The sequence below is a fragment of the Ochlerotatus camptorhynchus genome, unplaced genomic scaffold, assembly GCF_037179485.1.
Source record: "Ochlerotatus camptorhynchus isolate MF236.1 unplaced genomic scaffold, CSIRO-AGI_Acam_v1.1 ptg000140l, whole genome shotgun sequence".
Taxonomy (NCBI): Eukaryota; Metazoa; Arthropoda; class Insecta; order Diptera; family Culicidae; genus Ochlerotatus; species Ochlerotatus camptorhynchus.
The window spans coordinates 1,070,995-1,143,083 of NW_027040630.1; the positions used below are offsets into that span (position 1 = coordinate 1,070,995).

General features: G+C 41.2%; 3 protein-coding genes across 3 annotated transcripts; 1 reads left to right on the plus strand and 2 right to left on the minus strand.

The window, feature by feature from the left end:
- Positions 1 to 6,497: 6,497 nt before the first annotated feature.
- LOC135700626 (antigen 5 like allergen Cul n 1-like) lies at positions 6,498 to 9,751 on the minus strand. The gene is made up of 3 exons (XM_065221185.1): positions 9,641 to 9,751; positions 7,243 to 7,514; positions 6,498 to 7,182 (listed from the first exon to the last, which is right to left on the minus strand). Exons 1-3 carry the CDS (start codon positions 9,657 to 9,659, stop codon positions 6,673 to 6,675), a joined length of 801 nt encoding a protein of 266 aa, XP_065077257.1. The 5' UTR covers positions 9,660 to 9,751; the 3' UTR covers positions 6,498 to 6,672.
- A 32,362-nt stretch (positions 9,752 to 42,113) lies between these two features.
- LOC135700627 (venom allergen 5-like) lies at positions 42,114 to 42,926 on the plus strand. The gene is made up of 2 exons (XM_065221186.1): positions 42,114 to 42,400; positions 42,453 to 42,926. Exons 1-2 carry the CDS (start codon positions 42,119 to 42,121, stop codon positions 42,924 to 42,926), a joined length of 756 nt encoding a protein of 251 aa, XP_065077258.1. The 5' UTR covers positions 42,114 to 42,118.
- Positions 42,927 to 51,162: 8,236 nt separating this feature from the next.
- Positions 51,163 to 52,033, minus strand: LOC135700628 (venom allergen 5-like). The gene is made up of 2 exons (XM_065221188.1): positions 51,751 to 52,033; positions 51,163 to 51,696 (listed from the first exon to the last, which is right to left on the minus strand). Exons 1-2 carry the CDS (start codon positions 52,030 to 52,032, stop codon positions 51,223 to 51,225), a joined length of 756 nt encoding a protein of 251 aa, XP_065077260.1. The 5' UTR covers position 52,033; the 3' UTR covers positions 51,163 to 51,222.
- Between the last annotated feature and the right edge of the window lie 20,056 nt (positions 52,034 to 72,089).

The following is a 72,089-nucleotide window of genomic DNA, read 5'->3' on the forward strand; positions in this document are numbered from 1 at the left end:
GTAGATTTCAGTCCCGATGATAGCATGTGGAACTTTACCCAAGCAAAAAAAAGTTCCACATTCAACGATAAAACTCACTTCCAAGTTCCATAAAGTTCACATAAAGTTCCGACAGAACTTTCAAATTCCATAAAGTTCAGTAATAAATAAAAACAATAATAACATGTGCAGCGCGGTCGGCCAGCATATGAAAACGTGTGATTCACAAGCGCACGCGACAATAACCGGCATCAACGAATCAAATTCGTTGATGTCACAAAAAATTACAAAATTACTTGACGAACGGCTATCAAGCTTATCTAATGACATGGCACTTTCAATAAAAGGGGCCGAATCATCACCTCATCATCATCATCCAGAGCCGAAACTTCTGGAAATTCTTGAGGAAGTGAAATTTGTATCTGGGGCTGTTTCTAGTCTTCAGATAAATGCTGCAGAACCTCATCAGAAGACCTTGGAGGAAGAGTTAGCTGAAAGTCCTCCAGTACACAAAAATACAATATCTCCAAAAACTGACCATTCATCTCCTGGATGGCGGTTTTTAGGCAACAAATGGCACTGGAAGCAGGACTGGTCTAAATTTGACGCAAAACAACGGACTCGCAGGTTGCAGGAAAAAGCTGCTGAAAAATCCAAACGCAGCAGAAAACGACGAAAACAACAACAAATCCACACCAGCAGTACCAAAAACATCATCCAAGGAAATGAATACAGCCGCGCCAAGGGATCGGACAAGCAACTACTGGCCACAGCGAAAGTACTATTTGCTGGTCCGCCATTGACCACCGACCACCCAATTGCAGCCCTCTCGGTCCCAAAATTCATCAACTTCAGGAAGGGTGAAACCATCAACCAATACCGGACAGAAAAGCAGGTACAACACAACAACAAGACTGAAACGCCGTCATCATTGCAATCAAATACAAATACATCAAATCAAACATCTGGATGGTCACTCGACCCTATGCGCCCACCTATCGTAAGCTTGACGCAGCAATCAGCTGATGGGGACGGGCGTTTCCTGAAAGCACGACTACGGGACACAAAAATAATGTACATCGTTCGCCTTTATTTGGCATATATGCATGACAAGGAGCCATCGTTTTGCCATGAAGGAATGACCACTACTAGCATCAAAATTAATTTGGCATCCGAAGGACTACCGACTTCAGCGGAGGAACTTAGGAAAATCTTTTTCGAGGTGCATGAAGAACATGGTGTACCAAAACAGGCGGCATCTGACGATTTGGAATCCTATCGGCGTCATCTTAACAACCAGAGGATCCAACACCTGCAGCGTATAAGGGAAAGCGCCGACAAATTTCACAACCCGAATTTTCGGAAGCAATGACTCCTTTCGACGAGAAAGAGGTAAATAATAATACCAATGAAAATATTTTATCAACCGACGTACTTCCAAAAGTCTCTTCACATAAACAGAATGCGACTGAAATTTTGATTTACTGTCAAAATTTCAATCGCATGAAAAGCCCAGCTAAAATGAAGGAAATCTATCAAAATTTATTATGCTCATCCTTCTCGGTCATTCTGGCAACTGAAACAAGCTGGGACGAAAGCGTGAAAAGTGAAGAAATCTTTGGAAATGCTTTTAATGTATTCAGAGACGACAGAAATTTTCATGCAACTCAGAAGAAGTCAGGCGGTGGAGTCCTTATAGCTCTTTCGGCCAATTTTAACTCAGAAATTATCTTTACACCAAAATTTACAGAATTTGAGCATATTTGGGTGAAATCACACATTGCCGGTGAAACGCACGTGTTCGCCTCAGTGTATTTTCCACCAGACCATGCTCATAAAAGCACTTATGAAGCCTTCTTCCAAAGTGCTGAACAAATTCTATCTGAGCTTCCTCCTGAGGTTAAAGTTCACATCTATGGAGACTTTAATCAACGCCATGCTGACTTCATTCTGGACTCTGAAAATGAATGTATCTTACTCCCAGTCGTTGGGGATAATGAAACATTGCAGTTCATTTTTGACAAAACTGCTAATTTAGGACTGAACCAAATTAACCACATCAAAAATCAACAAAATTGCTATTTGGACTTTTTACTAACGAATATTTATGAAGATTTCTGTGTGACCGAATCATTAAACCCATTGTGGAAAAACGAAGCGTTTCACACAGCAATTGAATATTCTTTATTTGTACACGAATACCAAAGACCCAACGACTGCGAATACGAGGAAGTCTTTGAATACAAATTAGCAGACTACGAAAAAATCAAACATAAATTAAACAGCGTCAATTGGCAAATAATTCTAAGGAATGAAGGAAATGTCGAAACTGCTGTAGACATCTTCTACCAAATTTTATCAGGAATAATTTTGGAAGAAATACCTTTGAAGAAAAAAAGACGCTACAGAAGCACAAAAAATCCAGTCTGGTATAACAGACAAATAAAAAACTTAAAAAATCGAAAACAGAAAGCACATAAACATTACAAAAAACACAATAATAGTGAAAATTTGGCTATCTATTTGGACTTATGCGATCAACTAGATTTAGCCATCAGTAATGCATTTGAAGAATTTAATTCAAAAACTGAACTTGAAATAAAGTCCTGCCCAAAGAACTTCTTTAATTACGTAAAAACCAAATTAAAATCTGACAATTTTCTATCAATAATGCATCTTGACGAACGTGTCGGGGATAGCTCGGAAAAAATTGTAAGCTTTTTGCAATTTTTTTTTCAAGAAATCTATACGACATTTTCCGATGAAGATCGCGACCGCGATTATTTTGCATTTCATCCAGAATTTTCAAGGGACATTGGCGTCAATCAACTTCAAGTGCAGGATATTTTGCAGGCTTTAAAGAATTTAGACGCCTCAAAAGGTCCTGGACCTGACGGAATTCCTCCAGTATTTTTAAAAAGTCTAGCAATGGAACTCACTGCTCCATTGTTTTGGCTTTTTAATATGTCACTGGAATCCGGAACCTTCCCAAAAATATGGAAAAGCTCATTTTTAGTACCTATTTTTAAATCTGGCCGAAAATCTGACGTACGTAATTATCGTGGAATAGCCATTATCTCTTGCATTCCAAAGCTTTTCGAGGCAATTGTAAATGAAAAATTATTTCTTCAAACCAAAAATAGAATTACTGACATGCAACACGGCTTCTTTAAAGGACGTTCGACCTCGACAAATTTACTTGAATTTATAGACTATTCATTAAATGCAATGGATAATGGAAACCACGTAGAAGCTCTCTATACAGACTTTAGCAAGGCATTTGACCGAATTGACATACCAATGCTTCTTTTCAAATTGAAAAAAATTGGAATTGAGCCAGGACTCCTGAAATGGCTTGAATCATATTTAACTAACCGCCAACAAATAATTAAATTCAACGGAAAGAAATCGACCCCAATTCAAGTCACCTCAGGAGTCCCGCAAGGCTCTCATCTGGGACCTCTTCTTTTTATTCTGTACGTAAACGACATTTCCTTCATTCTCAAAAAAATAAAATTGCTAATCTATGCCGACGACATGAAGCTCTTTTTGGAAATAAAAAATGATGAAGACATCAATATATTCCAGAGTGAAATACACATATTCTACACATGGTGTAAAAAAAGCCTATTAGAACTGAATGTAAAAAAATGCAACTTAATATCATTTAGCAGAAAAAGAACACCATCAAACATTTCAATTGCATTAGGAAATCAGAATGTAGAAAAATGTGAAAGAGTCAGGGATTTAGGGATTATCTTAGACTCCAAACTAACTTTCATAGACCATTACAATACAATTATTCACAGGGCAAATAACATGCTAGGCTTTATCAAGCGCTTTTGCTATAACTTTCAGGACCCTTACACAATTAAAACACTATATATTGCCTATGTGAGGTCAATACTGGAATATTGCAGCATTGTATGGTCTCCATTTTCAATCACGCACGAAGAAAGATTAGAATCAGTACAAAAGCAATTTCTATTATATGCCCTTCGTAAATTAGGTTGGACATCATTTCCTCTTCCATCATATGAAGCACGCTGCATGCTTATAAACATACAAACATTAAAAGAGCGTCGTGAATATGCAATGGTTTCGTTTGTAAACGATATCGTTTCGCAGCGCATTAACTCAGCAGAACTTTTATCAAAATTAAATTTTTATGTACCTACTCGACAACTCAGAAATCGAAATTTATTTGCCGTAACCCATCATCGCACAAATTATGCAAAATTTGGGCCATTAAATCGCATGATGGCGTCTTACAATCAATACTGCGAAACCATTGACTTTTCAATGTCTCGGCATAAACTAAAACAATATTTTAACTCCATACGGAATCATAACTCGTAGGAAGTAAAAATATAATAGCTGACAATATATTTTTTAATATTCTTAAGAAAAACAAATTTGTATATGTATTTGTACTAGTCTACATCGGTTGATGAAATAAATAAATAAATAAATAAAATAAATACAGTTCCGACAGAACTTTCAAGTTCCATAAAGTACAAATAAAGTTCCGAAAGAACTTTCTTCCCAAGCAACCAAGAGTTCCACATTCATCGATAAAACCCACTTTCAAGTTTCATAAAGTGTATATAAAGTTCTAACACAACATTCTGGCTACTTTAAAAGCTATGGAAAGCACACGAGAAACTTCAGGCTCCAAAAGGGTCCGATGCGTACTTCTAGCAACTTGAAGTTCAAAAAAAAAATCCAAAGAGCATCCCTAAGCATTTCATAGGAACTTCAGGCAAGGCTGAAAAGATGGCCACAACAAAGTTCCGAACAAGTTCCCAGCGGAAGTTCTTAGCAACTTTAAAGTATCTTAAAACTTCCTTGTGGAACTTCTTGGCAACTTCAAAGTTTCAAAAAAGGTCCGTCATAGCCCACATGAAGCAATCCGCACAAGTATTTATTAGTACAAAATTACATGTTCGTAAATACGAAATGATCAGTGGCTCAAATACATCATAATTCTTATATCTATGCAGTGCTTCAATATTCTAACCTAAAATTAAAAAAAATTAAAGAGCGATTTCCTGGATTCGAACTCTTGTATTCGGCATGCGAACTACGAACGCTAACCACTGTGCCACAAGTGTGTTGGAAAATCATACGGGCAAACACCAATTTAAAGTTCAACAACGTGTTGTGTTTCGTGTTCAAGTCAGTCAGCTGGCTTTAAAAACTCCAACAGTAGGCGGGACAACAGCTCACTTTAATATATTTCAGATGACGTAGCGGTTAATGTTGGGGCTCTCACGCAGAATGACTTGGTTTAATTCTTCAAACAGCTCCAATACTACTACTAATGCTGATAAATCAAAACACGTTCATACATGCCTTTAGAAATAACTTTCATAAAGACCTGACTTTAGAATTAACTTTCATAAAAGTGTGAACTTATATATAGAATTGATGTAGAGGATAAAAACCTTATTTCTAGACAGAGCTGGAATTAGGCCGTAACAGCGTTTGTAAACAATGGCTTATCTTGATGATTTCTCGAAAGTCATCGCTCTCCCTGACAAATCGCCATCACCATCCAGTAGAGGAAGACTTCTCCTACCCGATGGATATGTTGGTTTGTGTAGGCGTGCCTTGAATTCCTAGAAATCAACGAAAGAAGTCATTGTTTACAAAGGCTGTTACGCCCTAATTCCAGCTCTATCCAGATTTCAACTTTTTTCTAAAAGTTCCATTCAAGTTCCACCATAAGCTGCTTAGAATGCTCTTCAATTTTGGTACCGGAACTTTCAAGCTCTTATAACGACTTAGACTGCTTAGAATTCTATAGACCACCTTCAACCAAGCTGCTTAAGCCACAAATAGCCTTTTATCAGAACTTTTTGTTACTTGGGTAGATCGACAGCGTGAACGGATAAACCCTGATTTCTTCGATGTTGCAGAACTAAGTCCCACACCTTGGAGGGAAAGCGGGTCATCCTGCCGACGTGGATCCAATATCTGTGACAAACGCTCACTGAGCAGGTTACGTTCGGAACAGCAATCCAGGAGGGCTCTAGCGAACTGTACGTTTCCATTGTAATCAGTTCAAGCTACTGGCTTGAAATTGGAGGATCCAGCTACGGGTGTGGTGACGAAAGTTTGAGAGTGCGAGGTAGAGGAATTGTTCAAATTTTCGACTAACGGCTGACTTTGAGGAATAGTGTGTTTAGTGGGTTGCGATTGCGAATTATCTTGTCCTTGACTGGAACCGCGTTGCCTGCTGGGCGCAAATGCAGCATCGTATGGTGCTTTTGACCACAAACACGACAAGCTGAGCTAGGACAAGAGGAAAGACAATTTAAACATAGACCAGCTTTCTTGACTGATTCAAGCCTTTGGGAAGGATTCATGTTATCAAAGGAATCACATTTCAAATGAGAGTGGAAAGATTTTTGACAGTGTGAACAAGCTTTCTTTTGCGTCGTGGTTGTTGTGAGTGTAGAGCTATTCCTGATTTTCTTTCCAATTGACAAACCGTCAAGGCCTTCACATCCCAATCACCAAATACTTTATTGCTATTATTCGTTTCCACGCAACGGGTCAGTGGTGGTTTTTGTTTTTGACATGCTGACAACTTCGAAATGTTCTAGTACTACAATGCTGTTCTGTTGTTGTTTTATATTGGCGTTAATATAAATCCACCATCCGGGCAGTGTTCGGTAATCCGCTCTTCTAAGCATTCGGAGCCGGGTAGTCGATCAACTGTGGGACTGGTTCGTCTTCGTTGCACAGGCCAGCGAACTTGGCATTGCAACCCTTCTTGCACTGGGAGCACGGTTCACCCTTGTTGTAGATAGGGATGCCGATGAAGTCATTGAACGAGTAGTTGCACACCAAATACATCTGGAGCCAGCCGTCCGGGATAGTCCACTGTGCGATACCGCACCCAACCTTGTTAACCTTGTCGCTGGCGAGGACGGCAAAGTGGAACACCATAATGCTCTTGCCCGGGTTGTACATGGTTTTGACCATGTTCTTGTTGACGTCGTGACGCTCATCCCACCAGCTGCTGATCAGCTTCGGAACCTCGTCCTTGACGTCGATTGTATCGGCACTGGTGGCAATGTAGTTCAAATTCTGTCCGGAGTTCAGGTACTCTTGCGTGTTGTGGCACTTGTCGTGACCTCGGTCGCAACGGTTCGCATTCATCTGGGCCGTCTCGGCCAGATCGTTATCCCAGGTCTGCGGGAAGAAGAAAAAAATCAGTAACAGTAACAGTAAGCCGTTGTTGTCGAAACTCACCAAAGTAGGCATGGCGGCAGCTTTGGGCAGCCATTTGACCCCACCGGTTGCCAGGGTGCTGCGGTATCCGTTGTGCGTGTCCAGAATGAGCTGCTTCAGATCGTCGGTCATTTCGATAATCTTGGCACCCTTCGGGCAGGTCTTGCTCAGCTTGGTTGCATCGCCGCCGCATCCGATGTTGCCGGTGCCGCCGAAGCAGATGGTCGGATCGCAGTAGTCCGCCGCGGAGACACGCTTCAGCGATGCCATCACAATCAGAGGCCAAACCAAGACTGTGGAATGAGGGGAAGCGGTTGTTTTTAGGGTTTTGTGTCATTTGGAGCTTTTTGATATTTGAAGTGATTTATCATCAATATTCGATTGTGCACAAATATGAAAGACGTGAAATTCAGTTCAGGTAAATTTTAAACGAGCTACTCATTTTCTTGTCTCCAAGCACAATTATGAATGATTGTCCACACAAGAGGAGGGGTGATCTAAAACTTCTCAGAATCTTTATTCGTGGATTGTGGACTGCATATTCACGGTCCCACTGACTCCTCCAGCTATGCCCATGACATAAATTCAAAAGGAATGCCTTTCATGGGAAGATGCTAAGTAGAAACTCATTGAAATCGCGACTTTGACATGGCTGGGGCCATTTTTACTACCCCCTAACTACAAGCAAGATTTCGATATTTAAAGATCTTCAATTTAAGCTAAGTCCCATTATCTTGAAAAGCTTTCCAAATGAACTTTTCAACTAAACAATTCTAGATAGAGCTGGAAATAGGGCGTAACAACCTTTGTAAACAATGACTTCTCTCGTTGATTTCTCGGAATTCAAGGCACGCCTACACAAACCAACATATCCATCGGGTAGGAGAAGTCTTCCTCTACTCGATAGTGATGTCGATTTGCCAGGGATAGCCATGACTTCCGAGAAATCATCGAGAGAAGTCATTGTTTACAAAAGCTGTTACGCCCTAATTCTAGCTCTATCGAGAATTCTAGATAGAGCTGGAATTAGGGCAAATAAACTTTTGTAAACAATGACTTCTCTCGATAATTTTTCGAAAGTCATGGCTCTCCCTGGCAAATCGACGTCACGATCGACTAGGGGAAGAGTTCCCCTACCCGATGGTGCAGTTTGTTTGTGTAGGCTTGCCTTTAATGCCTAGAAATCAACGAGAGAAGTCATTGTTTACAAAAGCTGTTACGCCCTAATTCCAGCTCTATCTAGAATTAGAAGTTCGGGATCATAGTTTTGTTGTTTTGCTTTCGTTCCAGATACCATTTCCCAACCAAAGAAGGCCCTAAATTAAATCAAAGAAAGTCCTAAATTAAATCATTCGCATTTCAAAATGCGGCATATTAGCTTTCGCGCTAATGGCGTTTGGCCTAATGGATCTGAACTTCAGAGATATATAAGAAAGAAAATCGATGTTTATTGAACATTGTCAAAACGGGATGGTAGTTCTCAGAGGCTAGGGGTAGTTTGAATGATTTTCCTTTGAATCGTGCGAGACAATTTTATATTCGATTGAATAATTGGTGCTCTAACAATATCATTGTTAGCTCAACTCATGGCTCTACGTTCGAATTATGGTCCATGTGAATTTCATAGGCCATAAATGGAACACAACGGATAGCCATGACTGGTAAATCTACCCTTTATTAGTAAATCACTGTCTACTGCAGGCCAAACACTTATTAGATACACCAAAACATTTTGCACATATCAAATCTTTTGGAAAAGAAAAGTGCATGTCTGCTCGAAGCTTAGTTTAACTTCCGTTTTAAACAAATTTTCCTTTCACTTACTCAACACAATCACAAACACAACGACAAAAATCAAAACAAAAGTCTGTCACTCTTTTAAACCAACGGTAGGTTTTCAGAGCTAAAGACGATACTGAGCCAGACTCGTTTTAGTAATGGAAATGAGTTCTGCGGTGGAGATACTCTAAGAATCTCCCTTGGCTTTTATAAATTCAAAAAAAAAATATGGGTGACTAATTTTTTTATCATGAAGTAATTTACTCCACTGAGTCATTTTCAACCTTTCAGCTAAACGAACTAAAATCAAATTTTCTTTTAAATGATTTAATGTTTATAACAGGTTAGTCGCTTTCAAATTCTTCTATGAATTAGATTATAATTTATTCAAATCAGATCTTATTGATACAATTCAAACCGAACCATTATCTGGCAGATCACATTTCATCGTACGATCATTACTGGTAATAGATTCGTCTTTAACGATCGGACATTAATTTTCGTCCTTAGGACATGCCTTCGTTGGGCCTGCATCATTGCAGTGATTAACAATTCACTTCTCGCACACTTATGAGTTTTTCAACTGCATTCCACTCGCAGCACTTATTCTATTCGGAGGACAACCCGTCGAATCGCTTACATTTGACCGCTCCAGCCATTTTGATGAAGGTCCTTAGCCGTCCGTTTACGCCAAGAACTGAACACAAGACGCACAAAATATCAAACTCACAACACTGTTTCCCTGGAGAAACCGCACACCGAACAAGATGCTCTCCTTTGGAAACGCATCATTTTATATAGTGCTAAATTCACTCCATTCTCACTGATGCGATTTTTAATCTCCTTTGCATTGTACAATGTATAATTACCTGACCGCCCCCCACCCTCCCTCAGAGCGCGTGTGGTGAGCATCCCCCTTCCCATCCTCCGGGAAACCAATTAGAACAGCACTCCCCCTCGAATCCAATCGATCAAAACGCCACACGCATAATGTGCACACTTCCCATCTCCCCCATGTAGTTGTTCGTCGTTGATGTTCTACTGTTCGACAGTTCCGTCCAGTCCAGCGGCAGTGGGGTGCGTGAATTGGAGCAGATTCTCCCACGATGTTTCCACTCATGCGGGGCGGGGTGGGAAAATTATAACTCGTAGCTGATGAAGGTGAAAAGTGAATCAGCCAGATGCGCTTTGCACGAACCGACCGCTGACGGGGTGCTGATTGAAGGTGTAGTACCAAGCCACAGGGGGGAAAGGTAGGAAGGGCGTCACTAGTAAGCCGTGTTCAGCAATTGTTGTTCGAGTAGATTGATTAAACGATAGCATAGAACTGGGAAGGCACTCATGGTGGATTGGATTGAATATGAAAATCGAGCCGGCCGGTTCTGATTGTGGTCTATAGATTTTGATTGATTGTCGGTGGAGTGCTTTCAATCACTAATGGCTTCGGGTTTCTAAAAAATCATAAAGATCGGCTGACACAATGCTATGCTGCTAAAATTCGATTAGAATTAATATGTATAAGAGTGAATCAGATAAACGTAGTATTGTACATGATTTGCAAGATGTTACATAAATGTAACTGCTTTTGATGATACAAAAAAAAAACTTAGTGCAACAGTTAAGCATGGTAGCTCTAATTAGACACCATTAAAATTGATAAAATTATCCATTTATATATTAAATACGATCCTTGAATAGCTGAGCGCTATAATTTTTAAACATGGCTTATAATACAACTTATAATCAGCAAGGTGCGTCAAGTACGGCGTCATACGGCGTTTAATTTTTGGGGATTGATGATAAATGTTATTGTTTCAGAAATGGCGAAGGATACTCGACTAACGGAGGAGGAACGGTGTATTATAAGGTTGTTCAAGGAGAAGGGTCACATTAATGTTTCAATAACACGAAAAATTGGTCGATCTGAGAAAGCGGTACGGAATTTCCTCATATAAGGGTCAAAATATTGCATTAAACCTCCTATCAAAGGAGACACCAAAGTTTGTTTTAGGGTGAAAGGTCAAATCAGACATGAAGCCACAAAGAATCGGTTGACCTGCTCCCAAATAAAACAAAAGCTGGATATATTCCGGTGACCCCCCAACAAATTGCTCGAGTTTTGAATGAAACGCCGAACATCACATGGAAGAAACTGAAAGGAAAACCGAAACTCATAAGCAGAACCGGCTCAAGTACGCCCGGAAGTACATGGATGCAAGACAGAATGCCGTAATTTTCTGTTTCCTGACGAGAAAAAGTTTAATTTAGACGAACCGAACTGTTACAGTTGCTACTGGCATGATTTGAATCAAACCAATGTTGTGAGATCGAAGCGAAACTTTGCGGGTCGAGGTTTGATGGCCTTCTACTAGCAAAGATCCTGATTTGTTTCATCTCAACCCGGATGAATTCCAAAATGTACCTGGAGCTCTTGGAAGATGTCTTGATCGGTCATATTGAGAACGAGGCCAATAACGACATCGTTTTTCAGCAAGACAATACATCCCTTCACATCGCCAAGCACTGTCTTGTTTTAAAAATAAATTTAAAACAGTTCTCAATCCCTCCTTAAAACTGCTCTGTAATTCAAGCCTAAACGTCATTCGCAATTGTTTATTAATGTCTTGATAAAATACTTTATAAACGTGTTCTATCATTATAAAAGCAACCATAAAATCATTAGGTTTTGCATAAAAGCAAAAAACATTTATTGTTGCTTTTTAGGCTTTTTAAAGTGCATAATAAACTTCCCAGTTACTCTGTTTACAAATTGAGCTTAAAAGATGGTTCGTCATAGTTAATAAGAGCCAAATTTATGACAAGGAAATCTCGAAGAATAGACGAAGTAGGATGAAAAATTCAAGTCAATTTCAGCAAAATTTACTTCCTTAGAAGAACCAGCATATCATCAACGGCTGACCATCTGGCGGAGAAGAGTAAAGTGAACATTGTCGAAAGTTGAAAAACATACCAGCCTTCTTCAGATCTTGCGAATAGATGACAATCGAAATAACAACCGTCAGCAAACCACTGAAACTGTTAGTTAGCGGAGATTAGCTGGTTTCCGATCCATAGCAGCGATTTTATTCGGCGAAAGGATCAACTCTTCGAAAATTTCATTCAAGCGTACATCCCTGCATCGTTGGATGGTGCACTTCTGTAACCATCTGGAAGAAGGGGATCTTTTTCGGGAACGGTTGCGCTTCCAGCTGTTCAAAATGCCAAATGTTGCAAAACAGTATCGCAAACTAGCTGAATAACTGCTCCCAATCCATCGGGAGAAAACTGCCTGGAAGAACCCTGGATCGCACAGCGCAACTAAATATCGAAAGATAAACAAACTTTGACGTTTAACTTTGCCTCCATAAATACTGCCATAAATCTGAACGGGTTAGGATCAAGCAAAATGGCTTTAGATTAATACAATTCAGGCTGCAAGTTTTCTTCATAAAAGCCATTTTAAAACCTTATGAATTTGTTAAGGATTTCTTGAAATCAAAACAACTTTTTCACAAATGACCCATGAAAATCAACTTTTATGCCACCACCATGTTACAATTAGTTTGCTTGTTTTTTACAATCTTCGAATATCAGTCTATAGTTCCTTGGATATAACTATATTTTTGATAAATTTAATAATAAGCAAACATTTAAATGCGAAAATCATAAAAAAAAATCTCGGCCCACCTCGATCTGAAGAATTTTTTTTTTCAATGTAAAATAATTAGTCAAATCGACGTTTTAAGACGGCGGACGTATATTTTTTTTTTTTGATGTTTTCACGTCCATTTCACATTAAATTTAATAAGGTACTTAAAACTAGGCCACTTAATGAGAACAATTGTAATAAATTTGAATATTCAACAAGATTTTTATACCATCAGTTTCTATTTTAATTATTTTGATAAAATCGGATTCATAAATACTTTTCTATCTTGATTAATGCTTTCGTAGTAGATTTATAAAGCGGCTAGGGGAAATGGCTCAGAAAGGGTTTTTATTGCTGCTAAAAAGCTTTTGTTGTAGATTTCAAATGGTTCTCAATGCGTTCGTCATACAACCTTTTGCTGTAAATCAATATTGAAGAGCTTCGCGAATACACCCTTCAGAACCTTCACCAGGGTGGGCCAACTAGACATATTCTAGTCTTAATGAGGTTTTGGTGGATGCATTAAGGACAAAATAGCCTTGACCAGAGTTTTATGAATGTTGTTTTATAGTTGCTTTGTAGTATTTCATAAAACTTAAAATGTTACTTGGGAGGACAAAACCCTAGTATTCAGGACGGAGGATCTCCTGCCTCTTCGTGCTCCCCAGTAAAGGCAAGTGAATTCGCAGGTGCAACACCCCCCCCCCCCCCCCCGCAAGAAGCTTCCGGTGATTCTGCTGGCCAAAGCTCTCCATCCCCCCTGGAGTCTGGAGACAACCAACAGCACAAAACAACAACCGCGATCTGTTCTCAGCGGATGAACTGATGGAAATTTTCGTCAACATGTCCGGTGCTCTTCTTAAGTGCCGTCTTAAGTAAGCCCGAACAGATCCAAGTGCTCGGTAAGTTCATCATCCAGTATGGCGTCTGAACCGCTAACTATCGTCACCTGGAATGCTTGCTCTGTAAGAGCAAAAGAGATTGAGCTTGCCGACTTCCTCCGCAAGCACAGCATCGACGTTGGCCTTCTAACCGAGACCCATCTAAAGTCCGGCGACAGCTTCTGGTTGCCTGACCACAACATTATCGGGCTTGATCGCACCAGCTCCAGGGGGGGTGGTGTTGCGGTCGTCGTCAAGAAAGGAATAAAATACCACACTCTGTCCCATATCCGCACACCTATTATCGAGGCCCTTGGTGTGGAGGTGGAGTCGTCGGCTGGATACGTCCAGTTCATCGCCGTCTACTGCCCTCGACAGTGTGCCGCCAGCAGTGGACTAGCGGCTAAATTTAAGAAGGACCTGTCGTAGTTAGATGAGATCTAAATGCTCGCCATGAGGCCTGACGGAACTACCAGCAGAACCAGAACGGTCGTCTGCTGTTAGACCATTCGCAGCATGGGTTGTCCTTAGTTTGGTTTTCTAATGAGCCAACATTCATCTCACCGGAGGGCAACCCATCGACGGTAGACCTGTTCCTGACAAATGCCGGCTTGTCCAAGCCGGTAGCCTTGAACGAACTCAGCTCCGACCACCAACCAGTGGTGGCTGAACTGGGCTACAACGTGGCCCCTGCTTCAAGTCTGCAGAAGGACTACCACCGCGTAAACTGGGCCCAGTTTAGATGCGTGGTGGACAGGCACATCATCGACAACCCGCCGCTTGACACCGTGGAGGACATCAACCAAGCGTTGGAGGGACTCCACCAAGCCATAACCGTGGCTGACGAGGCGTGCGTCCGACGAGTTCCTGTGAGGGGTAAGTTTATTGCCACTGATTCCAAAACCCAACTCTTGACCTTGGCTACCTTCCAGAATGGTTTGGAGCGGTCGTCCATATTGTAGCATCCCAAATTGTAGCATTTCTAATATTTCCAAATTATCAAAAATTATAATGAACGCCAGTGACATGAAACATGCATGCCACACATTATCCTCAAGCCTTCATTAGCTCATGCTTCAAGGTTCCAAACATTCCCATCTACGTAGACGCCAGTTTCAGAGGAGTGTGAAAAAGTGGGCAAAAACGTGAAATGGCCGATCTGAACAGGCAGATTGCTTCCAGAATGGACTCACTCTGAAATGAAAGTTTCGGGCGTGTTGTCCAGAATCTGGACGACCGCTCCAGACCATTCTGGAAGGTAGCCAAGGTCCTGAAAACTCATCCCAAACCCATTCCACCTCTCAGAGTCGAAAATCATGACGATCGGCTTTTAATCACCCCACAGGAGAAAGCAAATGCGATCGGTAAGCATGTCGCTTCATCGCATTTGCTTGGCTCAACTATCCAAAGTCGGCTCGATGATCAGGTTGCGCAAAGCGTTCAAAACCTAGATGCCTCCCCTTGTGTCGTGCCTCCGGCGGATATGATTACAGTACAACAAATTTGCTCAGCGCTGAAATGCACCAATAACATGAAGGCTCCCAGGTCTGACGGTATATTCAACTTGATCTTGAAGAGACTCAGAATGAAAATGCAGTCTCTTCCAACCGCTATCTTCAACAGATGCTTGGAACAGCAAAAATCATACCAATCCGCAAGCCCGGTAAGGATCCAAAATTGCCTTCAAGCTACAGACCAATCATCCTCCTTTCAGCGCCGAGCAAATTGTTCGAGAAACTCATTCTCAAACGTTTGCTCAAGTTAGTCGAGGAAAACAACATTCTCCTTCCGGAACAGTTTCGATTCAGAAAGGAGCACTCCACCAATCACCAATCAGTACCGGTGATGAAAACCATCCGAAGTAACAAAGCTGTATCCAAGTCCACAGCCATGGCCTTGGTAGACGTTGAGAAAGCGTTTGACAATGTCTGGCACAATGGGCTTGTATACAAGGTTTGTAACTTCAACTTTCCTTTGCATCTGGTTAAAATCACCCGTAACTACCTCCAGCAAAGGTCGTTTAAGGTATCGTTGAATGGTTGTCTTTCGCTGACGAGTGACTGTTGAGCTTGCTTGAGCTTGATTGACCGCCCACGGTTGCTACTCTGTTATTGCCAGATCAGCTGTAATTACACAGAGAACCAATAGACGATGCTTGGGACTAGCAATCATCCTCAATGTGTAAAAACTGGTGATCTTAAATTAGGCAATACCAGCGCCGGCCGCGCCCGAACACAGGTCAAGAAAGGAATGGGAAGGATTGTGTTGACATGACACTCGCTTTGATGGAAGCCGAGAACACCTCTGCACTTCCACGAGGAATCACTGGGATGTTGGATAAGAGGGTTGGGTTTGCAGCAGGGTTCGTTTTGGTAAACGATAAGCTGAATTGATGTCCTAACGATCATATAACGCGAAGGAGCTTGGGACTAAACCCACGGTCTTCTGCTCAGTAAGCAAAAACGTTTGCCACTAGGCAGACGAGCACCTTTTTAATCACCGAGTTGCTGTTATTACCATGTAGTCATATTAACAAATAAAACGATTGACGAATCTTGAATGTGGATGGGCCTGAGATTAGACTCATGATGTTCTGCTCAGTAAGCAAAAACGGTTGCTCTAAGACCACCGAGCCCCTCATATCACATAATACCGTTGCTCAAATTTTTGTATCCATTCAAACCCGGAACCAACGACAACAACGAGTTTCGCAAAATACACGATACACAAGCGATTTTACCATAAATCTCTTTGATATGTAAGGACCTGGGACCGCGTTTTTCTGCTCAGTAAGCAGACCACTGTAACCGACGATCTTTCAAATCCGAAAACTAAAAACTACGAAAAAGTACTTAGGCCTTCATTAAGTTCCACTTTCACGCGACGTTCAATGTTTCAATTTGCTCTTTACGTATTGTTCAGGCTATAAATAGGCTCTTTTCAAAAGTTACGTGAGAAATACTCACAATCGTCGCCTACCTTGCAAAACTGGTTCCAAACGACAACAAAGGCATAATCAACGATGGATTGTTGAACTTTGCTGGCTGGTGTAATGCTGCTGAAAAAAGATAAGTCTATTATTTTGGTTAGTAATCGTTTGGATTTGGGTCACCCCACGTTGTGTTTAATTTAGTATAAATAAATAATACTATTTAGTCATAGTCATCACCACAGCTCATTATCTTCAGTGTTATCGGTTTTCGTTTCTGGATCTTTAGTTGCCTCTGTGATATACTTACTTGCGGCATACTATTTTGGGAGTGAATATGAGCGTGTACCATGTACGGTAGCTCATCTCTCATCGTGATGGTGGGACATAGTAGACAAATTAGAGAGAAAACAAGAAGGTATTAGTATTAGTTATATGTAAACAAACAAAACAAACGAAGAGAAGAGGAAAGAAGAGCAGAAAAATAAAAAAGGGATGAAGTAGATAACAAAGAAAAGAAACGTAGGCAATCAAATGTCACTCCCACCGAGATCTCAGCGAAACCCCCTCCCCGCCGAGACCCGCACAGCCGAGCTCGGTAGAAAAAACTAAGTGTGTAGATAGATTAGTAGGAAAATAAATAAAACTACTTTATGACTCAAAGTGCAATGAATGAGCGTTAGTTTCGGGATCATTTCAGTGTTAGAGTTATGTTAGTTTTGATCCGTAATCAGCCCTGCGGACCCCTCCAACATCAGTTGCAGGCAGTGGTTGTTAGATAATGCGGCACTGTAACTACTACTATTTTAGAGGTATGATTCGTCAAGTTTATACAACTCAATGTTTCAATTGAGCCAAACTATCTATCTTACAATTACAAAAGCAAACCTAAACTTACAATTATATGCAAATGCAAAATGAAACTTGACAAATCATCATCAATCCCCTTATTACAGGGCAGGGCCTGACGATTTGAATCTAATTTTGATCAGTGAACGGGCACCATATGGTACATTTTCTCACCATGAACCTATCATTTCCAGCCTATCTGAACTATTTAATAAATGGAAGCCATAACTTGGGTTACGCTCCCCCTAAGCGGGCCCTCCGCATCCTGTCTCTGTCTCATTTCAAATACAAAATGCCAATGGTATGAATGTATCTATATATAACTTGGAAATGACGTACAATCAAATAAACCCGTAACCCACTCACTTGGTCAGGCTTCAGAATCGCCCAGTGAGCAGTGCGCTCTACACTCCAAGTTCCCTTTTTGTTCAAATTCACCTCAAATTTGATATTTTACCCATTGAGAAGTTGAGGTTACTAGTATATTAAATAATCTAGGTCCTATTTAGGATTATATCTGAAAAATCCAAATCTGGCCAACGCCCACCCTAAACCCAAACCTGTTCTAATCCACCTGAAATGACTAACGAATGGAAGACTTTGACTACCCAGCCATACAATAGTCTCATTCCGTGCCTTATGGCAACTTGATGATTCTATTGCGCTCATCTTTTGGCACCACCCAGGGGAGACTTGGTCCTGTACCCAATGCTTAACTTATCTCCATTCCACTCAGCTACTCGCAATTTCTTGTGATATAGTGGGCATATAGTATATGAGACAATTCAATGCAGACGTCTTTCCAAATTTGGCAGAACGACAGGTAATCGGTGAGTTACCACGATAGTTGCTATTCAACAACTCGACAACGTCCCATCGTCAACGCCTGCTATGAGAATTTCCCATTGCAGACGCCAACGAAATGACGTCATCGAGCTATCGATCAACTACCCTGGTTATCGCCTGGTACCTTATAGCACGATGCTAGGAGGCGAACCGGAAGAATCGATGAGCTACCTCCCCCTCTTTCACTGACGAGTGACTGTTGACGATAAATGAAGAAAAATTCATCGTAGGCGATTTGTCGATCGTAAATATCGCCTTCCATAGCGCCCACCTTAACAAGTGAGTCCGCCATCTCATTGCCCGGAGTCGAGCAATGAGATGGGACCCATGCAAAGTTGATGACAAAAGATCTTAAAGGTCTTAGAAGCTCTCGTATTTTCATGAGAAAATACGAGGAGTGCTTTGCCTGTCTCATGGAGCGAATAGCCTCGACAGAACTGAGGCTATCCGTAAAAATAAAATTGTGATCTGGTGGAAGTGAGGCGATCGTTTCTAGCGTATAATGTGTTGCCACCAGCTCAGCAATACATACGAAACAGGGAGCTTGAAGCATTCGAGAGGCGCTATGAAATTCGTTATAAATACCAAAACCAGCGGACTCCTCTATTAATGATCCATCTGTGAAGAACGATCTTGCGGAATCAACTTGGCCAAACTTTGCAGCGAAAATTGACGAAGCAATCATGGAACGAATCTCCCACGTCATAGATAAATCAAAACTAACTGAATTGCCAAAGTCGGAGAAGCATACACAATGAGGATTATGCTGTGAAGGGCTGACATCCAGTGTTATGTACACGTAGTACAATGGCATAAAACGAGTTTGAGGGTTCAGCTCAAGAAGCTTTTCAAAGTTTTCGATTACAAGTGGGTTCATAACTTCACAATGGGTGAGGAGCCTGAGGGACAATTTCGAAAACCGATCCGATAGTGGCAACGTGCCCAATTTATATATTTTTTTTTTTTTTATTAATTTATTTGTACAGGCTCAATCGAATAAACTTTACAGAGCCGAGTTATCATTTGCATTATACATGATTCATGTCTTAAATCTAGAGTTAAAGGAATTGAACCGATTACTCGCGGTCGTCTCTAGGTTAGTGGAGATTTACAATTTTTTGGATGGGGAAAGGGAGAAGGAGGTTTGAAATATGATTTATTATACAAATATTTAGTTAATCCTAAAACATGAACTTATTTCTATTCATCTTGAAGACAAACATAAAAAAAAAACTACACGCACAATACACAAACTAAACACAAGGTTAATCAAACTTACAATCTAAGGTTAGTATTCTTAAAGTAAACATATATGAGTTTCATAAACTCCAGATCACGTCTAGCCAAAATATCCCGAACTGGAACATTAGGTTGTCTACCTCGAGCCCGAAGGGAATCGCATAGCTCAGATCTGACTCCACGATGCTCAGCACAAGACCAAAGGATGTGATCGGCGTCTTGGTAACCTTGTCCACATTCACAGAGATTGCTGTCTCCCAGCCCAACACGAAACAAATGAGCGTTTAACGAATAGTGATTGGACATGAGGCGAGACATCAGACGAATGAAGTCTCGACCCACATCCAACCCCTTGAACCAAGGACTCTTCGACACCTTAGGGATGATCGAGAATAGCCATCGTCCCAAACTTCCTTCACTCCATTTATTTTGCCAGCTGGCGAGCGACTGTTGACGATAAATGAAGAAAAATTCATTGTAGGCGATTTGTCGATCGTAAATATCGCCTTGCATAGCGCCCACCTTAGCAAGTGAGTCCGCCTTCTCATTGCCCGGAATCGAGCAATGAGATGGGACCCATGCAAAGGTGATGACAAAAGATCTTAAAGATAAAGCACTCAGAAGCTCTCGTATTTTCATGAGAAAATACGAGGAGTGCTTTACCGGCCTCATGGATCGAATAGCCTCGACAGAACTGAGACTATCCGTAAAAATAAAATAATGATCTGGTGCAAGTGAGGCGATCGTTTCTAGCGTATAATGTATTGCCGCCAGCTCAGCAACATATACGGAACAAGGAGCTTGAAGCATTCGAGAGGCGCTATGAAATTCGTTATAAATACCAAAACCAGCGGACGCCTCTATTAATGATCCATCTGTGAAGAACGATCTTGCGGAATCAACTTGGCCAAACTTTGCAGCGTAAATTGACGGAACAATCATGGAACGATGATGTTCTGGGATCCCACGAATCTCCCGCGTCATGGATAAATCAAAACTAACTGAATTGCCGAAGTCGGAGAAGCATACACGATGAGGATTATGCTGTGAAGGGCTGACATCCTGAGTTATGTACACGTAGTACAATGACATAAAACGAGTTTGAGGGCTTAGCTCAAGAAGCTTCTCAAAGTTTTCGATTACCAGTGGGTTCATAACTTCACAACGGGTGAGGAGCCTGAGGGACAATTCCGAAAACCGATCCGATAGTGGCAACATGCCCGCCAACACTTCGAGACTCATCGTATGAGTCGAGTGCATGCATCCTAACGCGATACGAAGACAACGATACTGGATACGTTCCAGTTTGATGATGTGAGTTTTAGCCGCCGACTGGAAGCAAAAACTACCGTACTCTAAAACCGATAAAATCGTTGTCCGGTACAACGTTAGAAGATCTTGCGGATGAGCTCCCCACCACGTTCCGGTAATTGTTCGGAGAAAATTGATCCTTTGTTGGCATTTTCGTCTCAGATACTCAATGTGGGATCTCCAGGTGCATTTGGAATCGAACCAGACCCCAAGATATTTGAAAGACATGGAATGAGTGATCGGTTTACCCAAAAGTTGAAGCTTTGGTTGTGCTGGGCTATGCTTCCTAGAAAAAACGACCAACTCAGTTTTCTCCGTGGATAATTCGATACCTAGCTGAATAGCCCAAGTAGACAAATTGTCTAAGGTATCCTGTAAGCGACCTTGCAGGTTGACCTCTTTGAGCCCTGTGACAGATACTACGCCATCATCTGCAAGTTGCCTCAACGTGCAGTTGTCACTTAGACAATTGTCAATTTCTCTGACATAGAAATTGTACAAAAGGGGGCTTAAACATGAGCCCTGGGGGAGACCCATGTAACTAAATCGAGAAGCTGTAGAGTTTCCATGAGAAAAGCTCATGTGTTTCTCTGACAGCAAATTGTACAAAAAGTTATTAATTAATGAGGAAAGGCCACAAGCGTGGAGTTTGTCTGAAAGGACTTCAACCGATACTGAATCAAAAGCCCCCTTAATATCCAAGAAGACAGAAGCCATTTGCTCTTTATTAGCAAAAGCCAACTGAATTTCAGTGGAAAGCAACGCGAGACAGTCGTTCGTTCCCTTACCCCTACGGAAACCAAATTGAGTATCTGAGAGTAGGTGGTTCGTCTCAACCCATTTGTCGAGGCGAAAAAGGATCATTTTCTCCAACAATTTTCGAATGCACGATAACATCGCGATGGGACGATACGAGTTATGATCTGACGCGGGTTTTCCAGGCTTTTTAATGGCTATAACTCTCACTCGCCTCCAATCATCTGGAACAATATTAAACTCCAGGAACTGACAAAACAAGTTCAACATGCGCCTCTTAGCGACGTCTGGAAGGTTCTTCAACAAGTCGAACTTGATCCTATCAGCCCCCGGAGCCGAATTGCGACACGAAAGGAGCGCGAGTGAGAGCTCTAGCATTGAAAAAGGCTGGCTGATCTCGTCTACCGAATTCGTCGTTTCGCGAGGAATCATATGTGCCGGCACGGAATCAGGACATACTTTTCGCGCGAACTTGAGAATCCACCGATCCGAGTACTCCTCGCTCTCGTTGTTTGAAGACCGGTTACGCATCCTTCGCGCCGTGTTCCAAAGCGTATTCATCGACGTTTCGCGCGATAAACCGTCCACGAATTGCCGCCAGTATCCGCGTTTCTTGGCTTTGATGAGGCTCTTGAGTTCGTGTTCAAGAGTCGAGTACGCTTCGAAATACTCGGGTGTTCCGCGTTTCCGGAAAAGCTTAAACGCGTCGGACTTTTTACGATAAACCTCAGTGCATTGCTGGTCCCACCAAGGGGTAGGAGGTTTCCTACGAAAAGACGTTCCTGGAACCGGCCGAGTTTGAGCTCGAAGCGCGCTGTCCAAGATCAGATTGGAGAGGAAGTTATATTCCTCCAACGGTGGAAGCTCTTCTACCGACGACACGGCTTCATCTATCGCGGTCTTGAACGTTGTCCAATCGATATTACGGGTGAGGTCGTACGCGACGTTAACGGATTCCGACGAATTGAACCCACTGGCAATCGAAATTTTGATCGGCAAGTGATCACTACCGTGGGGATCCTGGATCACATTCCACGTGCAATCCAACGATAATGAGTTAGAGCAAAGTGTGAGGTCTAATCTACTTCCATTCGAGGATGGGCCAGCCAAACGTGTTACTTCTCCATTGTTAAGAATTGTCATATAGAAGTTATCACAGAGGTCATATATCAAAGTAGAACGGTTGTCATCATACAGTTCCCCCCAGCCTGTACCGTGGGAATTAAAATCTCCCATAATCAACCGTGGAGTAGGAAGAACTGAACAGATATCTGAAAGTTGTTTTTGACTAATCGAAACTCGGGGAGGAATATACACAGAAGCAATACAAAGGCTCTTGCCTTTAACAAAAGCCTGACATGCGACAACTTCAATACCTGGAAATTGTGGAAGATTCACTCTATAGAAGGAATGGCACTTTTTGATCCCCAAAAGTACTCCTCCTCCACGCGAATCCTCACGATCCAGTCGAATAATGTTAAAATCATGAAAAGGAAGATCGATATCTGAAGAGAGCCAAGTTTCACATAGAGCAAATGCATCACAATCATTATTGTGAACCAAAAACTTAAACGATTCTATCTTAGGAATAAGACTTCGACAATTCCACTGTAGAACAGTGATCAAATCCCCGACCTCGTTTGGAAAATTATCCATCGAAGGAGATGATTGCTGCAAGGAGGGGCCACTTCAATGTCAACTGCTTCAAGAGGGTTTTCACAGTAGGAAGCATTGCCAGAACAATGCTTTTCAGAGGATCAGAAATATCGAGGTAATTGAGGATACTGTCCACAATGTTATCAAATGAGAACAACCCAGATGAAGAAGGGGCTTGTGTTCTGAAAATTGGGGCATCGGGGGTTTTGGATGTCCCCGGGAGAGGTGGAAAATCCTGGGTATAATCAGTTCTGCGGAATCCAGGAGGAGTAGAAGTCTCCTTTTTTCCACCACTCCTTGATTTGGGCAAGCTGATTTGGGGTTCTTGATCTGCAACTTTCCGCGAACGGATGCGTTTTCGTTTCCGGGCAGAACCTTCCGGAAAACTGAAAGAAACTCCCTCCTCAGCCAAGTCAGAGCCAGACTCGTCATCTGACAAAAGAGCGAAGGGATTTGTTTCGTTGGTCGATGGCTTGGCTGTCTTAAGCATTTCTGCAAAAGACCGCCTGGAACGTTCTTTAAGAGAGCGCTCTAGTTTTTCCCCGCGTTGTTTGTACACCGGGCATGACGAGAGACCATGAGGAGTTCCCTTACAGTACACGCATTTTGGTGCAGTGACTGTGCAGGCGCCATCCTCGTGCTTCTCCCCGCATTTGGAACAGCGTGCCTTGCTGCCACAGTGGGACGCCGTATGTCCCAACTGCTTACAGTTTTGGCAGTTCATGACCCGGGGAACGAACAAGCGCACAGGTAGTCGAAGTTTTCCCAGCTCGATGTAGTGAGGAAGGGCTGAACCAGAAAAGGTCACACGGAACGAGTCTGTGGGGGTAAAACTCTTTTTACCCTCGCTGACAGATACTGAGCCCAGTTTTTGGACATCCAGTATCTTCACCGGGGGGAGCAAGGGGTTCTTGAAACGGCCAACCGCCTGCTTCTCCAAGATCTCGGGGGTCAGACTCGCTTCGGTGACCACACCTTCGATCTCCACATCACGAGCTGGTATGTAAACCCTGTACTCAATCGTAAAGAGCTGGGAGGCAGCAATCTCGTTAGCCTGCTTCAGGTTAGAAACGACAACACGAAGTTTATTATGCCTAACCTTCGTGATTTCGGTCACGGCTGAGTATCGCTTCGTCAGATCAGTGGAAATTTGCATCAAGTTCAAAGGTTTGTTTTTGGGCTGAAAGTAGACAACCCATGGCCCAGTCGAGTCATCTGGATAGGCTCGCGATCGGGGGCTTTTCTGAGACGAACCATGAATGACAGGACGTTTTCGTCTTTTCTTGCCATCGAGTGGCAAACTGGTGTCATCTTCCGACAAAATGTCCATATCGTCTTCTGACGAGACGTCCATTTTGCCGTACTAGTGGGAGCGGTAAACGCTCTACCACTGAAACGATGCTTAAAACCACACAGACACAATAAACAGAAAAAAATTACAAACACAGAAACACAAAATTAAATTTAACTGATGGGCGAGAGAAAGAAACAGGAAAAAAAACTTATCTGCTATACTACTACCACCGAGTGATTACACAGCAGCAGCGGAGCGACGCGCAGCGTGGGTGACCTTCGATGCGCGTGTGCGGGCGATCTTTGTAGTGGTGTGTTTGTATGAGGCTCGGCACTCAGCTGGACACACGATGATGGATGACCGGTATAAATGCGGAGGCAGATGCTGACACTCGATGACGATGATCTGTGTGCAGGTATGCGTGATCACGCACCGATGAAGCGCAAATTGGTTTGCGAATATGCAATTGCAAGTGAACAATTTTCTTTCTGATGGCGCCGAAAACCACTTTCTTCTCAGAAAAACTCACTTTCAGATAATTGTTTAGCCGGGTACTATGCCAGTAATCACTAAGCGAGAAAAAACTGATAATTTAAACCAACCGAATACCGAGAAAACTTCCGAAATACCGGAGCGCGAAACAAGTCGACTGTACTTCTTGCTAGGTCGCAGTGGGATGCCCAATTTATATGATAAAAATTTATTTTTTCAGTATTCAATTTTATTCTTTTAGAATTTTAATATTTTATCAAAAATTATTAAAATTCAATAAAAAAAAAGGTTAAAATTCAATCAAAAATATTTAAAATAGAACAAACAATGCTTAAAATTCATTCAATCAAGCTAACTTTCAATTTAATCAACCGTGATTGAACTGGTTTTGATATGAATTGATTATTTTTTAGCAAGAGATAATTATTATTAATCATTCGATATGATTAAACTGAGTCAAATTGATTTTGTAATTTTAAGCAAAATGAGAATAGTTAAATTTATTATTGTACTATATCTCTCCCTAACTCGATGATCCCTTCAATATCAGTATGTTTCACTTCACTATATTTTCTGCAATATATTTAATATGATATTGTATTAAATTGTATCGCATCGTGTAATATTATTTTGCATGATTTCAAATTATTTCAAAATATATAAAAGAAAAATAAAAGTGAATTTACAATCTGTTGAATCTTTGGTTTTTAATAGATAGGTAGGTTCCGATTCAACACATTGTAGTTTCACCTTTATACCTGTGATCTTGACTTTTTTTAGCGAGGGGATGAGTACTTAAGGTGGTTAGATTTTGATAAGTTCTTAAGTGTTAATGACACTGATGAAGACTGCAAATTGTAGTCGAAATACGTTTATGTCATGGATACCAAAATTAATTAAGTGGAATTAAATGGACGATAACCTTTTTTGCTGTTTTATTTATTTTTTAAAATTAGTTCATGTTGTTTGATTTGTTGATTTTGTTCATTTAGTTTATAATGTTATTTTGATCCATTAATTTTAAAAATTGGTTCATTTGGTTAATTTTTGTTAATTTTGATAATTTTATTTATTTATCATTTTTTATTAAAGCATTATGGTGATTTCAAGCTTAATTTAAAGTATTCGCTACAAATTGGTGCTTCAATGTTTTGATGGCATTTTTTTACATATTGGATTTTAAAGCAGATTGCATAGTAATTTAAAAAAAATGGTAGTTTGTGATTTTAATGTGATTAAGTTGTTTTTTTCTTCAATTTTATCGTTCTACAGAACATTTTCTTTGCTCTGCTCTATAGAATGCTTTTTATCGAGTTATGGTCTTTCAAGCCATTTTAAGATCTTTTTGTGTTTTCAGTCTATGTTGGCACATTTAAGGCCGGTGTTTACCTGATTTGACGTTTAAGCTAAATGGAATCAAAACATTTCGATGTTAATCTTTAGAATGTACCCAGGGCTGTCCACAAGCTTCATTCACAGTATTTAAGGGAATTAAAACCACTTTACCCTTTATTCCTCTAAGGTAGACCGTCATTCATAAATATTGTTATCGTTCACGAAAAATGAAGAGCAAAAAGCTGTATTTTACATGAAAATCATATTCAATGTACCATATATATATCGTTTTTATTTTGCAACCCTCGGTCAATATAATTACTATTTCAACATGAAATAGTGAAAAAATATTATGTAAATGAATGGTATGGATTTAAAAACGCCGAATAACTTTAAAACAAATTGGCAGAGAAACATTATGTTGTTAATCTTTTCCCATACACACAGAGAAAATGATTATTCAAAGTAAAAAAATAAAATCAATTGGTTGCTGGTAACATCGTTTGTGATTTATTTATGGGAAATTTAAAGTATTTAAATGCAAAATAATAATTTTCCAAGTAATGTATCTCACTAATACAGAACACGGAGAAAATTCAAGCTTCAACAATACCTTTAATTACCTTTAAGCACCTAATTTTTGTGAATCGATCCTCTGAAACATGACGTGTACGCATGCTAAGAATGGCCGCTCAAAGATATCATTTACTCTACTGACTAAAATAGGTAAAACATTTGGAGAAATTGTCATTTACCCTACAGTTCATGTTGTATCAAATAAATCAGTTCTCGTTAAACCCTGCTACCCAGGAAACCAGCTGCATCCAGATTTAAAATTTCAGCGCCGATCAGTGATCATCATTTGATACTGAACGTGAGAGTTTTAAAATCCAGGAAAAAAGGTCAGCTCGAAGTAATTAAATCGACATTTGCAACCTAACAAAACAGAACACCCTATTTGCATACAAGTAGCTACATACGTGCCGTCTCATACCAGCCAGTTACCTCCCTTCAAATAAACGAAAAAAAAAACCCCTGTCGAACCGATTGACCGAAAGTAACTGCCGGCGTGAAAACAATATTAATTTGAATTAATCTCCATCATTGTTCTCGCTGTCGATGATGATCGACGTGCGGCGAGGGGCAGATCTCCGAGTGTCGGCCAATAAAGCATAACCGTTGTGACCGATGTGAGTGCGTTCCGCCGAATGAAATAATATGCAAAAAAATGGTATTAATTGCAGTTCCAGCCGATTGTACGTGTTAAATTTAATTACCGCTCTCGGATTGCTGGATGGGGTGCACAGTGGGTTCGTTTGCCATCTGGTGTGGCAAAACATTGTTAGCCATGTGCAGCTTATTTATCACATGAAGTTAATTTCTTGTTCTGTTATCGGTTTTGCAATGGTAGAACGCATTGCTTGATAATTATGATTTCATAAATGTTTATGCTTTATTGAAGAACGATGAATTTATTTACATTCCACAAACTTTCGAATATGCCTTAATGGTGGTCTAAAAATCTGAGTGATTCTAAAAATCTAAGCCGCATTAAATATTGTGGCTAGTTCAATGAGACCATTACGATACCACCTCTCGAACCCTTCATCACTTGGTCCTGACCAATATCTCTCTTGCAAAGGTGATTTTTCACCTAAAACAAATCCCAACCCAGACCCAGGATGGAACCCAGACCAACTGGGGTAAGAACGCAGTCACGCTAACCACTCAAGCACCGAAGCCATCAGTCAATAACTTCAGAATTTGTTATAAAACCTGCAAAGATTTAAAAACTTCAGTCTAATTGTATTCGATTGGGCAGTTGCTGCCTATTTTTTTTTTTTTATTTGAGGAAATAAGGACAAAAGGATTTCAGTAATGATTCAAGAATCGAGCTTCCATTTTGGCCAGCTAGAGTGGCAAAATAATCACAATATGCAACGAGAGGTTAATGTATAAAGCGATGAGTATGGATGATTGCATTTTTTGTTATTACACCTGATGTCGTACTTGTACCTGTGTTAAAGTGTTCGATGTTTCCGATATGGCAGAATAATTTAATTGATGCATATAATTTGAGCTCTGATGGCAGCAAGGTTTATTAATTTAAGCTCATTGTTACAGGTTTAATTAAATGCAAATGCGAGTGGTTATTTTCGCAAATGGTGAATACATTTTTACTAATTAAGTTTTTACCTAGAAATCATTGTTTATGGATGATTATATCATTAAAATTTAATTGTTGAACAATAGGAGGCAAGCACAAGGATGATGCTATAAATGCTCAGGGAATTTGTGAAAACTTCCTGCCGAGAATATTGGATAGGTTGTGTAAAAATAGACCAATCAGAATTTTAGCATAAATGCGAATCATTGCCCATTAATAAATAATTATGCAAAGTTTCATGCAAATCCATGACGTGGCACTGCTCAAATGTTAAATTGACCCCTTCCGATTTAAACCAAATGTTGGGCATGTGCCTTTCAGAAATCCAAATGTTTGGGCCGAATCCAAGGGAGCATTTTCTATTTTTCGTTCAAGCAATACTTTCTTTTGGTTATAGCTCTGGAACGAATGAAGCTGCAGATATCATTATCATTATATTTCACTGCACACTAAGAAATAACTAATTTTACACGTGACGGAATCCATCTTTGTCATAAAGGATGAGGCGTAAACAAATCTGGATCGATCTGTTGATACTCCTCCATGAAAGCCAGGTACTGTTGACGTAAGTTGCTATCCTTCGCCAACCTGCGTTCCGTGCTGTAGAAGCGCCGCAGAGCTATATCCCTCGATTCACCCATACGCTTCAGCATAACTTCATTCCTAGGGAGAGTGACTATATATCGACCATCATCTGCTCTCTGAACTGTGCGTTGATATTGTTCCTCACAAAATGCTTCATCGGGTGACGAATTGTCTTGTTCTCCGACTTCTTCGCATTCCCAGAAACGAGTAAGAATATCCTCAAGTCGATTCGAGACTGACAGATTACAGTTGGCCTGAGTTATCGCCTTAGGTTATGCCAAGGTACCACATACCACCCAGCCAAACACCGAATCGATCAACGTGGGCATGTTATCTCCGAGCGATATTTTGTGTTCGATGACGAACAATCTGAAGAATAGTTCAATACCTAGAACCATACCCACTCCAGTTGATTTAAAAAATCCTGGATCCGCAAGGTTAGTACCTTGGGGAATCGACCATCCTGATGCGTCCACCGTTGTAGTAGGAAGGTTTATCGTTACCCTTGATAAAACCAAGAAATTCACTGACCGAGCAAATTGCGAAATCCTTGATCGAACCTTGATCTGAATTTGATGCTCCACCAGTGTTGATGTTTGTCCGATTCCTTGTACCTTGATGTCAACCTTAGTCCGAACCACCTTTAAAAGTTGACTGAACCTTTCCGAAATGAAGTTACATTCGGAACCCGAATCTAGGAGGGTACGTACTGGATATTTGTTGCCCTCGCTATCCTCAACTAGAATAACCGCAGTAGCCAGCAACACTTTCGACGTTGTTCTGCTCATTGTGTTGCAAGTAGACACTTCCTTTAGTGTTTCCGAACTTTCAATGTGCGCAACTGCATCCATTGAAGAAGTAGAAGCATCAGCGTCTTCCGGAGAAGTAGAAGATGTTCATTAAAGTCGAAGTATCGTCCAGATTAGATTTGAAACAAACTAGTGTGTGGTGTCGCCCCCTACAATTTCGACAAGAGTACTTCCACCGACAGTCCTTTCCTTTATGTCCTGCTCTAAAACAGTTTCGGCAAAGTAAGTGTTTCCGCAGAACAGCCTCACGATCTCTTACAGGCAACCTTTGGAAAACAGGACAGGTGTATAGATAATGATTTTCTGAACAACAGACTCAACTAGAGGCCAATGATTCTGTAGAATTGTAGCTCGTCTTGACCGTTTGACTCCTTTGTCTTGGTGCGGATGACTGTACAATCCTGGATTCAACCGGCTTGATTGGTAAAGATTCCAACACTTGAATACGTCGTTGTAAGAATTCCAACATTTCCTTCAACGAATCCTTTTCCTTGGTTGACGACTGTTCCTCCCATGATCGACGAGTTGCTGGATCTAGTCGACAAGACAGCATATTAACCAAAACAGATCCTTGGCCTCAACTATCTGATCTAATATCTGTACAGTCCTCTCAAATCCCTCGACTAAAGCTTGCAATTCCAAAACTGATTCCTTATACACGGATGGTAGACTAAAGAGATATTGGATTTACCTCTTCCTGAGTTGTTTGCTATCGTCATAGCGCTTCATGATTATGTTCCAAGCAACGTGATAATTAGCTCCGGTTATTGGAAGTGGATCGATAAGACCCTTTGGTTCACCTTGCAAGCATCGCTTCAAATAAAGCATCTTTTCTACATCCGGTAAATCCGTCCGAGAGTGAATGAGCGATTTGAATAAATCGCGAAAACCAAGCCATTCTTCAATGTCCCCCTTGAATGACTGAAGTTTGATTTGACGCAATCTAACGTGATCTGACGCAGTTTGCATGGAAACATTATGGATTGAAGTTTCCCCTGCAGATTGTTGTTGTAGAAGTTCTAACTTTTCTAACAAAAAGGCCTTCACATCGTGGTATTGATTACTGAACTGCTGTCTCTCCTTAGCGTATTTGTCCTCATCTGCAACATACTCTTCATGGGATTTGATTTCTACCAAAGCTTCACAAAATTTTTCTCAAAATCTAACCTGAATCTGACTTGCGCTAGTATTATCTTTGAAGTTGTTGACGAAATGACGAATATCTCCGAACATCGATTGCGTTTCCTTGAGTTTCAGTTGCACAGCTCGTAGGGTTGGTGTCTTTTTATTTCCAGGACCAAGGATGATGATTGATTCTCGCAGTCCAAGTATTCACCAATAAAGAAAGGTTCAGGTGTAGTACCAAAAAGAATGTCTAGCTAAGGCTAGACATACAATAAGTAAGACTGACCTGACAGAACAGTCACTCCGACCCAAATCGGAATGATAGATCCAAATTAATCGATATCAACAGAGGTAAGCTGATCAGCTGTTCCAACAATTTCATTCATTTAAGGTCAGGGTTGCAGTTCCAATCACTCGCATAGTATTGGTCAAAGAGAATATAAACGCAATATAGTATCCAAATAGACCTAGCTTCTGCAGGCCATATACTTTTGCACTAATCTTAACAGAGCTACGTAGTAGTGTTGGGCTATTCGCAACGTTATGTGAACCAATATACGATGTGTATGTAGATTCGTGCCAATACAATCTCAGGATATGCAGAGTATGTGTAGAATAGGAAATATTTATGTAGTATCACAAGTTGTCAGGCCTCGGCTGGCCATGTACCGTAGTAACTAACAGGGCAGGAAAGTTGACTACGATGAATTAATAAAATATCCAGCCGTAAGCGATAAACAACTGATATAGGGGCTCATACAGCGCTCGGGTTTAGGTAGTGTAACAGTTCTGGCCGAAGAGGATTATACGATTATTTATGTGTAATTTCTGTGTTGTCCAAGCTTGCCTGAACACATACTATTGTTCACTAACCTGGTGGGGATTCTCTTGTTGATGACTGATGACGTACGACGATTACGTAAGGAGGTTCCAGATGATATAATTCTGGCGTATTGGTGTGTCACTTGCCGATCCGAGGGTGGTCCTCACAGAAATGTGTTCAAGTAGAATGGAAGGTGTGGTGTTAGAAATCGATCAAATTGCTTCGGCTGGATCCTTTGAAAATAAATACTGCTTGCCACTCCAACACTATATAAATTGTCCAAAAGTGTCTTCAATTCGGACGAAATGAACATTCACCGAAGAATCCGTTGATCGATAGATGCTTGCACGTTTGCCGTCGGATGTCGTTATAAAGATTGATTAGTAACAATTCACGGTTTCCAGCTTCGGCTGGACATATAATGTAGCTATACTGACCTACATAATAGCTGACGGTACCGGGCCTCCCTTAGCTCAGTCGGTAAAGGCGCAGCTACAAAGCAAAACCATGCTGGAGGTGGCTGGGTTCAATTCCCGGTCCGGTCTAGGAATTTTTCGGGTTGGAAAATTTCTCGACTTCCCTGGGCATAGAAGTATGATTGGACTTGCCATCAGGCATGGAAAATCATTTGCATTCATTTCATACATTCATTTACATTAATTTGCCCCTAACTTTTATCATCAACAGCTTTCCGCGAAATGATGTAAAGAGTTTTTGTAGGTTTTGTTATTAGCTACAACTTTTGCTCATAACTCAAATCTGTATCTCTTATGCATTACGAACTTGTTACTGTTTTTCAGTGAATGTAAAATACATTATCTGAAAAACAGTAGTCGCTTCTGTTCGCTCTGGTTCGTCATGCATAAGAGATACGGATTTTACTTTTAAAAAAAGTTGTAGCTAGTAACAAAACCTACAAAAGCTCAATACATCATTTTGTGGAATGCTGTTGAAGAAAAAAGTTAGAGGCAAATGAATGTAAATGAATGCACGAAATGAATGCACGAAATGAATGCAAATGATTTTCCATGCCTGCTTGCTACACAATCATATCAATGCAAAAATGGTACAGGCATCGAAAGCTCTCAATTAATAACTGTGGAAGTGCATCTAGAACACTAAGTTGAGAGCACGCAATAAGCTAATATACGATATGCAATAAGCTTGAAATGCGAAGAAGAAGAAGAAGACCGATGCCCAAACCAGAAGAGGTGATCAATATGGTGGTGCCTTTCAAAGTTCATCCAGTAGCGATGACGTGTCCTTTGTCCTTGCGCGGTGGTTAAAGTGGTTAAAGTGGTGATATGGCGGTTGCAATGGCGATTTAGTGGATACAATAGCGCGTTGGTGGATCTAATGGCGCTTTCCGAGCGTGAATTGTTGTGGTGAAAAGTCCTACCGGGGTTCCCTGATTCGGTTCGAAGGACAATTCCTTCCTACCAATCGATTTCCAGTTGCAGCAATCCCAACCGCTCGTTCCAAAAGCGGGTTGAAGGTGTAGGGGGAATCCAAGTGGACTGTAGACTGTGACACACAATCCCGACACTGCCAAGTTCCACAATTCTTCCTTTATAATATAACACGACGCGACGTACAAGCAATACACAATTTATTTTAGGGCAAACAAAATACTACTTTTGACATTTATTACACAATGGACTTAAACTAATATTCCGAATCTACTTAAAAGATATACAAAATAGACCATCGACCGGACACCGTGGTTAACATGTAGCAACTAAAAAATGTATTTCTTATTTCCTAACCCTAATCCGAATCCAGATCCGATCAGTATACCCGCTTGCTTCGTGACGCCTGCATTCGAAGACTTCATATCAAGAAGACTGGCAACTTTGCCAGAATCCAAGCGACGGATACAGTAGCGCTGCGCTTGAGTGAAGGTGGAAGCAACGCATAGAAAAATAAGCAAATACACAAAACCTTCGTCTGAGGATGTAATCTTTGCTATCAAATTCGTTCAAAGCATTTACCTTTGAGCGGCAGATGACGCGATTGTACCAGTCGCATAGCGTTCGTATGAGAAAATGGAAGAGTTGCCAGTCTTCTTGATATGTTGTCTTCGCTTTATCGCTCCTCTCATCTCTCGATCAATCGGACCACAGATCCACAGCTTTAATCATAGGCGTATTCGGGCTACTTCGTCGTAAACACATATCATGTAATATTAAGTCCTCCTAAACTGAAAAATTCGTTGCTCGAAGAAAAGTGCGTTTGATTGAGCTATATTTCACGTCTGTTATGACACAAATTTATGTCATTATCCTAGAAAAAAAAATAAGTTACTTAAATGATAAGGAAATAATCTCAGAAACTCTTAAACATATCAACTGAAAACGGTTTTCCATGCAAATGTTAAACAGCGAAAACCGAGCGATGACTTTGTTATAAACAATTTTCCTCAAGCTTCAAAATCTTTCAGAGAGGAATCTTTTACCGTTTTTGAGAATTTACTGAAAAACTGAATTTGAGATCCCAAACTCATATCTTTTCAAGCTTTTGTAACTAAAAAAATGAAGATTGTACTCGAAAAAATGCAACACTTTCTTTTGTGTATAACTTTTTATTGCATGGGTAAAATTGATTAAATTTTGAGTAAAACTAGTTTAAAGTGTAATGTTTACATGTACAAACTCTCGTCACAATCTGTCTAGCAGGGTGGCCAGATTATTTTTTTCAATATCGGTAGCTCAAAACTTTTATCGGTAGTTATCGGTAGGCCGTCATAAGAAGCCTTTCCTGATACTTGAAAACTTTGTGAGCGAGGGGGGGGGGGGGGGTACTGTGCTCCAGAATAATACAATGTCCTTCAGTTCTTCTGCTTTAAACGTGTCGTGGTATGAATGGTATAGCATAAGAGTATTACCACTACTTTTATTTCAAAATTTGGCCAACCCAACTCTGAAAAAATCAGTCACGATTCTTCAGAGTAAATTTTGAAAAATATTGTATCTTTGGATGAACTTTTAGAACACAAAATTTGAAAATTATATTGAACAATTTGCTTACGAGGAAAGTTCCATTCGATACCTTTCAAATGATCTAATGAGAACGAAAATTGGACATAACATGACAGAGATATGAACATAACAAATTTGACTTGTTTTTTTGGAGGTGTCCTTAAACTTATGATCGGGAGTGTAGGTATTGAACATTTTTCAAGATTACTAAAAATCTGTGATTCTCGGTAAGAAAAGTGAAAAATCGGTAGTTTTTAACCTTTCGTCTGTGAATCGGTAGGACTACCGATAAATCGGTAGGTCTGGCCTCCCTGCTGTCTAGTGGTTATCGAGTTATGGGAGCGGCGTGAAAAATCCAAGCCAGTCCCACAGGTGGATCGCGAAACAGTTTGGAATCGATCGTTTCCCGTATGGTAAAATCGTTCAAAGAGACCCAGACGACTCAGCGGCGAGCTGGCAGCGGAAGAAAAGCGAAGACGACCGACCCCGTAAACGCAAGGAAGGTGAGGGATTACTTCAAGCGCAATCCGAACCTTTCGATTCGGGACATGGCCAAGAAGGTCAATTCTTCCGTCTGGTTCGTCCAGCAGACAATGAAGCGGGCCCGACTTCATATCTTCAAGGTAAGGAAGGCGCCTAACCGAACCGATAAACAGAATACGGTGGCCAAATCCCGCGCCAGGAAGCTGTACCGGGAGTGGTTGGTGCAGCCCAAATGCATCGTAATAAAGGGTGATACGGTCAAAATTTGGTCAAGGGAAAACGCGTGTAAATCGGTGAAATCGTTTATTTAAAAAATCAAATTAAATTTCTTTTTCAAGTTCAATTAGTATAAAATTCAGGAAAAATATTCAGTTAGGCTTCCGATTTTCCAAATCCGAATTGCCGGGCCTTACGCTTGACCCCTGCCATCAGATTTTGTACAGCCACCTTGTCCACCTTCTTCGCCGCAGAAAGCCAGTTTGCCTTGAACTGCTGCTCGCCCTTAGCAGTTTTTTTGGTCTTCTTTAGGTTCCGCTTGACAATAGCCCAGTATTTCTCAATTGGGCGGAGCTCTGGCGTGTTGGGAGGGTTCTTGTCCTTGGGAACCACCTGCACGTTGTTGGCGGCGTACCACTCCATGGCCTTTTTACCGTAATGGCAAGATGCCAAATCCGGCCAAAACAGTACGGAACAACCGTGTTTCTTCAGGAAAGGCAGCAGACGTTTATTCAAACACTCTTTCACGTAAATTTCTTAGTTGACAGTCCCGGAAGCTATGAAAATGCTGCTTTTCAAGCCACAGGTACAGATGGCTTGCCAAACCAGATATTTCTTTGCGAACTTTGACAGTTTCATGTGCTTGAAAACATCTGCTACCTTTCCCCTTCCTTTTGCCGTATAAAACTCCTGTCCCGGAAGCTGCTTGTAGTCGGCTTTGACGTAGGTTTCGTCGTCCATTACCACGCAGTCAAACTTCGTCAGCATCGTCGTGTACAGCCTCCGGGATCGCGCTTTGGCCGTCGTATTTTGTTTATCATCGCGATTTGGAGTCACTACCTTCTTGTAAGTCGATAGTCCGGCTCGTTTTTTGGCTCGATGCACGGTTGTAGACGATACACCCAGCTTATTTGCGGCATCTCGGAGAGAGAGGTTAGGGTTTCGCTTGAAACTACCGGCAACTCTCTTTGTCGTCTCAGCGGCTTCCGGTTTTCGATTTCCCCCCGATCCAGACTTCCTGGCTGTCGACAAACGTTCCCCAAACACTTTAATTACATTTGTAACGGTTGATTTGGCAACTTTTAGCGATTTTGCCAACTTTGCGTGCGAGTAGCTCGGATTTTCGCGATGCGCGAGCAAAATTTTGATACGCTGCTCTTCTTGCTTGGACGGCATTTTGACAACTGAAGAGTGAATTCCAAAATCAAAATAGGAGCAACATTCTACACACACACACCTTCAAAATGAGGGGTGTTCAGGTTTTTTAAATGCAAAATTGAAAGAAATACGTCAAGTTGATATTGACCAAATTTTGACCGTATCACCCTTTAGACGACGAGACGTACATTAAAGCGGACGCCAAGCCAGTAACTTCTATCCCTTCCTCCCCGCGGCGCCGGCTGGGGTACGAGTAACCTTAGGGAAGATCGGGTAACCGCGATGGGAAATTTGGTCGCATGCTGACAGGGAAGGGGGAGCTGCATGCTTTTCGGAGGATGTGGCTTACAAAACCCGAGCGTCTGTTCTCCATGTTAGGGGCGGCTCAAACAGCGTCTGACTGGCATCCAGCGGCTGAATATGAAATGCTTCTCCCCGAAAGCTATACCCAAGATGGCAGTCCCATCACGGCGGATAAGAGACCTTAGGCCAACCACCTACTGTCTCCGAAACCTTCAAATTGTTACAGAAACCTATAGTGAAAGATTACGAACTGATTTAGCGCTACACAACGGACAATAATTGGATCATGAGCATGAGCATGAGCATGATTGACCGCCCACGGTTGCTACTATGTTATTGCTAGACCAGCTGTAATTACACAGAGAACCAATAGACGATGCTTGGGACTAGCAATCATCCTCTATGTGTAAAAACTGGTGATCTCAAACTAGGTAATGCCAGCGCCAGCCGCGCCCGAACACAGGTCAAGAAAGGAAGGGGTAGGAATGTTTTGACGTGACACTCGCTTTGATGGAAGTCGATAACACCTCTGCACTTCCACGAGGAATCACTGGGATATTGGGTAATATGGTTGGGTTTGCAGCAGGGTTCATTTTGGTAAACGATAAGCTGAATTTATGTCCTAACAATCATATAACGCGAAGGAGCTTGGGATTGAACCCACGGTCTTTTGCTCAGTAAGCAAAAACATTTGCCACTCCTTTTTAATCATCGAGTTGCTGTTATTACCATGTAGTCATGTTAACAAATAAAACGATTGGCGAATCTTGAATGTGGATGGGCTTGAGATTAGACTCATGATGTTCTGCTCAGTAAGCAAAACCGGTTGCTCTAAGGCCACCGAGCCCCTCATATCACATTATAGCGTTACTCAAGTTTTTATAATTGACAACAACGAAAAGTTTTACAAAATACACGATAAACAAGAGATCTTACCATACATTTTTAATATGAAAGGGACCTGGGACCGCGTTTTTTTGCTCAGTAAACAAGCCACTGCAACCGATGATCTTTGAAATCCTAAAACTAGAAGCTACGAAAGAGTACTTAGGCCTTCATTAAGATCCTCTTTCACGTGACGTTCAATGTTTCGATTTTCTCTTTACGCATGGTTCAGGCAAACATAATAAGCTATAACCGACGTGACGATAGTTTAAGACCTGGTTAAACTAGCTATTCAAATGAAATTACGTTCTCGAATTTCACTTGGCATGTAATGAACAACAGAAATACGCGATAATTCATATTTTTAGCGGTTTATAGTTAATTTTAAATATACTAACGGTACTACGACGGCGCCTACGATAACGACAAAAGCGAATTTGTTACTTGCCATTTGTATAGGATATAACACCTTTGCCCAGCACCTCCACTGGTTCTTCATGTCCGCTATCTGTCACTGTTTGCAAACATATCTAATAGCAATTACCTTTGTTGTAATACTTCCTGCATTGCCATGGTCATCTGGGAGGAGGGTCACATCTAGTGCTTTCCACAGGAACCGTTTACGGCCACCAGCTACCGCCCGTCCAGACTGGGCGTATCCAGCGAGGCATCCTTTAGCTTACTCACAATCTCTGGCACTCAATGCAAATCGCAGGCACACTTACGCTAGTAACAAAAAAAAAACACACCCGTGCAAAGAAACGGATCCAATAAACGTCGCTCATAGTGAAAGATTACGAACTGATTTTATGGCAACGACTTTTAGCGCTAAACAACGGACAAGAATTGCAACATGGAATGTACTGACGCTAGCCCAACAGGGTAAACTGGCACAACTCGCCAGTGAAGCCCGCTGTATGAAGCTAGCCGAACTTTGGAGAACACAAGCTGCCTTCGGGACAGGTACTTTTATATTCTGGTATGCGAGGTAAAAACGCTCCGCGACATCGTGGAGTTAGCTTTCTGCTTAGCGCCCAAGCACAGGCTGCGCTCATCAAGTGGGAACCTATCAATGAGAGAATCATCGTTGCCAGATGCATGCGCCAACCGATGCTGCCGAATTGCAGGACAAAGAGAACTTTTACAGTCTCTCCAAGCGGTGATATCAAGATCTACACAGGCGACTTCAATACGAAGATCGGCTCCGACAACTCGGACTATGAGTGTATTATGGGACGCCATGGTCTCGGAGATTTGAGCGAGAACGGTGAGCTGCTTTCAGAGTTTTGTGGCAATAGTGATCGGGGGTTCGCTCTTCCCCCATCGCCCAGTGCATAAAGTCACATGGGTGTCCCGTGATGGATATACAGAGAACCAAATCGACCACATCTGCATCAGCCGACTGGAAGACCCAGCAGTGAAGAGATCGTTCATCGAAGAACTCGAGGCTCGCGCAGCTAATATTCCGGAAGGTGGCAGCGTAGAAGAACAGTGGACGAGCATCAAGAATGCCTTTATTGAAACAAGCGAGAACAACCTGGGTGAGCTGCGCACTCAGAGGAAGGAGTGGATCACCGATGAAACCTGGAGGAAGATCGAAGAGCGGAAAGAAGCAAAAGCCGCGATAGAGCGAGCAAGGACCCGAGGAGCCAAGAACGAGTCCCGTCAGCGGTATTCGGCTCTAGAGAGGGAAGTTAAGCGCTCCTGTATACGGGACAAGCGAGCGTGGGTGATGAAGGGGAGAAAGCCGCAGCAACTGGCAATATCCACCTCCTCTATGATGTTTCACGACGCCTGAGCGGGGCAAGGATGAACCCAAGAATGCCTGTGAAAGACACGACTGGACAGTTGCTCACCGACCCCATTGACCAGTTGAAACGTTGGTTTGAGCACTTTGAACAACTTCTCGAAGTTTCAACGGTCAACCAACCATCAACATCTCGGCATGATCCGCCAATGGTGAGGCGCGGTAGTCGCGTCAACACTGAAGCTCCATAATTGCAGGAGATAGAAGCAGCCATCCGAAGTATGAAGTCCAACAAAGTCCCGGGGGTCGATCGCATATCAGCAGAGATGCTCAAAGCTGACCCCATGCTATCCTCACAAATTTTGCATTCGTCAATATCTGGGACACCGTGACTTTTCCGGCCGACAGGATGCAGAGCGTCTAGGTAAAAGTCCCCAAGAAGGGGGATCCAACTGTATGCGACAACTGGCGAGGCATCAAGTTGCTGTGTATTGTTCTCCGACGACAGCAGGCAGGATTCCGTGCTGGAAGATCCTGTGTGGACCATATTGTCACGCTCCGCATCATCTTGGAGCAGGTGAAAACTTGTGGGGCGTTCTGAGACGCAAAGGAGTCCCTGATAAGATCGTCAACCTCATCGAAGTGCAGTACGAGGCTTTCTCATGCAGAGTGTTGCACAACGGAGCTTTGTCTGACCCGTTCCGGGTAATCACGGGTGGTAGGCAAGGATGTATATTATCACTGTTCCTCATCGTTATCGACGAGATCATGGTTGGAGCCGTTGACCGTGTACCGAACCGTGGGTTGCTGTGGCAGCCATTACCATGGAGCATCTCTACGACTTTGATTTGGCTGATGATGTTGCGTTATTAGCACAACGGCGCTCTGACATGCAGAGTAAGTTCGACGACCTTGTGGAACGCTCCTCTGAAGCAGGTCTAACCATCAACGTCAACAAGACCAAATCGTTGGATGTCAACACGGAAAACCGTTCCAATTTCACGGTAGCTGGGCAGGCAGTGGAGAAAGTCGAAAGCTTCCAATATCTTGGCAGCCAGATAGCGTCGGACTGCGGCACCAAGAGCGACATAGGTGCACGGATTAAGAAGGCGAGGGCTGCTTTTGCCAGTTTGCGAAATGTATGGAGAGCGAATCAGATCAGTCGACGCACCAAAATCCGAATTTTTAACTCGAACGTGAAGTCTGTGCTGTTATACGCCAGTGAAACATGGTGTGTATCAGCGGAGAACACTCAGAAGCTGCAGGTGTTTATCAACCGATGCCTGCGGTACATAATTCGTGCCTGGTGGCCCCACAATTGGATCTCAAATTGCGAGCTTCATCGTTTGTGCCATCAGAAGCCGATAGAGACAGAAATTCGTGAACGGAAGTGGAGGTGGGGCGGCCACACACTACGACGGAGCGGAAACGAAATCTGCAAGCAAGCACTGGACTGGAATCCAGCAGGACATCGCAGCAGAGGCAGACCCAGAGGCTCGTGGCGGCGGAGCCTAAACAGTCAAATTAGAAGAATTAAGAACGTTGACCGAAATTTGACTTGGGCACAGGTCAAAGCCAAAGCTAGTAATCGCCCAGGATGGAAATCTTTCACAAAGGCTCTTTGCACCCGTGGAGGTGCGCAGGATCGTTAAGTAAGTAAGTAAGTACATAACGACCGGCACCATCAACGGTCATATATATAAAGATTAGTGCCTCCAGAAGCGCCTGCTGTCCTTCCTCTGGTCCCACGAAGGTGACACTCTGTTTTGGCATCGTGCCATTACGCGAAACTAATGATGCAGTGGTAAGAAGCCAACGATGTTGTTTTTGTGCCGAAGGAGGCAAATCCGCCACACTCGCCAGAGCTTCGCCCAAAGGAAGGTCTTCAAAAACGGTTTTTTTGAAAATCAATTAATCTGAGGATCACCCAAACGTTTACAACCACCAACAGAACAATAGAAACTTCACCAAAGACAATAAACGTCTAAATATTACAGTTGATTGTAAGTTTAGTTTAGTTTCAAAGTTTAGAAAAGATTTTTTATGGAAGTCCCATACATATATTGGGTGTTTTGAAAATAACTTTGAAAGGGTTTATTTTTTCAATATACAATGTTCGAGACCCTAGGATTTCAAATCGTGCTTTTTCAAAAGTGACTCATTCTCTGAGTAAGGTGTGTTTTCAGTGTTACTGCATCGTTAAGAGGTGATTGGTTTATTTTTTCAGACTGCGAATATTTTACTGGCATCGAACAATGTACCATTTAATTCCAATTACAAACAAAAAACCGAGATCATGACTATTTACCATGGAAACAATTAACAGTACGAACCGTATCCAGCTTTAAACATAATCCACTCGGGAAAATTGCTCGCTGAAAAGTACTACCTACCTACAAATTATAAGGTTGATGCGAAATCTGATCATCACCTCCCATATACTACACCGTGATTGCCCGGGGGCGAACGATATGGCCTATCAAGGATCAAGCACGTATTGTTGCAATCTAACTCATGGTGATTGATCCAGAGAATTTTTCCTATAAAATGCACCTGGATCCCAAGGAAGCTTAAACAGTTTTCCGGTGCACAGCGATTCAAGATGTCGAAAAGAGCAATTCAGTATATTATCCTGTTGGTTGTACTGCTGGGAGCAGCCAACGGCCAGGAAGACTATTGCGATTCGGCCCTGTGTGATCCGGGCGTGCAGCATATTGGATGCGGTGCCAAAAATGAACTATCATCCGACTGCGACGAAGGTAAGAAGATCGATCTGACCGATGAGTTTAAGAAGGTTATCCTGGACGAGCACAACAACTACCGCAATCAGGTGGCCAAGGGAGAGCTCAAGTGGTTGCCGTCCGCTTCCAACATGGTGACGATGGTAAGTAGCTATGGAGATGCTGAAAATTTGGTTTTCTAACGAGGTTTTCTAGGCCTGGGACGATGACCTGGCCTACCTGGCGGAGTTGAATGCTGATCGCTGTGAATTTGAGCACGACAAGTGCCACAATACCAAGAAGTACCCGAATTCCGGACAGAACATCGCCTCGTGGGGAACTTCCGGGGACTCGTACGATGTGAAGGATACCCTCAAGACCATGGTCCTGGAGTGGTGGGACGAACGTCACTTTGCCGGTCCTAAACTGATCAAGAAGCTGTGGGGCAAGTACAAGGCTCTGCACTTCACCATGCTGGTTCGGGCCAACGCTAGCCGAGTTGGGTGCGGAATGGTTCAGTACAAGAAGAACGACTATCTGTGGGTCCAGCTGATCTGCAATTATTCGTACACGAATATGATCGGAACCAGTGTGTACAAGCCAGGAAAACCGTGTTCGGATTGCAAATCTGGATGTGATGGCACCTACGATGGACTGTGCAACAAGGACGAAGAGGTTGATGTGTCTTAAATGAGGATACCGAAGCTGGATTGGTTTAGAAGTGATGAACAATAAATGGTGGCGGCTGCAATGCATAATCGGTGTTTTTTTGGGTTATCATAGTAAAACTGTGACATTGTTTAATAAGAGGAAGCAGTGTTGGAAAAGTTCGCGATATTTCACGAAGTTTACCAAGGGAAAAGTTCGCGAGTCATAGGGAACTTTGATGAACTTTTCCATCACTGAGCGGAAGTCATCTTCCTGGTTCCGATTCTTGGGTCTTTTATGACAGGACTTCATAACTTTAATTTTTCTGACGACAATTACAAGTGAGTCAGACGTTGTTCTTTTCCTGCTAAACGATCATGTTTTCCTTACTGAGTACAAATGATACCGACGCCAGGAAGACAGCTCTCACTCCTGGACCGGGGACCAACGGCTTTATTTCCCTTCCGAAGAAAAACGTGATCAGAGAGTTAGAGTTTGAAACCAGGCCCTTTGGAGTTAGAGGTAGAACACCACCGGCGCCACTTAAAATTTAAGTTGCGTTTATTCTCTTCGTTTAAATGCTACATAAAATCAATACAAATCAGTAAAAGTAATTGTAAATAACCATGAAGCATTGATGCCTACATTTAGCTTCAATGTAGACGTCAATGTTTCAAAATCAGTCTTCATAAGGACATTACTTTCGATGTTCAGCAAACAAAAGGAACTCAGTCATTCATTAGTAACCAATGCCATCAATAATCTCAATTTCCAATTAATCAAAGCTAATTTGCTGAAATATTTTTTACCACAACTCAACAATTAGTGGCCAACAAGCTCATATCCAGAACAACATGTGAAAAGGGCATACAAGCTTTTTGTAAACAAACCTTCTTATGCCCTTTTCTCGCCACCGATATGACACCAACGCAAACCTTTAACATCACCGGGTAGGGGACACTTTCCCCTTCCCGATGATATTGCTGGTTTGCGTGGGCGACCCTCGGTTGGTGAGAAAAGGGCCTACAAAGGTTTGTTTACAAAAAGCTTGTATGCCCTTTTCACATGTTGTTCTGGATATATATTGGCAGACCAACGTATAAAATCAAATCAGAAGTGGAGAACCAAACCTTACGATTGAACGTAAAATTAAAATAAATTACATTAGCAGAAAAAATATGATAAATTGAGAAATACAGCTCAGCAGTGCGCAAAACAGTCAGGTTCGATGAGTCATAAACAGCCGGCACCTGTGGTGTAGTGATAAGCGTGACTGCTCTCTCACCCCAATGGGTCTGGGTTCAATCCCAGCCGAGGTCGGTGGGATTTTTCTGAGGCATAAAAATCTCTGGTCACGTCTTCCTTCGGAAGGGAATTAAGCCGTTGGTCCCGGCCCATGGGTGCGATATCTTACGCAGGTGTAGAAGCTGCCTTCCTGCACATTCGATTGCCGCAATGGATGGCAATCGATGTCCGTCGGTGATTGCCGCTAGATTGTGGAACAGAGACCGACGTTAAATAAAGGAAAGTAGATATGAATATGAACTGCCATCTGCCTCATCATTCACTGTCCTGTGAGAGCCTGAATGATTGAGAGGTAAACGAGTCACTGACAGCCGAGCACTCAGTCAGAACGTTTATTCTTCCGTGATGGTACCCAATCTTTGTTTGAGCGAACATTTTCTATGAAAAAATGCCTCAATTACATGCTGTATGACCAGGATGGCCAGATTATTTTTTTCATTATCGATAGATTCTCAAAACTTTTATCGGTAGTTATAGGTAGGCCGTCTTAACTTGAAACTTTTGTGAGCAGGAGGGGGAGGGGGTTTGATGAAAACAAATCACGCGCAATTTCGAGCTTCTGAACCGATGTTTTTAATAGGTATACGATTTCCTAGGTATCCGACATTCTATTCGTTTTAAACACAAGGTCGAGGTCAACAGAGAGAGAGATCCGTCCTACCATCTGTTCAATGATATGAGTAATTCGTACCCCTCAAAAATGTGCAAATATTAACAATAACAATCAAGTAGGGGAAATGACGGCTTCGGCATGACAGACTATTTTCGGCAACCCAAAATGGAAACACTATTTTCACTGGATTTTCTTACGAAAACATTTCGCTGAATGCATGCAAACGATTCTTTATGCTTTCAGCTTCAATTTGACTATATTTTTACCACTGAGAAAAAGCAATCTAGCAAGGTTTTCTTGAAACGCAACACACGCACTACAAATTGTAGCTGATTTCGAGTTGCCGATAATAGAACAGCAGATTTACATGCAGTTCAAATGGAACGGTTGCCGAAGAAAAACTGGTTGCCGACAATACTCGCTCTCACTAGAGAAGATTGGAGCTTTGTAAAAGCGTTTCAAAACAGTTTTTGACAATTCTTTCGACTGAAATTGTTAGAGCAGCTGGCAGCAAAAGATTGTAAACAAACCAATACTGCATATGTGTGCGTTCCTTAGAGAAAAAGGCTATAGAAAGAAGGTCGCTGCTTAGGTTGCCGAGAATACGTAAATTCCCCTATAACAAGTAAGTGCGAGTAGGACGAACGGAACACGAAATCAAAAATGGAGAAACAGAAAATAGCATCTGACATAAAAAGCCGTGTAACAAAAAACTCATTCGTATATGAGGCATTCCACGAAGGTTCGCAAATCGATCCTGACCGATCATTTCCAATTACGCTGAAACTTTGCACAGTTGTTCCTTTTTAGTAAAGGCGCCATTTTGTGCTCTCAGTTTTTCATATTGAAATACGACTACTTTTTGAAAAGGGCCTGTGTAAAATAGTACTAATGAGTTTAAAAATATATATTGCCGAAACGCTTTGTTCGATTGATTTGGGGTCTAGAGCAAAGTCGTAGATATTATTTTGGCAATTGTGTAAAAAATATACACTGTAAAAAAATTCGTTTGTATCAATGAAAAAAATTATATTTATTATTAAAAAAGTTAATTTCTCAAAAAGTACATTTTAGTCGTTTTAAGCCTCATTGAAGCTGCTCATAATGTTTGCTACTAACTGGCAAAGTTTGGTGAGGTAAACTCAAAAACAAAAAAGTTATGGTTTTTTGAATATGTCACGATTTTTACATTTTCATTAAAAACACATTTTTTTTAACCGTGTATATTTTTTTTAAGAATTGCATTTTAATTTTGCACAACTTTTCCCAAGACACCATAGCAATCAAGCAAGCCGTTTTTGCAATGTATTAAAATGTTTATTTTATAAGCGCTTTTCTACACAGGCCCTATCGGAAAAGTAGTCGGGGTTCGCTATTACAATTTGTAATAGCGAATCCCGACTACTTTTTTATTTTAAAATCTCAACTTAAATCCACAAAATACATTTATCTGCTCTTTTTTACTTTTCTTTTATTCGAAAACCTTATGGACAAATGATACATAATTTATTTTCATTGTAATACACTTACTTTCTATTTTTATTTACATCACTTCTTAAATACATCGAATATTTTGGCATCATTATCATTTGGCTTTAAGTGTTCACTCGGCTGTCGACAAAAGCAGACCACTCTCGATGTGTGCTACGCGATCGTCTGTTTACTCGGCAGCAACCATTGTGTGGTCCTCCTCATTGTTCTTCATCAGCAGTTCTTTCGGTCGATGCGTCGTCGACTTTGGAAAGCAACCGTTTCGTGATGAGTGTGTGAGTGCTGACCACGTTTTGCGTCCATTGCTGCAATGGACGTGCTCTGACCCTCGTTGGCGTACAACAATTTGCCGCCATATAATGAAACCACTGGAAGCGACTCCAGTTCTGATGGACGAGGCTTTTTGGATAGCGGAAGATAAAGTGTTTATTGTGTTGTACCTTTTGACTATAGCTTTAAGATGTATTGTATAGTGACCATGAATCCTCGGCTCTGTTAAGTTAATTCGGTTGAGCCTTATCAAATAAATGAATATACCACATCATTTGGCTTTAATTTTATTTTCTGATACAGGAATGAAAGAATGAAACTTTTGAGTTCCTTGAATTATTTTTGCATTATTATATTGCTCGTTGAGGTGTGAAGCCATACATTCGTATTCCTCTGTTGTGGCAAAACTAAATGATAATTTTGTTAATTCTTCTTCTTTTCGATTATTTGCCCAATTATAAAGCTCTCTTGCATTTTTTATTGGATGTTCACTAGACTGATGCAAATTTTGACATTTTCGCTCCACAGTGCTCAAAAGGTTCCAAATCGGGTCCTGATTAGTCTCCCAAAATTTGAACTCATTTGAAAAGAAACTGACTTGGCACAAACCATTTGAAGTTTATATGGAAATTACTATGGGAAATCCAAACATCCAATACATCATTTAAATGGTTAAGTTTTTTCAAATTGTGTAAAATTAGATTGATGTTTTCATGCGTTGTGCACACGCAAACATTGTGGGTTCCAGAGCTGGTTAAAAGTTTACATTGATTAGGGCGGAGTTTTGCAAATGAAGAGAATCCAATTTTTACATTGCAGTGAATTTCATTGAATCGTTTACCGTGCGGGACTGAAATCCGTGCACCTAAGCACGAGAGAATCATTAACGGTCAATACTAAATAATGCTATCACATTATGCATTGTATCGCATCTTTTTCCAATACATTTATCTTTATTTTCTCATTATTTGCAAACACCAGGTCTTAAAATTACCTTTAATTATTAGAAAAAAGTATTTAAATTGCACATATCTTGAATCAAAATCCGTACAGCGTTCTACGATTGAATCAAAATCCGTACAATTTTGAATCGAAATCCGTACACTGTATTGAGGATGAATCAAAATCCGTACAGTCATGAATCAAAATCCGTACATGAATGTGAATCAATCCAAATCAATGAAAAAAAAAACATGTTGCTATTGAATAAAGTATTTTTTTAAAGAAGTTGCTTGGCTAGGAGTCCAAAACAGCTAAACTCATTTAAATACACTAGTTTACAGCATATTTGAACTTTGTACGCTAATGGTCATTTCCCATGTAAAATTGTGCGCTGAATTCAAAAATGTTGTCCAAAAAAAATCTCTGTAGGATAGTTTTGGAGATATAGCTAAAAAATGAAATCTCCCTTTAAAAAAAAACGTGTTTACTAAAACACAAATATCGCCAGCTGTAATGATTTAATATTAATTATTTTAACGCCAAATAAACCTTGTTAAAATTTTATTTCGATAGTTATAACAATATTTTTCAGTGAGGGTAATGGTAGAATCACTTTAAACATTTTCCTTAAAAACAGAAATTCAATATTTCTTAGGAAAACTTAAAAAAAAAAAACAAACAAACTATTAACTAACAACAATACCACTAATCTCACTGACAACTGATGTTCAATTGATCGAACGAAAAATTTCTCACCTCTAATTTAGCGTTAAAATAGTTGATATAATCTCATTACAACCGGAGATATTTGTATTATAGTAAACAAACTTTTTTAGAGTGAATTTTCATTTTTTAGCCGTATCTCGAAAACCATCCTACTGAGATTTTTTTTACTACATTTTTGGATTACAACATAACATAAGAATCATTCGTCAAAGGTTCAATTTAATTTTTTACTTTTATTTTTTTGACTAGTGATATCAGAGTGAGGTTAATTGATGCTCCAGTCGATTCGAAGGAAAGGTAACTGATTTAGAAGGTGTAGGTGACTGTTCTGGATTTTTCTGCTAGCTAATATCATGTTTAAGGATTCATTTCCTCCAAATTTTATTCTATACCAGTGCTTTGGGTTAAATATTCTTACTAGAGTTTACCTCCGATCACAACATCGAGGTCTTTGAAATTTGACATGTGATAGCGTGCAAGATGCGCCATACTTTGGAACTTGGGGGTACTCCAGCGCAACGCTACAAAACATTATTAACTGGGACTAAACTGGGCGGTGTAGCTTGGACAATGTTGTCGAATCGATAATAGCAAACTGAAGAGAAGACTGCCGAAACATCTTTAACACATCGATAATGGAAACGCTCCACCTACCCACTGGCATCAAGCGATAGAATAAGCGGTTCCTAAGATGGTAGCCCTATAATGACGGATAAGTGAAAAAAAAAAATTACAACCATCTTAGAAACCAACAAAAAAATACAATGAACTGACATCAAGGATTCGTTTTTCGTTTTGTGCATGAAAAATAAAATTGGTAAGTTAACGACTATAACTTAATTTAATTTGAAACGTCAAAAGAGTAATAATCATAAAAATGCAGATCTTTCATTGCTTATTTTCCGCAGCTTTCTTCTGCTTCTTCTTCATTGTTGCCATTGCCTTTTCAAGTTATAATGCTTTCTTGCTTCCAACTTTCTTTCCTTTTCTTCCTTTTCTTCCTCTTCTTCCTCCTCTTCCTCTCTCGCTCAACCTTTTTCTTTTGTTGTTCCTCAATCCTTTGTTTCTTTGCGTCCTCTTTGTCTCCCGCCCTATTTTCATGTATATTTCCGGCTATTCTTCGTTGGTGGCTACTGCTGGGAATGCTCACGGCGAATGAGAACGACCCAAATTTGAGTTTAGTTCTATCATAATCGCCAAAAGTGCAGGAACTCAGCGATGAGTAAATTTGCCTCATGTTTTCCCAGGTTTTTCAGGATTTTCCAGGGAAAAATTCCCGAATTTGATAAAAGTGAAGATAGAATTCACTTAGTCTATTGGTACTACTGAGAGACTGAATAAAATTTTCGTCAATTTGCTCATTTTCCGGCAGATTTTTTAGGTTTTCCACAGGAAACCATGAGACAAATTTTACTCATCGCTGAGTTCCTGCACTTTTGGCGATTATGAGTGAACTAAACTCAAATTTGCTCTCTTGCCCATTTCTGTCTACTATCTGTAATTTGTTTATGCGTGTTGGTGTTATCCTGTAGGGGAGCAGCGTTGTTTTCCTTTTCGGCTGGTTCTTGACGCTATTCATTAGAAGATATTGGCACTTATTACGGATATCACTTCACAGTGAAAACTTGTCACTTGTCGTCACGGTGAAGTGATTCCCCTTTGATTTGTACGGCAATCACGGCTCTTATTATGAGTATCACTTCCTTATCACCGTGTAGAGACACCCGTAATAAGGCCCATTAATAATATAACATTTACAATACGAATAAAATAAGAGAGTAGCGATTCAATATGGCATCTCTTATGGTGGTGCATGGAACGACTAAATCCCTGGATGCTTCTCGGAAAGATTTCCCCGCACGCATCATTGCCACAGTCTTCTCCAAATCCTCCGGCGTGTATTTTGCTTCCATGATCTGCTGAAAAACATTGGATAAAGTAGAATCGTCATTGTTAATGCACAAGTGTACGGATTTAGAATCAGCTGTTATATATGGATCAAAATCCGTACAGTACTAATTTTGATAAATAAATACCATATGAATGATCCATTCCTCAGAATTGAGATATAAAACGATGAACACTTATCTTTCCGATCGACCTTCAGGAAACTACTTGCAAAAATCACATAAATACGCCTAACAACTGGAAGTAAATCCGAGAGATTTTCTTAGAAAATTGTTAAGAACGCAACCGATTGACAGAAATTCCCGACACGTGATAAGGTTTTTATTTTTCTTATTTTAATTTTATGACCTACTGCCTAATTGTTGACGTTAACATCAAGCTAATGCATGAATGAAAATGAATATGTATTCATGTATAATATTTACATTGTTATGATGCAAATAAATAAACAAATTCAACAGGGTGTACGGATTTCGGTGCTGTACGGATTTCGGTCCCGCACGGTATAAGCTTCTCTCAAAGTCATCATTAGTAATCTTTTTTGAATGGCTTGTCGTTTTCCTTCTTTCTGCACAGACACATAATCTTTTTGACCAGGCATTGCCCGGCTTATATCATCATCTTCAAAAAAAAAATTATGACTGCCAATTTTGTTTCATCACTTAAGGCTGTGCCATATTTTGCGGTTTTTGACGAATGACCTTCCTTTATCAACTTAGCCTCTGTTGCAATATATCTACTAGCATTAAATTGATCCATAACTCGAAATTCGAGCAAAATAGACCAATAACTGCAGTGCAGTCAGTTTAAACCTAGAACTTGTTTCCCAGAAATTTTCCATTCCTGAAATGCTCTAAATTACTTATCAAGATTTGAGTAACGGTACTTTATACGAGGATTTCCTCACATCAATGGAAAATTCAAAGGAAATTGGAACAAATAGGCCACTCCCAGCATCTGTCATCGATCAAACAATCAATCTTTTTTATCAAAGCAAAACTCCCTCTTTGTTACCCACCACCATTTATTTGTCAGAAAATCGCAGTGCTATAATAACAAATTTCTTCCTTCATGATACGGTCATTATGACACATCAACTTCTTCGTCCTTGCTGCACAGTCCATCGTAGGTGCTATCGCATCCGGATTTGCAATCCGAACACGGCTTTCCTTCCTTGTACACACTGGTTCCGATCATATTGGTGTACGAATAATTGCAGATCAGCTGAACCCACAAATATTCATCCTTCTTGTACTGAACCATTCCACATCCAACTCGGCTAGCGTTGGCCCGAACCAGCATGGTGAAGTGCAGAGCCTTGTACTTGCCCCACAGCTTCTTGATCAGCTTCGGGTTGGCAAAGTGACGTTCGTCCCACCACTCCAGGACCATGGTCTTGAGCGTATCCTTCACATCGTACGAGTCCCCGGAAGTTCCCCACGAGGCGATGTTCTGTCCGGAATTCGGGTACTTCTTGGTATTGTGGCACTTGTCGTGCTCAAATTCACAGCGATCAGCGTTCAACTCCGCCAGGTAAGCCAGGTCGTCGTCCCAGTCCTAGACAACTTTATTAGAAAACTACATTTTCACCATCTGTATATAGCTACTTACCATTGCCACCATGTTGGAAGCAGACGGCAACCACTTAAGCTCTCCCTTGGCCACCTGATTGCGGTAGTTGTTGTGCTCGTCCAGGATAACCTTCTTAAACTCATCGGTCAGATCAATCTTCTTACCCTCGTTGCACTCCGGCGACAGTTCGTTCGTGGCACCGCATCCGATGTTCTGTACTCCCAGATCGCACAACGACGAGTCACAGTAGTCTTCCTGGGCGTTGTTGGGCCATCCTTGCAGCAGGACTACCACAGTGACGAGTAAAGCTTTTCGGGACATCTTGAACGGGTGACTTCCAAAGATGGTTTGAAATGGGTATGGACCAGGTTCATGATTTATAGGAAAACCGAGGAGATCGGCGGATAGGGACTGGATGATCCTTTGATAGCGCATAAGGTTCACATTTCATAAGCTAAGGTTTGTGAGCTGGTTTGGATTATCTGATGTTGCCAACCCCCAATCAAGTGGTAATTTATTGGCTATAATTGATGCATAATTGTAGGTGCCATATGGTTTGCTGTTGCTGGACATCCGATAGAGGCGTAGGATCCGATAAATTACATCTATTGTTAGTAACTTAATAGCTTGTTCAATAACTGCACTTTTTTTTAACAAAAACATTAATAAGCACTGTATGCCTCATTGTCGTTACCGTTGATGAGATTTATCAATGTCTATGCGATTCCCCTACGGTAGAATAATTTATCTATCCGAGTGAATCTCCGAGTCAATCTTCGCCAGATGATTTCCACGATCAGCACACCTACTCCTAAGGTCAATCCACCCATCAACAGCATCCACACCGGCTTCAGCTCCGACACGTCGATATACTTGTCAACTATCACATGGACCTTGGACAGATCATTCGCTCTTCGGTACGCCATGGTTTGAACCAACAACTCCTCAAACCAGTACCTCATCAGTCCAGCATCGAAGAACCTTCGTTCGGTGTCACGAAACATGGTTCTGAGGCGACTTCCTGGTGCAATCACGACAGAGTTCACCCGCATATGGATCGAATAGCGCTTCAACGGAATGAAGTTGACATCTCCTGTTTGCTGATCAAAGCAATTGCTACTGTAAAGGATCACGCGTGCCATCTGGGCCTCCGACATAATGGCCATCGTTTGCGACAAGGTTCTTTCAATGCGATCGTGTACCTCGATGAGCGATCGCAATTCCGGATCAAGAAACCGGTATTCCAAGGATTGCTGATCATCCCTTCTGGTGGCAACTCTGATACCGGCTTGACGAAGATCCTCTAGTGTTTCGGGATCTCTAACCCGTGGATAGCTCGTCATGAGTGAAATGAACTTGTTTTCGTACGCGGTGGTTATGAAGAAAAACAATACGACCAGCGAAAAGAGAATCACCTTCTCGTGCGTTCGGGCCCGATGTAAGCTGTAACGCTCGAAGCCACAGATTGAGAGTAGGAAGGGATCGTTCTCAAACAGGTTCGGAAACATCGATGTAGCTAGGGCACATCCGATCATCAGGGCCACAATCAACGTCCACAAGTTCGCATTGAAAGGATATGTGAACAATTCGAACATTTTCAAGATCCGTCCTCGGGGTGCCAGTATGACCAATCGAACCGGTTCTGTGAGTTCCAGCGTAGTTGGAAGCATTTTTCGTACGGAATAGGTGTTCAACAGTAAGTCATAGGCCCTACCATTTTCGTCTTGAGCTCGCTGTTTCGTGCAATTCGCATATGCCGGATTGCAACTGACTTGAACGCCAAGCCATGATCCGTTCACGTGGTGAAGTGTCTCGGTTATCCACTTGCACATAGATCCTTTGGTGTATCCATTCTTGACCGACGGTTCCAACAGTGAACACCACGGAGAGCTACCAACCAAGGTAAACCGCACTTGGGTGCCGTAGAGATTGGATGTAAGATCAGTGAACATGAATTTAGGATTCATGTCTTTCAAGTGAACGAAATCCTTTTTAAAGGGGTTGTAGTACAGAAATAGTTTGAACTGGACATGAGTGAAAACAATATTCCAAACTATGGACCCAAACAGCGAGTCGTACAATGTCTTGAGCTGATTAATGTCGTTGAAATCAACCAGTGCCAAAATCTTCGTGTCATGCAATACAACGGGAGATAAGAAGAGTGTCAGGGCAAAACTAAATGGACGTTCCTGAAACGTATTAGCGTTGAGAACCAGCATTGAAGGTTTCCTGATACTGTCCGTATTTAAAGTATCAATGCTGGCTAGAACTTTTGGAATGTGCGTAATTTTGGGGGAGGACACGATACTACCGATGTGGTCTTGCTCTGCGTTCAGGAACCAACAGTCAAAGGTCGATGGCTCCTGGTTGGAGAAATGGTTGACGATATGGGCGATCGCTTCCGGAAGGTTACTGTGCGGTTCCAGTTGAGATAAAGCGTAGCCGGTGGTCAGTGACAAAAGGTGTACGAGTAGTAAGTTTTGCATTGTAGCTGTATGGACTGTTCGAGCTATGGAGAAGAACTAAAGTGACATGGCATAAATCCACCGAACAGTCGCAATTACTTCTGATAGTCATCTTATCGAGTGGTAGTTTGAATAGCAATTTTAATGCAGAATCAGCAACTTTACTTTCAACCGCAATTCCCCAAGTGCATTTTAAATATTTACTATTCAATTTGAATTGGAGTACATATTCATGCAATCAAATAAGGTCTGTTTCCACATTAATTCGAACACTTTCAAATCACTGTAAATTTTGAAATATTGCACGTAGGAGTAAAAGTTTTCGCTGAGGTACAGCTGGGAGTCATTGATGAAAAAGACTATGATTGGTGTTTACATTCCATGGCAATAAATGAAAAACACGTGCATGAGCGAATTTTGTACGGACGTCATGCAAATCCTAACATTTTCGGAACGTTTGACGGTCGAGAGAGGAAACCGAGAAGTGATAAAACATTGGACGTGCTGATCCTGTCATGAACCGAAAGGTGAAGAGGACATTGAAGGAAAACCCGAATCTCTCTGTTTGAACGGTGGCTCGTAAAATAGAAATGTCCCCTGGTGTTGTCCAAAAATCAAAACAGCGTTTGGGGCTAAAATCGTATAAAGTAAAAACAGTTCCAAATCGTAACGACAAACAGAATTTGACAGCAAAATCACGGGCTGCACGTTTGTTTGTTATGGACGATGAAACTTATGTCCTGGAGGATTTCAAGCAGCTTCCAGGGCTGGTTTTTTATTTTGCCTATGGCCAAAAATGCTATTGGAAGATTGCCGTAAAAGCTCAACGCAGATGTCACCACTGCATGATGATGATAATGTTGACAGACTGCATATAAAATTCGTAAAAATTAGCATTAAATCCTAATTTTCATCAAGCCTGCGTAAAATCCTCCCAATATAACATTCGAAGTGAAGAAGAAAACGTTTTCACGATCAGACTGACGTGTATCTTTGACTTTTCCAGATGAACTTTCATAAGATATATTCATTTCATTTCACGGCTCCATCAACGCTGCATCGTAAATATAATGTAAACAGAAGTAAATTGCTCACTTACTCAAAATAAAGATGATTTGTCATCTTCTTATCACTTTGAAAACCATCTAGCACCATTTTGTAGCATGGTGTGTGTTGAGTAAATCAAGTTCCGTTGCGTTTTCCGTCGAAAATTGTGAGTATCAATATGTTTACCTAAAAAGGCCAAAATGAACCTTTTGTTGAATATTGGCGTCTTATACAACAATTTCTCCATTATCACCAGCATGATACAATCTTTCCTAGGTAAATTCACTTAATTTGCACTTTCATCTTAGTGGAAATCGTACATATTTACCATTTTCCGTAAAATGCAGCTGCGCAGGAGGTAACCTCTTCCTGTGGGTGCAAACTTGTTATGCATAATTTTCCATGAAAACATCTCCGATCCATACCGAAGTAATGACAGTTAGTTTGCAAACACGTTTTCTTACACGATTCAAGCAAAAGTTTCCGCGGGAAATTATTAGTTTTTCTTTATGGACCGATTTGCCCCAAAAAGCGTCTGTTTTACTTGGAAAATTTGGAAACTATCCTCCTTCCAGTAGTTCTCACTTCGAAATGTAGGTGGCGAAAGCTTGGAAAAGTTTCACTGCAAGACGCCAATAGCTGAGTATTTCAGGACGAAGAAGGCATCGACATTTCTCAAAAAAAATACCTTATTTGGCAAGTAATTAATCATGTTTTGTTGTTTTTATCATCATCCACATCCAGAGGGACAGTCACTTTCGAATGTATGGGAATGGTAGGAAACCATTTGGAAATGCATGAAAATTTTCAGTTTTTATTCATTATCGTCTTTATGAGCAGTTTTAGATGCACAAAAATTGCACGAGTACATTACTATGGTGGTAAGGTAAACACTCGTTTATTTGTTTCCTTCTGTGAAAGCATGTTTATAGTCACAAATCGTGGATTTTCTGATATTCTCCATACAGCAAAGATGATTTTCCTACCACTGAAGGGGCGACATCTCTCGGATCTTCAGTATAGCTACTACTCAAATCATATAATTAATTAGCATGTGTGGTCGAAAGAGTAAGTATTTCGTCACTACAGCCTCAATCAACAAGGAGATTTATCAGAAAGAGTGTCTGCAGAAGCGATTGCTACCCTTCATCAAAAGCCTCAAATAAAATCCTTTGTTCTGGCCCGATTTGGCATCATGCCATTATGTTAAAACCACAGAACAGATGGCGGTAGTGTGTAATCGTCAAACGCAAGGGAATTGACTATGCGCGCCACAGGTGTTGGTACTACTAGAGGTGGGCAAACTAGCTCATCTGGCTGAGCGGATCAGACCCGTCCAGCTGATTAAAGGGAGTCGATTCTTTTGAACAGCTCGTTAGGTCACCTTTAAATTATAGAAATTTTGACACAATTGTCACATGCGATGATATGATCGACATCGTATTACACGATGTTACGCCTTTTCTCAAGCTATGCAATCCAGTCTAGTTACATACAGATTTTATTTCTAATGTTAATTCTTCAGCAGATTTGCTCTCACTATTCTCGCTTTCAGCTCCAGATCATCAGCTCAGATCTAGAGATGGGGTCCCAAGCTGTTCTTTAGACCCGATTCATTAAAGTCAGCTGATGACCCGCGGGTCATTTTTAGGAACCGCAGCTCATCAGCTCACTGATATCATAAGTCTAATGGTGTATTCAGATCTGAACATGCATTAGCGGAGCAGAGCTCTCTCTATTCTCGGCTTCAGCTCCAGATCATCAGCTCAGATCCGGATCCGGAGCTGAATCGTGAAGAATCGAGAGAGAGAAAATATCCGAAGAGCTGGACGGGTCCGAGAAAGTGAATCATTCGAGCCGATTAGGATTGGGAAATCCTCAGAGAAAGATCGATCTTGACGGATCGATCTTATATTTGGCTCTAGAATCGAACCACTGATTAAATCGGTACCAAAGAACCGATCTTTGGTAGATCGATCTTATGGTTTTTATTTCAATTGATCTTTCTGACGTTTATATGTAATGGGTAAAGTGAATACATTATTAAGATTTCATCGGTACAAGTAACTTTAATAGCAATTAATGAGCTTGTAATTACGATGATCTTAATGATCGATGAGATTTTGAGAAAAAATCTCTATCACCGTTTTCTCATCCCATGATAGCGATTTAAGTATCTCTGTAAATATCGCGTGAGATCTTTCATTGAAAATGACATTTGCCAGCCCTGCTTAGAAGTTTGCTTTTACCGTTGATGCTATCGATCAGTAGGCACATGTTGAATTACGCGCACATCTTGGTTCAATGGCACAATGCGTGCTTTTTTTTTAAATCCGCTATTAGTGATGGTTTAGATTTGTGAGAACAGTGTGCTGATGAGCTGCGGTTCCTAAAAAAAAAGAACCACGGGTCATCAGCTCACTTTAGTGAATCGGGTCTTTAGAACAGCTCGGGAGCGGATCGCCCATCTCTAGCTACTACCAACTACGATACTTTTAAATTGTCCGTTAAATGGTTGTTCGATGAACAACTTGCGAGAGTTATGTCTGTTTGTCTGTGCTAAAATTGTGATGGAGTAGTTCGATGCAAATCAAGTGAATATTTTACCAAAAACCGCAAATCCACCAAATTGTCCAGAGTTGCCCCCAATCGAGAGATATTGTGCTCTTATAAAGCGGAAGCTTCTGGAAAGAAACAAAAAATCAAAGATATCAAACACTTCCAACAAATTTTGACAAAGAAGGTCACAACGGTATCAGAGGAGTCTGTACAAACCCTAATGGTTGAAGTCAAGCGCAAAGTTCGAAAATATTATGCAAATACCGTATAACTATGTGTTGACTTCGAAATTTTTTAATCATATCCCATGAATTTGAGATAAACAACCACAATTGAAATATGATGCAAAATTTGTGTTTAAAATAAGTTTTCATGTGTCTGGATTATTATTAATCGTCCTTTAAAAAATACAGCCCATCGTCTTCAGTTGATCAATCTTTCTCAACCACCTTCCTGCTTTTCATTCCATTGTCGACAGAGATTCTCAGAGCATCGCAAATTGAATCCCATGGCAATCACATTATGAACCAATTCCATCAAAAGCAACCACAAACATTGGACTGTTGGTTTCTTCTGTACACGTATCTCGAAAGATCGAGTCTAGACAGAGGCTGAATGCTGAAATCCCCTGTGAACGCCATCATTTTGCAACTTCTAACTATTAAGGAAACCTCCCAAGTAACAATTTCGGTTTTATAAGGGTTCTGTAGACCATGATTTAGACTTGTAGCATGCTTTAAAACCTCCATAAAACTAGAAATGTTACTTGGGCTTGAACATCAAGTGCTTCTTGCTGAAGATGGTCGTCAACGCGAATTTTGAATTTCCACAGTTGGTACTTGGAAATGGCACTGGCCGTCGTCTTCTTCGTTAAACAACTACTCGAACATTCTGGTCCTAATCGATGTTGAACAGCAGACTTAGCATAGATCGATATAGAACAGACAAACAGACGTAACTCTTCATTCTGGATCATCTTTCATGCATTTAACGACTGTACGTGAACTACTCACCACATTTTTTATGCTAAAATATATTTTTAACTGACATTACGCTGCTTCCACTGCATTTGTTTATTTTTTTGGTTATAAAAATTACATGAAATTTTCGACATGATTGAAATGCATCCTCTTGGATGTAATATTAAAATTTATTTTTTGCTGTGTACGATCACTTTGCCGCTTAAATATATTTTAATTGCCTTGCAGGCAACACTGTTTGCGACTTTGTGATTTAGCTTGATTTAGGTCGTTACTGATGTCCTATTTTTATAGGTACAATGTTTTCAAACAATTGCACGAGGATCCATGCGATCTTCATTGACTCAAAGCTTATGAAAGGTATTCAGTTCACATTGTCCTTGGCAACCAGTGATGCCAACATTTCAGATAAAACTGGATTCCTCCAGTTTTGTTTTTTACACATTCAGTCAAACAGTTGAAGATTGAAATCTTCCAAATTTATTATAATTCATCCAGTTTTATCTAGTAATTGATTATGAAAAGTAAATATTTTTAAGTATGATTACCAGCACATAATGATTATGATGATTATACTTTAAACTTATTTTGGAATTGAAATCAGAAAATTTACTATTTACACTCAGTCATATAAATTGTTGGTCAACTTTGAAGTACTGTAACTTCGTCAAATATGATCTGATTTTAATTCTTCTAAAAGTTTTACTTACCTTACTGTCGTATTCCGCCATTTCGGATGAAATCAAACAACGTATTACGCGTTTTGTAAACCCGAGCAAAATCGCAACTGCAGGCACCTTTTCTTCATTGATCAGCCATCCTTCCGGAGTCAATGTGAATCCCAAAAACTCTGCCGTTTGAGTGCCAAACCTGCATTTGATGTCGTTTAGCTTAACATTATGATTTTCTAGGCGTGCAAGCACTTCTTTCAAGTTTTTATCATGTTCAGCTTTAGTGTTTCCGTAGACCAGCACATCATCCAGCTAGTTTTTACAGCCTGTACTGCCAGCCAGGATCTTGCGTTGTAGAGCTTCTTGGAACAGGTCGGGAGCATTACACAGGCCGAAGGGCAATCTCACACAACGGAACATACCAAATTCCGTATAGAAATTGGTGAGATGCCTGGATTGTTCATCAAGCTCCATGTGAAAGAAGGCATTTGACAGATCAATTGTCGAAAACCATTTCGCGCCGTTCAACTCTGCCAGAATCTTTTCTAAAGTGGGCATTGCAAATAGAGTACGGTAGATGCATCGGTTGGGACCCCGGAGATCGACGGCCAGGCGTATGTCATTCGTCTCTTTCGGGACCACCAACATTGACGAACAAAATGATGTGTCCATGCCATCTACAATAGGTTCGATTATATTCGCTGATACCAAACCTTCCAACCTCTTCTCGACCAACGGCCTGACTGCTAGTGGTATGTTTGAAAACACATTTCTACACGGAGGTTTTGACTTGTCGTAGAAGATTTTTACGGGAGGAATGTTGAATTTGGGAAAAATCTGATTATTTTCTATCGCAGCAATCTCTCCGGCCCATCGGACTGTTTCATAAGAGCATTGTGAAGATTGAACAGGTACCTTCAGGCCAAGCATCAATATATGTATTGTATCTAGAAGAAGTTTGTCTGTTGAGGAGTGCTCGACTTTCCCTGACGACGTAAAACTTCTCTAGCAGCATGGGTCTATCTTCAGTCATGTAAAGGTATGCATCGAACGTTGCGAGAACGTCGATGTTTTTCTCTGTTGCATACGTTTTGAGTGGACGGTCTACATAATCCTGGACGTTAAATACCTCCTTACTAAATTCAGGAGTCTCGATCAATTTTTGGAACATATGTTCGGTGAAAGTGTTCACCTGCGTGCCGGAATCGATGAGATACACGCAATTCATCCCAGCTACTTTAGCTGTAATGTATCCATCATCGAAATCACTTAACGCCACTTGTATTCGTTGCACTAACTCAGTGCTTGTCTGTGGGATATAGTTCAAGTGGTCATCGGTAGTTTTCAGTTTGTCCTTAACTCCGCAATCTATATCGATCGTATGATCAATTCGCATCAATTGACGTTCAGCATTTTTAGACCCACCACTGGTTCGATCAGATGTACAGTCCTATTAAATAATACATACTATCAACTCATCTCTGTTTAAACTTCGATGACATTTCACTTCGGATTCTTTCTTATAATGAATATTCAAATCTTTAAGTATCAATTCAAACTCATCCATTTTATTATACGTGTTCGAAATTTCAAAACGTTTTCATAAAATTACATGAACCATGTATATAATTCTAACTCAATTTATAATAATAACGATATTATGAATTCAGGTGTTTACAAAAAAAAAACAAATCTTTAAGTAGCAATTCAAACTCATCCATTTTATTATAGGTGTTCGAAATTTCGAAAGGTTGTCGTAGAATAGCATGAACTACGTATAGAATTCTTATTCAATTTATAATAATAATAATAAAAATTCAAGGTCTTAAAAAAATCTCCAAAATTTTAGTGAATAAGTCATAATTTACAGTTTAGAACGAGGTTTAGAATTATGTTTCAATAATTTCACTCACTTTTCCGATTTCAACAGCATCTTCCTCCGACTTTCCAACTGTTGCGATCTGTTGAGGTGATTCTTCACGAATTCTGATAAATCGCTGCTCTCTGCCTCGTTGGATTCCTACTGGACAGGCATGTCGAATGTGTCCTTTGACACCGCAATTGTTGCAGACTTTCCCTTTAGTGTAGCATTCGTCTGATGAATGGAATACGCTGTCACATCTCCAACACCTTGCTCTTGATTGCACTGTATCATTACTGTTGAGATGCACATCGTGAGGTGGCTGCCATCCCGTTCTTGGTTTCTGCACTGATGGTAAGGCTTGTTCCGTGTCTGGTGACGTTCCGAGAATCTATGGTACAGAAACTGCCGCAACAGAAACCTGGTCTGGTTTTCCTTGCCTGCACATGACATATTCCTCATTCAGTCTAATCGATTCTATCGCTCTCACTTTATCGATAAGGTCCGAGAAGCATCCCTTCTTACTTAACATCTTCAAGGCTGTTGTTCGCACCTCTTTATCGCGAGCCTGTTCTGCAATCGGAGCAATATTTTCCTCAAACTCTTCGCCATCGTCGTATCCACAAAGTTGAGCTGTAGATTCAACCCTGATGATGAACGCTAAATCAGTTTCGTCGGCTCGTTGAGCCATCAACGCCAACTTTCTTCGCATTAGCATGATATCCGAACCCGAGCCAAAGTACGATTTGAGTCGGTGCATTGCGTTGGAAAAAGGCTTTGTTTGTGGATCCGGATCGTCATTTTGGGATTTTGTATTCCGGAATATCTGCAATAGCTTTACTCCCGCTTTCACTTTGAATACAGTGAACATTGTTTGTTCGTTGTCAATACCCGCCAGGATCATGGAATCAACCAAAAGATCTTTCCATAGTTCAAAGGATTGCCGATGAATGTCTCCGTCATCCGTCGATTTACATTCGGGTACATTGATTGACGCCACCGAAAGTTGACTCATCGACGAAAGGAACCTGGACTCTTCTTGACTCGTCACGTTTTGGGCAAAGCTAGTTTGAGGACTCTTCTGACTCGCTCTAGTCGTGTTCCGCGCAATACTAATCAGGGATTCGTCGTCACTAGACAAGAATCGTGATTCATCCTGATTTGTACCACTGGTATGCCACGCGTTGTTGTCCTGAGGCTCCTCCTGATCTTTATCCTGAACCGTTCCTATCGTGTTTCGCGTGCTGCTGAATCTGTTTCCTCCATCGAACCCAATTGTAGTGCTACCGCCCGTAGAGCTACTATAGGTCGCCAACTGTTTATTGAAATTGTCGACAAGTAGTTTCTTTTCCTTCCTGCTCTCCTTAAGCATTTTTCTGATAAATTTGGTTTTGCGAGCCAACAGGCGAGCCATTTCTTTAACGTCTATCTTTCCAGCGGGACAAACCTAACGAATTTCAAAGTTGATACGTGTTTTGGAATGTACCAATAGCGTACCATAGCGTACCTTCAAGGATTTTGGACGTATCTCAAAGCTTCCCGGAAAACCCGTGTCCCGCTGGATAGACATACGATTTCAGAAATGACCGTGTCGATCGACCAGATTTCTACGGAAATGTGACGCACCAAATGCGTACTTTACGAATCTGTCATTCATTTTTAACGTACCTCTTATTTTCACTTAAATGCTTATACTAAACTTTTCAAATCGTTTTATATATGAATTCTGGTCACGGAATTAGATTTCTCGGAAAATTTAAGCCCGATTTCATATAAAAACATTATACTTAAGTGCATTCCAGCCAATTTGAGGACCAAAAACAGTTTTTTTTATTTGCATCCTTTAAAAATATACTGATTTCGAACAAAAGCGTTAATTTCATGATTAATTATGGAGAAGCACGGTGCTGCTTGGAAAACTCCATCATAAGAAAAGCCTTGATAACTTTCTGATCGATCATGACCAACGTACCTAACTGGAATTCACTTTTTGATAGAATTTACCAGTGATTTAAATTTAAAAAAAAATATTTTTAAAATTACATTTTTTGATGATACATTAGAAAACACCTGATTAAATTATCAGAAATTATTCCTGAATATATTCAGGAATAATTTCTGATAGATATCTGATCATTTGATCCGGTTTTCTCTAATGTATGTAAACCAAACCAACTCACCCTCCAACTGCGCCATGTTGTATTCCGCCATTTCGGATGAAATCAAACAACGTATTACGCGTTTTGTAAACCCGAGCAAAATCGCGACTGCTCTAGGCAAAATATCGATCACTTAATGACGCCGTTTTTTATTCTCAAAGCTTTCAGTCTTGCCGGTGAACCTGAGCTAAGGGCGAAGCTTTGCGTTTTTTTTATTTAGCGTTTGAATTCTTCCGTTCCATCTCAGAGCTTTTCATAAATTCTGAACTGTTAAATTACCCCAGTGCATCATGGTAGAATTTATTGAAAGCTTTCGCTTGAAATATTTCACCAGGAATAGCTGTCAAAGCAGAATATGGTTCAGTGCAAGTTTCATTACTTATTTACTTTAGTCGCGTCATAGCAATTGTTATTTACTTCACAGTGACCCACTGACCTACTTTCAATTTTATTCTACGAATTTGTATTCGGCTGTGCTAGTGCCTTATTCACTACACTTACCAATCAGTCTAAGGCCTCGATGTCCTCTGCTGTCCGAAGAAGTCGTCTCCACTCTATTCGATCCATGGCCACACGTCGCCAGTCAGGTTCGCTTTCGAGAACCATTTTCACTGGGTCGTCGTGCGGCATTCTTACGACGTACCCAGCCCACCGTAGTAGCCCAATTTTTGCAGTGTGGACGATGGATGGTTCTCCCAGCATCTGGTGCGATTCGTGGTGCAATCGTCTCCTCCACGTTCCGTCATCCATCTGCACTCCACCACTCCATTCCATTATCCGCAACACCGTCCGTTCGAAAACACCAAGGGCGTGTTGGTCCTCAACGAGCATAGTCCAGGTCTCGTAGCCGTAGAGGACCACCGGTCTAATCAGCGTCTTGTAGATAGTCAACTTTATTCGACCGGAGCGTTCTCCGGAGTCCAAAGTAGGTGCGGTTCCTTGCCATAATGCGTGTTTAAATTTCTGTGCTGGTATCATTTTCGGCGGCCACGAGTGAGCACAAATACACAAACTCGTTGGCCACCTCGATTTTGTCACCGTCAATCTGAAATCGGGGTGGGAGGCTAACAGTGTCTTCCCTAGAACCTCTTCCTTCCATGTATTTCATCTGCGATGCGTTGATGGCAAGTCCAATCCGCCTAGCAACAGACTTCAGTCAAATGTATGTTTCCGCTATAGTCTCAAAGTTCCGTGACATTATATCGATGTCACCGGTGAACCAAGAAGCTGGATGGACTTCCTGAAGATCGTGCAAAACAATGCTTGGGAAAGTGTATGATAGAGGGTGCTAGTGTCCGTGCATAATACGCTTGAATATATTTTTTGAAGAATTTTATTCCACGAGCCATGTCGGTTTGTCTATGATTACACCTTCCACGTTTGTCCCTGTAGTGTGAATACAAACGAGGATTTGCACCAGGCTATGAAGGACTATTCTCACTAGACAGTCTCGGGGTGGATAAATCGGAGAAGGTATCTTTATCCATTGAAGATGAACGAGCATTCTCATTGCTTCAGTCACTGACCCGGCGTATAGATAATCGATACGAGTCCGGATTGTTGTAGCGGTACGATGATGTCCGCTTGCCCTACAGTCGATCAATGGCGCTGCGGCGATTGCAGTGCCTGAAGAAACGGATAGAGAAGGACCTGTAAATGTCAAAGATCCTGCATGCAAAGATATTCGAGTATGTGGAGAAGGAGTACATCCGGAAGCTTACCGACGAAGAAATCAACCGGAAGATTCCACGACACTGGTATTTGCCGATCTTTTCCGTAACCAACCCAAACAAACATGAAAATTTTCGAACTGTGTGGGACGCAGCAGCTATCGCTCACGGCGTGTCCTTGAACTCAGCGTTGCTAAAAGGACTGGATGTGCTGCTCACTCTTCGGAATTCTGCTTCAGTTACTGGTACGCCGCATCGGGCTGACAGGTGATATTCGAGAAATGTTCCACTTGGTACTGATCTGAACCGAAGACCACTTATGACAGTGTTTCTTCTGGATAGGCTACCATGGAGCCATAGTAGTTTACGTGGTGTAGGTGATGACATTCGGGATTATTTCCAAATGTATAGTCCAGTTAAGTTTTTACGTATTCAGTAACCGTGTTGTGCCAGTGTTAGTGATTTAGACCGTCAAATCAGCATGGAAAGAAAAGATTCCCATTGGTTAAACCCTGTTAAGCCGTGCCGTTCTTTTCTGGATACTAATTTGGTGAGCTCGTTCCTTAATTTTTGTGGTAATTCTATCGTAAATATTTTTGTTTAAATCATTAAATACGCGTCAATCAAATTTTGCGCTACTGTTTTATAAAAAGTTTCAGTACATTATCAGCATCGATACTGTACCGGAGCGGGGCTTATTGTAAGCAAAATCTTCGGAAGCATGCGATCTTGAAATGGGCTAATGGGTATACGGTGGAGCTGTCACCTTTGAACTCCAGAGTTCAAACTTTTTGCAGTCATAAAGAAATGGTTACAGGTAGATTTTATACATAATACCACTGCCAGACCACTGCCAGACAGGAGTGTGATTGTAAATACATACAGTACATACAATAAATGAACGAATGAAAAATTGCATCAGTCAAATGTGTCAAAATTAGCCTGTTTTTTTTTTTATAAAATTTTTATGCTAATCCTAACATATAAACATGTCTTACAAGCTAACCTATTCTAAACTAATTACAGGCATTTATTTCTAAGAAGAATTTGAAGCTAGGCAAGGAGATCATATGTCGTTCTGTTTCCAAAATATATTGACTAAACTGAACAAATTTTCTTAGAATCATAATTTTGTCATCCCTGCTAAACTCTTCTAAGGTTGGAGCTATCAAACTGGAAAAGGTTAAGAAGCGCATTAAACGAGGATCAAATCTGTTTAGTAAATGTCTAATAAAATAGTTCCATGCCTGATTGACCGAAAAACGTTTACAAAATATATGCTCAAGATCTTCGAGGAATCCGCATGATAAGCAATTAGGGTTGTCAGCAATACCTATGCGATACAAATGAGCTCTGTGATCAATTTTCCTATTATAAAGTAAATAAAGAATAGATTTTTCATTTGAGTGCAGGTTCTTCAAGTTAATATTATTCCAGACACGTGGCCAATTGTTTTGTTCTTTAGTTTCAATAGTTGGTCTAGGCAATGATCCAATTTTATCAGAATATAGTTTTGTCATAGAAAAAGGTTGTGTTAGATCATGTTCGTAAAACAAATTCATAAAAGAAGGATACATATGTGGTAATATAGTGACAGGTTTCCTAATGACTACTGACTACTGATATTAGGCAGAATATAATTTTTCAACAAACACGTGTCGGTCGAATTAGGATTTATCCCAGGCTACTATTGTAGAAAAACGTAATTGATAGATATTGGGCGGAACGCGTCGGAATGTTTAGAAAAATAGGGCGCACGCTTGATCCGGTTTAAGATACATTGTTGACTGCTTTCGGGAACGTGATTTCATTTTAATAACTTGTTTACTTGTTTAACCATTGAACGTCGCGTGAAAGTGGAACTTAATGAAGGCATCAGTGCTTTTCGTAACTTTTAGTTTTCGGATTAGAAAAATCATCGGTTGCAGGACAGTGTTACCGATTTATATTGGATAATCCAAAGCTATGTTGATCATTATAACATTAAATTTTGAATAACAAATGATAAGACAATCTTATTCAAATGTCGTAATAATACCTCTGACCAAGGAAAAATGATTTATATAGTTTTCATAAAAGTTGACGATACAAATACTAATGAGGAAAGAAATTCCGCATTTCCTTTTCCCAAGTCCTTTTCCTCTCCTTCCCTTCCCTTCTTCTCTTTTCAGAAAGCGAGTAATGGCGCTATAACCATATGCCATATAGGGCTAGGACAAGAGTTAGTGCTCAGGTCCCAACCGCTAGAAGAAAATGGTAGCGAGCAAGGGCGCTATAACCTAGGCGAATACAGCATTCCCTCCGTATAGGTTACGTCCGCACACCGCTCTCTGTTGTCCTTCGACTGAGGTCGGCTGGATCAATTGAGGGATGGCAGTGGGTTGGCGGTGCCGTCCACGCTTGTACGGAGGGAGGACTGTACGCTCGAACACAAGGGGTAAATACCTGTGTTCCATCCCAGGAGATCGGACAACCAAGGAGTGTACATTAACTTTCTTAGCTCTGTCACTCCCAACGATTTATATAGCCTATTTTCAAATCCTGCATACGGAGCGGTTGGTACGGTATGTCCCCGCTCTTTGATTACCTGTGGATTAAATGTTAACCACTGTCTATACTTATTAAGTAGACATGGTAAACATTCACTTCCACAAAAATTAACTAAACGCTACACAGTAGGCCTGGCCGCTTTATTGTTTGTTTCACATCCTTGATGTGCAGCAGGCATTAATAATGACAAGAAAAATGATAGATGTATCATTTTCCAGGATTCTTTCAAGTACTGGCTGTGTATGTGTAGACTGTAGGTGATGACATTCGGGGCTTGCTGCTCCCCCATCACTGCTCAGTTACTATCACAAAGTCGACTTACGTAGACGATAAGCTCGTTAGTGTGGACACCGAAGAGCAAGCCATCCAGTTGGCGAAGGACGTTAAGCAAAGTGCATGCATCGCTACAGGAGGCAGACACCGACGAAAAATGTCTCGACTTATCTCTGGAGCTGACCACTGAGAAGATGTTAGACATGTGGTGGAACACGAGCGACGACGTCTTCACCTACAAAGTGAGATCGAGCCAACGACATCCAACGAAGCGGGAAGTGCTGCGTGTCCTAATGACCATTTTCGATCCACTCGGCTTGATTTCTCCCTTTCTATTGTTCCTGATGAGCCTGCTCCAGCAAATCTGGCGGTCCGGTGTTCAATGAGAAATCGACGACAATGCTTCAGCCTTCAGTCTGATGTCATGGCCTCAAAGTTACGTGCCATGATGTCAATATCATCGGCGATGCCAAGATGCTGGATGGACTTCCTGAAGATCGTGCCACTCGTGTCTATCCTTGCTCTTCTGATCACACCTTCTTACGCGATGTTGAATAGCAGACACGAAAGTCCATCACCTTGCCGTAACCCCCTTCGAGATTCAAAGGAACTCGAGAGTGTCCCCGATACTCGAACAACGCACATCACACACATACGAAAATCCGTACTCGTGCATAATTTGCCATAGCTGATCTCGATCGATTGCGTCGTATGCCGATATGAAATCGATGAACAAATGATGTGTGGGCACAATGTATTCGCGGAATTTCTGCATAACCTGCCGAATCACGAAAAGTTGGTCTGTGGGCACCCAAGAATCCCGCCTGATATTGCCCCACGAACTTTTTTGCAAATGGTGACACGCGGCAATTATTAGTTGCGTAGCAAGTAGACATAGGGTTAACTACCCCATTTCCGGCCTATATAGCAAAACCCGCACTTAGTCTTTTTTAATCTAGTGCAGTTGAGCACCAAAGGGAATGTTATTATTACTGATGGCTTCCAAATTTATTTACCTTTCCGTACGTACCTTAAGATCTGATAAAGAAAAACCAATCGTTGAGATATTTTAAAAAGTCCAACACTGCTTCTTGACGCCAAACTCGGCCTACGGATTCTAAACTCGGCCTAACGCATTGAAACGCCATTGGAACGTCCAATGAATTCACTTCGTCTTATCGGATGAAGATAAAAATTGATTCGGTCGGAGTGCTTCTTTTGTTTTTGGGAATAATGGGTGCAAACCTTCATATCACGCGTTCTCATTGGCTTCGTTCCGTAGTTTATTAACTAAAGTATCGTACCAAACGCATAATTGACTTTTTAACTCAGAAATCATGGATTTATTTGAAGTTTTCTGTTCGATAGGCCCAAAATGGGCGATTAGGCCGAAGTAGTTCTCTACCCTATATAATCTGTACATAAAAGAGATCACAATTGAAATTCGACGAAGTTTTTGTTCGACGAAATGACGTTCGGTGAATTGACACAGACTTCTCTCAATCAACGAAAGTTTGGCAACCACTTGAACAGATTAAATTTAAAAATCTAATTCCTGAAGTTTGATTTTAGAAATTATCTAACATACCACATCGATTTGAGTAATGGAATTCAAATGTCTATTAAGATTCCCAGTCGATCGAACGATTGCGATTTCATGAAGGTTGCCATCTTTTCCTGCAGGCAATGAATTATTAAAATCTTCACCAACTGAACAGTGTGCATTCAATCCAACATTGCATGTCACTTTAGTTTATCTCGAACAGTCCACACAGCCACAATGCAAAATTTACTACTCGTACACCTTTTGTCACTGACCATCGGCTACGCCTTATCTCAATTGGAACCGCACAGTAACCTTCCGGAAGCGATCGCCCATATCGTCAACCATTTCTCCAACCAGGAGCCATCGACCTTTGACTGTTGGTTCCTGAACGCAGAGCAAGACCACATCGGTAGTATCGTGTCCTCCCCCAAAATTACGCACATTCCGAAAGTTCTAGCCAGCATTGATACTTTAAATACGGACAGTATCAGGAAACCTTCGATGCTGGTTCTCAACGCTAATACGTTTCAGGAACGTCCATCGAGTTTGGCCCTGCCACTCTTCTTATCTCCCGTTGTATTGCATGACACGAAGATTTTGGCACTGGTTGATTTCTACGACATTAATCAGCTCAAGACATTGTACGACTCGCTGTTTGGGTCCATAGTTTGGAATATTGTTTTCACTCATGTCCAGTTCAAACTATTGCTGTACTACAACCCCTTCAAAGAGACCTTCGTCTATTGGAAGGACATGAACACCGACATGATGTTTACTGATCTCACATCCAATCTCTACGGCACCCTAGTGCGGTTTACCTTAGTTGGTAGCTCTCCGTGGTGTTCACTGTTTCAACCGTTGGTCAAGAATGGATACGCCGAAGGATCTATGTGCAAGTGGATAACCGAGACACTACACCACGTGAACGGATCATGGCTTGGCGTTCAAGTCTATTGCAATCCGGCATACGAGAATTGCACGAAGCAGCGAGCTCATGACGAAAATGGTAGGCCCTATGACCTGATGATGAACACCTATTCCGTACGGAAAATGCTTCCAACTACGCTGGAACTCACAGAACCGGTTCGATTGGTCATACTGGCACCCCGAGGACGGATCTTGGAAATGTTTGAATTATTCACATATCCATTCAATGCGGACCTGTGGACGCTGATTGTCACTTTGATGGTCGGATCTGCCCTAACATCGATCCTGTTCCCAACCCTATTCGAGAACGATCCCTTTCTGCTCTCGGTATGCGGTTTTGAACGATACAGCCTACATCGAGCCAGATCGCACGAGAAAATAATTCTCTTCTCGCTAGTTACACTGTTCTTCTTCATCACCAACGCGTACGAAAATAAGTTCATATCGCTCATGACAAGCTACCCGCGAGTTAAGGATCCCGAAACATTGAACGATCTTCGTCAAGCCGGAACCCGAATTGCCGTCGGAGAGGATCAGCAATCCTTAGAATACCGGTTTCCAGACCCGGAATTGCGATCACTCATTGACGCACGAGCCCATTATTCAGGAAAACGACCCACAAATATGGCCATCATAGCGGAGGCCCAAATGGCTCGCGTGCTCCTGTACGGCACCGACTACATCGATAAACAAACTGGAGTTGTCAATTTCGGTCCATTGAAGCACTATTCTGTCAATTTGCGAGTGAACTCCTTAGTTATTAACCCACGAAGCGCCTTCAAAACTCTGTTTCATGCAACGGAAAAAAGGTTCTTCGATGCCGGACTAATGAGGTTCTGGTTTGAGGAGGTATTGATTGGATCTATCGAATATCGCAAGGCGAATGATTTGGCAAAGGTCTATGTGATCGCCGTTAAGGATATCAACGTGTGGGAGCTGAAACCGGTATGGATGGTGTTGGTGTTTGGATGGGTTATAGGGGCAGGTGTGCTGATGGTAGAAATCCTGTGGCGAAGGATGGCTCGGAAATTTGCACGGACAGGAAGATTGTTCCACCGTAGGTGAATTTGAATTTAATTGAAAAAAGATGTTACTGTTGGCCAACTACATTCTGTTCAAGAGTAGCTAAATAAATCACGCACCGATGATAACTGTGTTGCAATCTAACAAGCCATATCACATGTATTGCAAGCACAGATCTTCAAACGTGACCCGTTCCGATCCATAAATAAAGCCAGTAACCGGTGGGAACTGGCGCCGCCCTGAACTGTGTAGGTACTTCACTTCCCACAATTAGATCAATGCGAACATAACAAGATCGCGATCAGGAATCGTGTGGGAAAGACTGCCGCAGGGAGCAAAAAGGTACTTTCAATTGTTTGCTTACGTCTGACCGGATCGACTTGAAAGGTTCCATAGCGGGGGCAGATCAGAATGTCCATTTTGATCAAGTTGTTCGCCGAGTGCGAAACTAATGACTTTTTAAAGATCAACTGGAATTCATTTACCGTAGACCCCCATTCATTTGAACGATCCATCAAATTAACGGAGATCATTGGTTTATGGCATTGGCCACCTGTGGAGGGGTACTAGTTCAGTGAGATAGATTACTGAGTTGAAGCAATTAAGTTGTGTGAGTAAAGCCACTGTACGATACAAGCAATTGGTGA

Excerpts from the sequence above, each read along its gene's own strand:
- LOC135700626 (XM_065221185.1), bottom strand. Across the intron at positions 7,183-7,242 it reads CTGCCGCCATGCCTACTTTG|ACCTGGGATAACGATCTGGC; the intron begins GTGAGTTTCGAC and ends TTCTTCCCGCAG.
- LOC135700627 (XM_065221186.1), top strand. The coding sequence starts at position 42,119 with ATGTCGAAAAGAGCAATTCAGTATATTATCCTGTTGGTTGTACTGCTG. Across the intron at positions 42,401-42,452 it reads CTTCCAACATGGTGACGATG|GCCTGGGACGATGACCTGGC; the intron begins GTAAGTAGCTAT and ends GAGGTTTTCTAG.
- LOC135700628 (XM_065221188.1), bottom strand. The coding sequence starts at position 52,032 with ATGTCCCGAAAAGCTTTACTCGTCACTGTGGTAGTCCTGCTGCAAGGA. Across the intron at positions 51,697-51,750 it reads CTTCCAACATGGTGGCAATG|GACTGGGACGACGACCTGGC; the intron begins GTAAGTAGCTAT and ends AAAGTTGTCTAG.